The 72,089-nt window shown below is 43.1% G+C and overlaps 1 protein-coding gene across 3 annotated transcripts; it reads left to right on the top strand.

The window, feature by feature from the left end:
- The first annotated feature begins 12,182 nt into the window (after positions 1-12,182).
- Positions 12,183-70,419, top strand: LOC148533766 (cytochrome P450 2C5-like). 3 transcript variants are annotated; one of them, XM_088467346.1, is made up of 9 exons: positions 12,183-12,371; positions 27,813-27,975; positions 38,190-38,339; positions 46,962-47,122; positions 55,078-55,254; positions 56,866-57,007; positions 57,157-57,341; positions 66,959-67,100; positions 70,241-70,419. In XM_088467346.1, the coding sequence occupies exons 1-9, from the start codon at positions 12,192-12,194 to the stop codon at positions 70,417-70,419; spliced, it is 1,479 nt and encodes a 492-aa protein (XP_088323472.1). In that variant the 5' UTR covers positions 12,183-12,191. The 3 variants fall into 3 exon arrangements, with proteins under 3 accessions (XP_088323472.1, XP_088323470.1, XP_088323471.1); XM_088467344.1 differs by having other exon boundaries at positions 12,192-12,371; positions 27,813-27,996; positions 38,136-38,339; XM_088467345.1 differs by lacking the exons at positions 27,813-27,975; positions 38,190-38,339; positions 46,962-47,122 and having other exon boundaries at positions 12,192-12,371.
- The last annotated feature ends 1,670 nt before the right edge of the window (positions 70,420-72,089 follow it).

Genomic DNA, 72,089 nt, shown 5'->3' with positions numbered 1-72,089 from the left:
TCAAGGCTGCTACATGGCCCAAAGGCTGCTACTTCGTCCATAGGCCACACATTGCCAAGTATTCCAGTCCACAAGACTGTTGCGGGACTTTCTGCCTGGATGTTACTGGTCATTCCTCAATATTACTGTATCTACCTGATTACCCTCTGAGTCACAACACGTTGTTGGCAAGTTCAGATTAACAGGCTGTGGTATTCCTGGCAGGTTTTTCAGATTTTTATCTCTGGCCAAGTTATCCCCACCCCTCCCCCTTTCCCTCCAGCAACTTTCCATTAGTTTGTTGGGATGTTGTGGGAGGAGCTTGGAATGTTAGGCTTTCCTTAGTGTAAGGGGTTTGTCAATTCACTGGGTAGACTGATTTTATCCTCCTGGGGTCAGCAGCAATGGCTGATTGGCTGGTGTTAGTTGGTGTATTGATATGAGAGTTGAAGACCCTATTTGCTTGCCATTGAGAAGGGCAATTAGCCCTGCCAGTGTGGTTGTGGGGACCCTATTGACTTGCCATTGAAAAGGGCAATTGATCTTGTCAGTGTAGTGGTGGAGAACCTATTTACTTGCTATTGAGAAGAGTATTTGGCCCTGCGAATGAGGAGACCCTATTTACTTGCCATTGGTGAAGGGCAATTGGCCTTGCTAGTGTGTTTGTGAAGAGCAGTACAATAATGGGTGTCTGCAGGCAACAGTGAAGCATGGTGGAGAAACAATTTTGGGGCTGCATTTCAGCTAATGGAGTTGGGGATTGGTCAGGATTAATGGTGTCCTCAATGCTGAGAAATACTGGCAGGTACTTATCCTTCATGCAATACCATCAGGAAGGCATCTGATTGGCTCCAAATTTATTCTGCAGCAGGAAAACAACCCCAAACATACAGCCAATGTCATTAAGAACTATCTTCAGCGTAAAGAAGAACAAGGAGTCTTGGAAGTGATGATATGGCTCCCACAGAACCCTGATCTTCTGTTCATTCACTTTGCATTTTGTTAATTAATAAAAATAAACTATTAACACTTCTATTTTTGGAAGCATTCTTGCTATACAAGATTTTTTTTCCACAAGCCTAAACCTTTTGCACAGTATTGTATATATACTTTATAGAGAGTTCATTATTGATATTTTAAATTAAAAAGATGCCCAGTTTTAATGCCACATCTGTGTCCATATGTTTATTTCAGATAAGTCAATGTTAAGGAATGTCCTTCTGCCATTGTAACAGCAACTTGTTCCGGTTAGCTTTTGAGAAGGTATCAGAGAGCAATGAATAAATATATTGAATGTGGAAATTGGTTCGTCAAAAATAAATTGACTGAAAGCAGAGGGTCAGGTTTCGAATTATACTGGAGGGTAAAAAGTTTTGATAATGATAGTGAAGTGATATAATGTCTCACTTGCAAACACATGTAAAAGTGGGAATGTGGGAGATGAAACTTCTTTTGTAGTTCTGAGGATTTATGTAAAACGCCCCCAGGGTCAAATATTTTGGAAATGTCAGAGAGCCCTTTTTCACACCACTGAAGAAAATTTTAGTTGGAGAAGGATGGGGGTAAAGAGGGATTTCCCCATAGAGGTATTCGAGTAGATTTAAATGAACTTCTACTGAGTTTTCTATTCAGGGAAATCCATGAGTAGTAGACATCATGGAACAAAGGGCATTGAAGTATATGGGATGGGATATCTGAGGATTTTGAGTGAAAAAGTGCACCTGGGGAGAACAGCTGTAATAGAGCCTTGTCCATCCTAGCATCAGTATAGACATCCCTATCCAGCAGCCAATCACTACACATCGGAAAGCTACCGAAAGTGAATATGAGGCAAAATCAGGAACTTCAAGACAGTCTAGGGGCCATGAGTTTTGTGAAAGCAATGGAAGGTTTTCTCCCTCATCATATAAGCCTGGTCATAATTTTATGTAAATAAATAATACAATGTTTGGACAGGGCAATTGGTTACATTTCATGAGATAGAAAATCTTTGGAAAAACTATACATTTGAGGATGGCAACCCGTCCCAAAATAGACAGCGGAAGAAACCTCCAGTTATTTAACAAATAGAGCTACTTTAGCAATTGCAGGGGTAAAATTTTCCTCATACAGTCTGGAAAGATCTGCCATGATTTGAATACCTAAATAAGGAATTTTGACATGGGCAGAGAAAGAGGGAGAAATAAATTGTGAAATGAGATGACTGAGGATTACGAAGATATAGCAGTTCAGATTTGGTGATGTTGATACGGTAACCTGCTCATGCTCCAAAGGAATTGATTAGACATAGAATATCAGGAATAGACTCATTCAGGTCAGATATAAATAACAACATATCATCCACAAAGAGGGCTTGAATCAATACAACATCACCAATCCTGACGCCTTTAAAGCCTGGAGAGGCTCGTAACACAATCACAACAGGTTCCAGAGCCACATCGAATAGGAGAGGAGATAAGGAACAACCCTGCCTAGTCCCTTTGCATATGGTTATTGGGGAGGATAGGAGACCATTACAGGAAACTTGAGTCTGAGGAGAGGAATATAGTAGTTTTAAAACATTAACTAAAGATTATGGAAATCCAAAGAGTAGGAGAATAAGTCATCCTATTCGACTAAGGTGAAGGCCTTTTCGGCATCAAGTGAGAGAATCAGATTCGGTGAAGATGAGGAAGAAGTATCTATCGCTGAGATAACCCGTCGCACATTACCTTCTGAATGATGACCCCAAATAAATCCCTTTTGGTCCAGATGGATTATATATGGGAGGAGGACTTTCATATGGTCAGCTAGTATCTTTGTAAATAATTTATAATCTAAATTTAGCAAAGATATAGGTCGATAACATCCAGGAAGGGATATGTCTTTCACAGGCTATAGTGGAATGGAAATGCAGAGGTAAAGATGTCGATGAGAGTAAGGAGTTGAAAATCAAGACTAGGGTGTCACCCAATCTAGGTAATAGAATCTTTAAAAAAATCTCCACTAACTCCATTCGAACCTGGGGCTTTATCTCTCTTGATACGTTTCACAGCATTGCACCTCCCCCAAAGTTATCAGAGCCATAATGGACTGGGCCACCTCAGAGGTAATTTTCTGGCAAGGAGTCCCAAAAGTCAGAGGGGAGCAAGGAGTTTGGGGAGTCCAGGGATATTGAAGAAGGAGAAGCAGAAGGAGAGAAAGAAGAAGAGGAAGGGAAGGGAAGGGAGAGGGAGTGGAGTAGAGATCAGCATAGAAGGATCTCATCACTTCAGCTATTTCCTCATTAGCCATAGTAAAGGTGCCATGAGGTGTTTTTAATAAGTAAGTCACCGAAGGTGGACGAGATCCATTTACGAGGTCTGTGAGAAGTTTTCCTGTTTTATTACCAAACCAATGGAATCAAAAATTAACAGAAAATAGATAACGGTTACCCTTACTTTGTATTGATTAATCAAAGTGAGTTCTAGCAGTAAGTTAAAGCTGTTTAATTTGTATAGTTGAAAGGCTGCTGTCAAGGATGACTGGAAATAGAAATAATGAGCGGCATATTTTTTATTGGAGGCTGAAAAAAATTAAATATCTCCTCTAAGTACCGATTTTGCCACCATCCAAAATAAGAGTGGATCAGACTCTAGATAAGAAAGATTATTATACTTATATTCTTCCAAAGCAGCTTCCAACCTATTTCTGAATTTAATGGACTTGGATAAGGAAATTTCCATAATTTAAGTGCCCCAGAGTCCTCAGGGATGTGAAGGGATGTGGAGATTGGCTCAATCTGGCTTCTACTCCATTAGGAAATAATGCCTGTGAAACCAGGTTATAATCAATTCTAGAGAGGGTATGATGTGTGTGTATTCCCTATCATTGGAATGCAAGGTTCTCCAGAAATCGACAGATTGGAGTTGCTTAGTTATAAGGGGAATTCCCAACTTGGGGAGGGAGAGGTTGCGTGAGGTCTATTGTGACTTATCCAGAAGTCCTGAAGAAATCAGGTTGAAATCACCACATAAAATAAAGGGGTATGCAAGTAAAGGGCTGAGAGTCTCTATAAATTTTTGAAAAAAGATTTTGAGTAAACATTAGGAGCATAAATATTGCATAAGAGATATAATTTGCCTTTCATCTTAAGCAATATATGCATATATTGGCCCTCGGAGTCAGTAATGAGTAGAAATTATCTCTAAAGGTACATGACATTTAATTAAAATAACCCCCCCCCCGAGCTTTGGAGTTAAAAGAACTATAACCCAGATCTAACCAAATGAGCATATTAAGCTTTGATACCTCCTCTGGAACCAGATGGGTTGTCTGTGGAAAAGATAAGTTCAATTTTTGCTTTTTAAGATAAAGAAAAACCTTCCTTCTCTTTGCTGGAAAGTTGAAACCTCCCACAATCCTATTTTCGGATTAGGCATATTTCGAGAAAGGAGTTAACAAGAATTCATAATACTGATGCATATAAATCATAGCCAAAAGGCTTACAAAACAAAAAGAAAAAATGGAACTGGGAAGAGTAGGTACGGAGAGGAGCAGACAAGATAAGAGGAGTAGGTGAATTTGGGCATTTCTGACATACGAAAATATGATATAAGAGGTACAAATATAAACGGTAAGAATGCCACACTTCCAGGTGACATTGTGAGAGATATATTATTAACTATACTGACAAAGAAAAGCCAACTGGTAACTATGTGGATGAGCACCATTTGAACAATCAGGACATAGGACCTAATATACATTCTTGGACAGTCCCTAAGGACAATATACTATAATAATAACAAGAATCAGTAGCAGTATCCAGGGGTGTCTTAAGAGAGGAGGGGGCCCGTGTGCACTCCCCGTGCAGGGCCCTCTCCTCTATCCCCGGTGTCCAACAGCCACCGGAGCATTAGTATACTCCAGGCACTAGAGTGTGCCCAGAGTCTACTGCGCATGCACATAACACCGGAAAAATGGCTGCGGTGACCATTTTCCGGTGTTGTGAGCAGCGCTGACTCCCGACGTGGGACCATGGACAGGTACGTTTAAAATAATATGGGTGTAGGGTGTGCGGTGCAAGGCCCCCCTCGACCCGGGGGCCCATGTGCCCCGCACACTCTGCATTCATTATAGATACGCCACTGGCAGTACCTTAGAACAAACAATAGAATTTTGGTAAAATAATCAGGTGAGGAGTATGTTAAACATATTACCCGACATTCAGACAGGCATAACAAACAAATAAAAAAAGCAGTGAAGACATTTATTGTACTATACTAGGAGTGTTAACGCTAGCTTAAAATAGTAACCAGGCTCTAACTGATCAGAAAAATTTCCAACACATTGGAAGCTTTAATATGACCTGAAAATTATCAAAGGAAAATAATGCATCTGCAGGTGCTGGGTCACTGATATCAGCTGACACATCCTGGAAAAGGTCCTTCAAATATGCAGTGGCATCTGCGGGAGATGTAAAACCCTTGTGGGAAGATTCATCGTAAATGTGTAAGTGTGCTGGATATAAAAAGCCAAACGTATGGCCCTCTGCAACTACTGTACCTGGGAACAAATATGGGAAAAGGCTTTATGAGCCCTAGTCAGTTCCACGGAGTAGTCCTGGAAAATAAAGAGCTTGTGACCTTCCCAGGATAAATCCTTCATGCTGACCAAAACGCAACTTTGTGCAGATAGTTCAAGCATGGAAATAGGATAACACGAAGACGAGGTTTGTTTGGGGAGGGTGAAGGTCCCACCCTATGCCGCCTTTCAATGACAAGGAAGGGAGAGTGTTATGCACAAAATGAGCGAGTGACGTGCCTTTAACTGATTCAGGAAGATCCACTAATCTGATGTTATTCCTTCAAGATCTATTCTCAAGGTCATCCAATTTGTTCCAGGTCTGTAGTCAAATCCTTAGCAGACTGTTTCAGCCCATCTATATCATGTCCTATCTGATTCTCAGCCTGTGTGTGTTTCTGTATCTGTAGAGTGATGTCGGTGACTGCCTGGGAGAGGAGAGAGGTCATGGTGGGTTTAATGGCCTCTACTACCTCCCCATATGTAATAGGAGCATCTGAGAACGGCATACCTGACTTGAGTGTGAAGTGTCCACATCAGCAGCTACTTTTTTGGATGCCCGGGACACGGGGTCTGGTCTCTCTTCCAGCGCCATATTACCTGCCGCTCAGCGTTTATCTTGCCTCACCGACTAAGCACCGGGCTGAGGGACAGAGGTAATGAAATGGTCCATCACATTGGACACGGGCTGCAGAGGTGAGTGGGAGCTGTCTGGAAATAATGAAATTATCCAATGCGCTGTTATTTAAGCAGCCAGTAGGGGTTGTCAGCCCCAACACAGTATAAAATATATAGTAGATATGTACCGGCGCTATATTAGTTGTTGTTTATATTTAAAACACGGATATATGTGCAATTTTAAATCACATTTAATTCATCACAATATTAATCAACATACGACATACTGATAAAAAATAACATATATAAAAAATATATATAGGAGACCAAGTGTCCAAGATGTAAATAGCGTTGTAAATAGCGTTGTCCTTGAAGCGGTATATCCTTGAAGCGGTATGCAATGGAGGTAAAGCTTCACTTCCATTGCATACTGCTTCAAGGACAACGCTATTTACATCTTGGACACTTGGTCACTGGGACAGCAGTCATCATACTTACGGGAAACAGCTACAAGTGGGTCCTATCCAGTCTACACCCTGTATTTCCACCAATAAAATTGGACACAGGACCATCATCTGGACTGATCAATCAGGACTATCCACTTGGTAAATATTTGCTGGACCTTATATTTGGATTCCCATTAGTCCCATCACCGGTGTTCTATCAACTGGACAAGCAGTCCCCATATGGCGATTGCATTGGCTTATATTTTATGCTCCTACAAATATAGGGTTCTCCTATATATATTTTTTATATATGTTATTTTTTATCAGTATGTCGTATGTTGATTAATATAGTGATGAATTAAATGTGATTTAAAATTGCACATATATCCGTGTTTTAAATATAAACAACAACTAATATAGCGCCGGTACATATCTACTATATATGGGAGCTGTCTGGAGGCTGATATGAGCCTGTAAAAGGTTCGTCCCGGCTTGCTTGTCACGGAGCTCCAGCTGGAGCGGCCTCACTCAATAGAGCCGGAACCGGAAGTCAGACCGACTAGTTTTTAATGCCACATCTGTGTCCGTGTTTTTATTTTAGATAAGTTAATATTAAGTTTAAAAGCGGCATTGGGTATTGATGGATCTGTCATTCGCCGATAGGGCTTTTATAATAGACCGTAGCACAACTACTGACGAGAAGCCATGCAGTTGCTATGTGGGTCATGGCTGTAACCTACAGTTACACTTAATCATTATCTCCATTGTTCTTCTGAGTGGAGTGTACCTTTGAGTTTTTCTTGGCCAGTTTGCCAAAACTTTATTGCAAAACTGTTTACACTGTGTGAGAGAACCTTGCCCTAATACCTTTGATATCATAAGTTAGAGCTTCCCTATAAACGTGGTACAGCTGTAACTGATTTGCTGAGTGTTCAACATACAGTTGGTGAGATTTCTGTTACTAAAAGGTACCAACTGTGTCCTCTGCAGAATCTAAGGTAAGTCCTTACTATAAGTACAGAAAGTCCAGCTGGTGTTATTTAAAGTCACTATTGTATTCTAGTTTTTATAAGCAATGGCAGAAGTATCAATTTTATGCTTTATACATAAATGTAAAAGTATATTGCAAAGCAGTAGTATTTGCAAATGAAATGCACAAAGAAATATTCAACCATCCAACACATACATTTTATATTTTGTGCATTTAAATTAGAGATATTCGTGTTTGGTTAAGAGAAAACCAAACACACCCGAACTTAGGGGATACAAGTTCCATTATCAAAACAAGGCAAAATATCATTTTCACACTTCACTAATACTTAAAATCTAAAAAAAAAAATTGTCAGTAAATGTGATTTAGCGCAAGAAATACAACAACAATTTTGGTTGATTTCTGTCAATTTTCAGCGATTTTAAACTGATTAAAGTCTATTAAAATCGACCTATACTCAATTAAAATCAACCAATTAGAGTTTAAAAATAGAGCACCACAGCAGTAACATGAAACAATTCTACTGGTAATCTTCCTAGTATATACTGTACACAGCTTACACTACATCTCAAATGAGATTCTCATACATATAATTATTTAGATACTCTTCTGCTTAAGTAGCCTTTCTATCAGAAGTGATATTTAGGTCTGGATTCAATTAGCGACGAAAAGCCGAGATCGATGTTTTCGCCTACTTACACAATGCGCGTTGACGCTTTTCACCCTATTCAATTGTAAAAGTGGAAATAACGCAGATGAGTGAAGTGAATGCAGCGAACATCTAAACTAGCGAAAAGGACAGTTTGTTTTGGGGAAATCAGTCTGTACACCCTAAAAAGCCTAACTCACACGGGAACCACTATAGAAGTGTATTAATAGCCCTAATAAAAGTAATTAGGGATCTTATATTAAGTGAAAGGGCTGTTACATGTATATTTGCATAAGTGTGGAAAAATTATATAAAGCAATGAATTTTGTGAAAAATAATTGCTGCAGTTAAATTGGGAGTACATGTAAATGAGTGCTGGTATATATTTATGTGTCTAAAGTGTATTAGAAATACATTTTAAAAATACACCTGCTGCAACCACCTGCAACCCTAAAAACCGCTGACCCATCCATACAGCCCCACAAAATACCCGACCCAATACTTACAACCCATTTTCAAACACTTTTTACAATTCAACCCAAAAATGTCATGCCTTTTTTAGGGGATATTAAGATGGTTTTTTTTTTGCCTAATTATTCATTAAGGGGGGGGGGGGGTGCCCAGAGGACTCTGAACCAAGTCCCCACATTTTTACTCAAAAATAGTGATCTTGCACATCTTTTCTCCTGCCTCTGGGTGGAGAAACTTTTTCGCCTGTTTTTGCCTATTTAGTTTTCGCACCTGCAAAAACGTCCTGGAATTGTATAGGGCAATACGTTTGGAAACTATGCATCAGTGAATGTTTTTCGCTGATCACAGCTTTTTCCCTCTAATTGGAGGCTGATTGATTTAACAGCATATAATGGTTTGCTTTTTTTTTACTATATCCAACAGAAGACACTAAGGGGGAGATTTACTAAAGGTCAAGTTTAGATATCGTATGTCAAACCCTAATTCACAAACCAAATCACTGCATGTCACCATCGGACCAAACATCCTTGGAATAACATTGAAATCACTGCATCACAAATGTACTAAGATTTGTGTTTCTATAAAAGGATAAAAGGATAGTGGTAGTCATGCACAGAGGATTTTTTTGATACAGTCTTTCTCCTGTAAGTAATCAAAAGCTATACCTCTTCCCTACGCAGTAGTATTTATACTCTTTGTGTTTTAGTATTATAATATATTGTTCTTAGAAAAATAAGCCTAGACTCACTGATCAATATCCCCAAAAAATAAAGTATATATAGAGAGAAAGTATAAGTAGGCACACTCTTAGGGCTCTATTTATTAACATTATTTTTACTAAAATAAAGTGAAAAAGGGTGTTTTCACACCCTTTTCACATTATTTTAGTTTCACCTAAAGTTACTACAGGTCAATTGTAGTAGAATTTGTAAAATTCTAATCAAACCCCTAATTATCACTTATTTTTAGTAAGCAGATCGCATTTCCCATAATTGTAATGGGAAATGTGTTCTGGCCAAAATTACTAAAAATAAATTGTGAAAAAATACCGGGGGAAGCCCTGTGTTAATAACGCCACCTGGAGGTGGGGTTATCCATGGGCTCCCCCGGTTACCAGACTCCTGCTTTGCTCTAATGGGCAGAGCAGAGCCCGGAGCTGGCCCCAGTGATCAACTGTGTGGTCTAAACAGACCACACGCTGATATACTGTAAAAAAAAAAACTTACCTGAGTCCAGGGACCAGTGATCGGGGCTCCCGTGATATCCTCCCTCTGGTCAGGTGGTCTCCCATGCTGCACTGGGGCCGGTCATCACCTGACTGAGTCCCAGTGCAGGATGGGATGTCAGCTGACCGGAGCCACGAAGGACATCACCGGAGCACCGATCACTGCAGGTAAGAGTGTCTACTGGGGGGGGGGTCTGGCACTACAATGAGGAGACCACTACTGGGGCACTACAAAGGGGGGGACTACTACTACTGTGGGCACTACAAAGGGGGGGACTACTACTACTGGGGGCACTAAAAGGGGGGTGGGGGACTACTACTACTACTGGGGACACTACAAGGGGGGGAATACTACTGAGGGCACTACAAGGGGGGGACTACTACTACTGGGGGCACTACAAAGGGGGGGACTACTACTACTGGGGGCACTACAAGAGAGGTGGGGGACTACTACTACTACTGGGGCCACTACAAGGGGGGACTACTACTACTGGGGGCACTACAAGGGGGGACTACTACTACTACTAGGGGCACTACAAGGGGGGACTACTACTACTGGGGGCACTACAAGGGGCAGACTACTACTACTGGGGGCACTACAAGGGGGGGACTACTACTGGGGGCACTACAAGGACTACTACTACTGGGGGCACTACAAAGGGGGGGACTACTACTACTGGGGGCACTACAAAGGGTGTGACTACTACTACTGGGGGCACTACAAGTGGGGACTACTACTACTGGGGGCACTACAAGGGGGGGACTACTACTACTGGGGGCACTACAAGGGGGGGCTACTACTGGGGGCACTACAAGGGGGTACTACTACTACTGGGGGCACTACAAGGGGGGGGACTACTACTAGGGGCACTACAAGGGGAGGGGACTACTACTAGGGGCACTGCATAGGGGGAGGGGACTACTACTAGGGGCACTACATAGGGGGAGGGGACTACCACTGGGGGCACTGCATCGAGGGACCACTGCTGGGGGCTCTATATAAAGGGCAATACGGGGGTACTGCATAGGGGGGAGTCTACAACTGGGGCCACTATTTAAGGGGCATTGCATAAGGGTTACCACTATTGGGGGCACTGCATGGGGGGTGGACTGCTACTGGGGGTACTATATAAGGGGCACTGCATAGGGGGTACCACTATTGGGGGCACTATATAAGGGGCTTACTACTGGGGGCACAAGGGGCACTGCACAGGGGGAACCACTACTGGGGGCACTATATAAGGGGCTTACTACTGGGGGCACAAGGGACACTGCATAGGGGGGGATCACTACTGGGGGCACTACTGGAGGCCTGCATAAAGGTGATCTCTCCTGTGGCACACGGGGGCACTGCATATGTATACTACGACAGGGGGCTGCCCCATATCTTTATTTTTACCTTACATTAATCCCATAATGACCCGCCTCCTCCCTGAAACACTTGAGGGGGGGCGGCGCCGTAGCATGCACGTTCTTTGGGCACCCTGGCTACACGCTACTCCTCTGCCAGGGCCACCTGCATGCATTTGCCCCCAGGCTAAAAGTTGCCAGCCAGTCCCTGTACATGGGTAATGCAGAGTGAGGAGCTCAGTGCTCTCCCATTGTACACAGGTGTGTGGTCAGTAAGTGGTGACCAGCAGGAAGTCTGTGCACAGGAAAACTTAACTTGTCTCACAGATGTGTCTTTACCTAACTATCGTCAATGCTATGTAAACTTGTGTAGCTTTTACATACTGTATATCGGTTTTATGTTATATATTGCAACTGGGAGCAAATGTTTAATAGCGGCCATTTAATCATATTATTCCTAATCATATAGCTCATGTGCCAGATAGTGAGGAGCTGTAATATTTGTACAAAATGCAAATATAATACAAATATAATAAGGATAAATAATACAAATAAATAATAAAACAGTGAAATGTTTTTCTTTTACCAGTACAGGGAAAAAATTGATGCAAAATTCATGACACTGTAATATAACGGAACATTTTAAAACAAAAGATAAAGAAATAAAACTTCAGAGGACAAATATAGAAATGACCAGATAGCAATACTTTATATTGTTAGAGGGTCTTATTTAGGAATAATACAGTTTCTAGTCCTCTGTCTATGTATTGTCCCCGTGAAGCTGTCTTTATGGCATCAGACATCAAACTGACATTCAGGTTATTGTTTCTATGTATACATTTACCCCCATTACCCTTATTTGTATTCATATCGCTGATGTGTATATTTTCTCATTTGATAGGAGGAAGCTTTGCTGACACCATGAGTATCACTGATCCAGTCACAATATTGTCTATTATTCTATGTATTTTTGTGGCAATACTTTTCTATGGACGCAAAAGAAATGTTTATCACAATTTCCCCCCTGGGCCCAAACCATTACCAATCATCGGAAACCTGCACCTCCTGAACATGAAGAGACCGTATGAAACATTTCACCAGGTAATAATACATTTACTATAATAAAACAACTGTAATGAAGGGGTTAAACACCTGTCCCACCCAAAAATAATATGCTGCCATTACAAACTGTTACTTTACAGACAATTCTGATGGCAGCCATTTTGTGGCCAGTGATGAGCTTGCACAGGGGTGCATGAGAAAGCTATGATCACAAAAGGTCCACTGTGAGTGCAGTGAATTTCTGACTTTAATTATTTAATTTTTAATTAACCTTTTGTGATCATAGCTTTTTTATGCACCCCATGTGCAAGCTCACTTATAATAACCTGTGTCAGCTGCCTCTTTGGTAGTATGATAGAAGCTATGTTTAGTGACTGCCTTGCCTTTAAAAGCCAGTAGCTGGCAGGTGAGCTTTAAACCAGTTACCATTTTTTCAGTTTAAACTCTGTGATAGCAGTGACCAGGTTCCCATAAGTGTGACAGATAGTGTAGGACCTGCAGAGAAGTGGGGTCCCGTGATGTGGGCTGCAGGCTTATAAATGCATTGATCAATCCATGAACCAAAACCCCATTATTTATTTATTTATATATTATTGTGAGTGATTTAACAATGGTGAGTGCTGAGTTTTCTGTTTTTATTTATTTAAGCAATGTGGTCACAACAAGCCACTTGCACCCCAAATCTGGGAGTGGCGAGTGCAGTGAATTTCTGCAAGAGTTTTAGGCAGGTGTGGAAAAAATGCTGCAAAGTAAGAATGCTTTTAAAATTAAAAATGTTAATAGTTTATTTTTAGCAATTAACAACATGCAAAGTGAATGAACAAATGAGAAATCTACATCAAATCAATATTTGGTGTGACCACCCTTTGCCTTCAAAAAAGCATCAATGCTTCTAGGTGCACTTACACACATGTTTTAAGGAACTCGGCAGGGAGGTTGTTCCAAACATCTTGGAGAACTAACTACAGATCTTCTGTGGATGTAAGCTTGCTCAGATCATTCTGTCTCTCCATGTAATCCCAGACAGATTCGATGATGATGAGATCAGGGCTCTGTGGGGGCCATATCATCACTTCCAGGACTCCTTGTTCTTCTTTACGCTGGATATAGTTCTTAATGACATTGGCTGTATGTTTGGGGTCATTGTCCTGCTGCAGAATAAATTTGGAGCCAATCAGAAGCCTCCTTAATGGTATTGCATGATGGATAAGTACCTGCCTGTATTTCTCAGCATTGAGGACACCATTAATCCTGACCAATCCCCAACTCCATTTGCTGAAATGCAGCCCAAACATGCAAGGAACCTCCACCATGCTTCACTGTTGCCTGCAGACATTCATTATTGTACCGCTCTCCAGCCCTTCGGCAAACAAACTGCCTTCTGTTACAGCCAAATATTAAAAATTTTGACTCATCAGCCCAGAGCACCTGCTACCATTTCTCTGCACCCCAGTTCCTATGTTTTCATGCATAGTTGAGTCGCTTGGCTTTTTGGCCGCAATTCTTCCATGAAAACCACTTCTGGAAAGACGTCTCCGAACAGTAAATGGGTGTACCTGGGTCCCACTGGTTTCTGCCAGTTCTGAGCTGATGGCACCGCTGGACATCTTATGATTTCGAAGGGAAGTAAGCATGATGTGACTATCATCTGATTTCATCTGCATCTACAGTCCTCAACGTTGCCTGTTTCTTTGTGTTTCTTCAAAAGAACGTGAACATCGCATCTTGAAACCTCAGTCTGCTTTGAAATCGAAACCTTGCTGATGCAGTATAAATACCTTGTGTCTTGTCACTGTGCTCAGTCTTACCATGGTGTATGACCTGTGACATTAAACTGTCTTCCACAACTTCACCTTTATAGCAGAGTTTGGCTGTTCCTCACCCAGTTTTAAACTTCCTACAAAGCTGTTTCTGTTTCAGTTAATGACTGTGTTTCAACCTACATATGAAAATTATGATCATTATTATCTGTTTGGTATGACTGTTGTCGAAGCTGAATAATTGAGTGAGACAAGTTCAGTTTAAAATTTAATCGCAGCGACGCCATCTTGCGAATGGCCGCAAGACTCCATTTTGGAAATGAGATCGCAAGACACCATTTTTGTGGTCAGCCAACAGATGGCAATGTGTTTGTTAACCTACCAAGGGCAACTGGAAAAACAAGCTTTCTGAGTAAAAGTAAATAAGAAGAGACAATGGGTATTTTTACATACAAATTGGGAATCCCTGGATGCAGATAAAGTATAGTTGTGGCAATTGTAATATAATATCTACACAATTGGATTTGCCTGAATCCTAGAAAGGATGGCCCCAAATCCCACAGTTTGAGGTGATAATACATTTGCATTTCACACAAGAGTCTGTGAGAACAAAAGAGGTTTTGTTTTCCTTTGAACACACAACAGGTGGGGGCCTGCTGACAGAGGGCATGTAGAACTACAACCCTCAGCCATCCACACTGCTGGATGTTCACTTCGTGTATGAGAGATTATGCACTTAAATCTCACCCATTAATAACTAGCATCCTTATACCAATCCCCGAATACCCACACACTACATATTCGCACATAAGGTTCCATAAGCATCAAAATGTATGATTCAAGAAGGTTCAGTTAGTTTAAATGCTAAGAAATAAAGATATTTGTTAACTAAGGAATTATACAAGATAAACATGTCATTCTTGGAGTTGTTCTGATGCATACTCTTTCCACAGTTTCCCGGTGCTATCGGTGAGGAGATCACATTATGCATTCTCGAGTTATGGACCGCAGAACCTACAAGCAACCAAAATGTATATTTTAGATTCAACTGTTAGGATGCTAAAGGAGGCATTACCAGAAAGACTCCAGCTGTTAGAGGCAGGGAAAGTCTATTTGAAACAACCTGTTAAATGTGTCGTTACATATGCTTCTCCTCTGGGAACCAATGAGATCAGCAGGAAGTTCTCCCTTTGTCCTGTTTCAGTCTGGGGGGGAATAAATACATGTGTCCGAACACTGGTTTGCCAGTTCATGCTGAATTTTGGGTGAACTGAGGATATCTAGTCAGAAGTCTATCTCTGGGTCCAGAGGCGCAGCATATTTATAACCGTACTTCTGTCTGTATTATTTCCTTTTTACGCCTAAATTATGTATGTATAGATTGCGTGTAACTGACTGTACTTTTACCTGAATAATACTTGTGCGTTGGAACCACAGATTCCACTCCTGTCTTTATTTGCGGTCATACTGCGTACGCAATTAGCGCTGTGTTTAGAGGTTTATAGGCAGGTTTTGTCTTAGAGGTTCTAGGCAGGTGAATCTTAGAGGTTTATATGCAGGTTTTGTCTTAGAGGTTCTAGGCAGGTGAATCTTAGAGATTTATAGGCAGGAATGTATTAAAAGGTTTATTGACAAATTCTACAGGTGGGGGCTCATCGGTTTATCACACTATCTGATACACGATAACACTCGGTCAGTTCTCTCTCATCAAAAGGGTGGAGGCGCCTTTTGAGAGACTCATTAGTCTTTCATTACTACAGTGCTGCTGAGAGCGTACTGCCGGTTATTGTGTAAAGGAAGCGCTGATCAGAATCCAGGGACAAGAGAGGAAAAAAAAGTTTTTTTTTCTCTGTTGATAGAACCTTACCTTTAGAGGGGTGCCGCAGTATTGAGTATGCGGCTGAGACGCATTTTTGCATACGCAGTTAAAAAGTCATTATACGCTTGTGTGGTAGTCGCATAATTGTGTATGCGGCTGGTCGCACAATAAGCGTATACGCATTTCTGGTTCTGCTGCCACGTGTTTGAACAAAGCCATTGAGGTTTACATTTTTTTTCTATCTACCAATATCTGGGTTAAACGTTTATTTTCTGCACAGAGAAAAAGTGTGTAACAGTGTGTGTATTGTTGGTAGGGGTAATTTATTCCCTAAAGTTAAGGGTACCGTATGATCCTTAAGGGCTAGGTGCAAGGGTTAGCCTAGTCGCTCGGTAAGCAGCTTTACCGTTCTAAACACAGTAGCAGGTTTACATGTTGTCTTTGTTGTTTAGAGGTGCGTGAGAGTGGCCGACATACAAACTCTCATAGGTTTGGAAGTTACCTTACTAAAGCTTATCTGGGTCTGGAAGTTGCCTGTTTCAAAACTTATCTAGGTGTGGAAGTGGCCTTACGAAATCTTATCCAGGTGTGTGGGCGCCGCCGACTTAAATCGTTCACAGGTAAGTGAAAGTATCTTGATTGTCTTTCACCAGTTTAAATTTTTATTGAAAAGCGTAGGAGTTGTCTCAAAATGGGAGCCACTCAAACGGTAGAAATGTTAAGCAATGATGTGCTGCTAATGGAGGCTTGGATCAGCCCGTCGTATTATGCATACTAAGTACGGTACTTATGCAATAAGGTATTGTGATATATGGTTTAATATGACGAGAAAGAGTGTTAGACCGTTTCACAGAATTGGTAGTTTTGACAAAAATGTGTTAGATAATGTCCAGGATAACATCAGTATGGTGCGATCCCGAGAGAAAAAGATTAAGTATTTTGAATGTTTAAATCTATGGCAGCGTGAAGGGGATGCTTGGCTTAAAAATGTGCAAACGACGCAAACTAGCGTTGCAAACACATTGCCAGAAAATACATCCGCGACACTAAGTTGCAATACGGGCGAGCCGCAAATTGGCGCGCACGGACGGCAAAGTAGCGTCATGGGGAGTATTGCCAGCAGTTCACGCTCACCTCCCCCACCTTATGTGGATGGAGGTGCAAGTACGGTTACCAAAAATACCAATAAAAATGTAACAAGCAATTTGTACCCCCTCTTAAGTAACCATAAAGAAAATGTTTATGATGTAGAAGATGAGCCTATTGTAATGTCTGCCATTTCCCATGCTGTACAAATGATAGATGCTGCATCACCACAATCACTTGTGGTGCCGCCATCTCCATCGGTAACAGCAAGGGAAGTGTTAATAAGTTGTTAATACCATACGTAGCAGCAGCAGATTAAACCCCCAGCCAGGTAACCAGGTCAAAGGTAGCAACGCTGCCGGTCTGCATCCCATTCGGACAATAACTGTTCCAAATGGAAATGCAGATGCAAACGGTGTAGTGCCCACAAGGGAAGTAGTAATGCATTGTCCATGGACAAGAGCAGAACTGAATTCCATCATAAATGATTTCCCCAATCCCAAAAAGGAACTAGCCAAATGTTAAAGATTTTTGAGAAATTTGGGTAGTTCTCATGAGCCCACTAATAAAGATTGGCGTGTGGTGTTAAGGGCCTGCCTGCCACACAATACCGACGTGACAAAATTTATCACGGACTGTGTATTGGATGGCGACGTTCCCTTAACAGACCAAGTAAACCAAGGTAACATTTCCCGCATTGTGACTCAATTGGGTGTATATTTTCCAGTAGTAGTTAACTGGAACAAAATCTTCACAATCAAACAAATAGAGAGTGAAACTGCAGAAGAATATTGCGACCGGGCTCTGCAGGCTATCACCCAGTACACTGGGATAGAAGATATTAAAGATAGCACTCACCAAGGGGAATGATAGTCACGGTACTCATGGACGGTCTGAAAGACGATTTAAAGACTCGGGTTCAGACCTCACAGCCTGGCTGGCAGGGACTTACAATAGATAACCTCATAGAGTCTGCCATAGAACATGACAAAAACATCTCAAAAAAGAGGGAGACCCAGAGCGAAAACTTAAAGACTGTCAGTATACAAGCTCTGGAGAGAATGACGTTAACATCACAGCCAACCGACACACCTGCACCCACACACACACCTGCACCTGAACAATTACACGTCCTCACCAATCCCACACCACAGCAAACACATCCTTACCCCACATATCATACACAACCACAGGTCCCATACTCATATACCCCACAATATCCTTACCCTCGATATCCTTACCCATACCCACCACCTTTCCCTCTTGCTCAAATCCCACAACAATCTTTTCATCCACCCCGTTCAAAATTATAGTTTAACTGTCACCAAGTGGGACATATAAGTAAGTACTGCAAAGCGAAGAACACCACACAGGAACACGAGTTTCCCATGAGTTCATAGGTAACCCCAGTATCTTCTCCCAGGCCTTATATGACTGTTTATAATCTTTTCATCCTATCAATGGATCTGTTCTAATGTAAAATGTGGATGATTTATTGTTGTATTTTGGGTCATGTTTAAATGATATTAAACTGTTGTGCTTTATCTCCCACTCATAGGACACAAGGTTGCTAAGGATAAACGGCAGCAATGCCAGGCTGAGGTCGACTACTCGGAAAACTATCCAACCCAGCGGCACAGGCATTATTTAGAGCAGTAGCTATTGATAACAAGATTTAATTGCAGGAACCTGCATGCAGATGCTATATCCCTAGAATTATTAAAAATGATAAGGGGACTTATTTTATAGGTGACATTTCCAAGAACATGTGTAAGATGATGGGTAACAACACTGAGATTATCCCAGATTGTCTTTTCCTTTATTTCCCCCCCCTTTGAGATACTGTCCAAACAGGCAGCCTCATGTGAAAATATGATAATGAGGTTACTGTGCAGGGTCTCATGAAGATGAATGAGAATAACCGAAATTGGAAGTGTTATTAACTAACATGTCTAATGCAAACTGTCATGATGTCAAATCTGGAAGAATTTGTTATGATCCAAATTTTTTTTAAGCTCAGGTTGTTTGACTGATCGGTGGAAAGGTCCGTATCTGACAATACAGCATCCTCAAAGTGTGGCCAGGGAAGATACGTGGGTCCATTCCGCTCACTATAGGGAGGTTAACCAACTGGTGGAGATACAAGGCAGAGACAAGGCCGATAACGTGGACCTGTCGATTGCGAGCTTGTGCCGGAAGGATTAAAAAGAGTTTTCTTTTTTTTGTCATGAAGATCTGTTTGGGGATGCTCGGTGTCTGTGATGGGGGACCGATAAAGGAGATGTGAGCTGATGGCGGAGCTGATGGAGTGGAGTCAGGAGGAGGAGTGCTATACCAAATCAGGGGAGTGCCGGTCCAATTTCAGTACAGTAAATTGTTGTGAAAATGTGAATAACAATAATGAGGAAGAACTGTAATTCAATCCTGAGTTATGACGTAGTGTATAACAATGTAGCCTGAGTTTGAGTGGTCGTGCATGGATATAACATTTATGTTGTTTTAAGTCATCTTAGGTAATGCAGTCCCCACCCCTTCCAAGGCTCTCCTTATAGGATAGGTGCATCCCCACATCTTTCCCATGATCCCTTAAGGATCCATAGTGTGCATATAAGGGCAGTTTTATGTCCCTCCCGGAGACGCATTATCTGAATGGTTCAAATGACCATACTGTGTCATACCATAATAACATTGAACGGTATATTCTCATGCATGGCTAAACAGATTCAAATTAGGTTGTGATAGCATGTTGTTTGCTATCAAAGGGTGGACAGTCGAAGCTGAATAATTGAGTGAGACAAGTTCAGTTTAAAATTTAATCGCAGCGACGCCATCTTGCGAATGGCCGCAAGACTCCATTTTGGAAATGAGATCGCAAGACACCATTTTTGTGGTCAGCCAATTCAAGTTATAACTCAGGAGCTAAGAACAGATGGCAATGTTTTTGTTAACCTACCAAGGGCAACTGGAAAAACAAGCTTTCTGAGTAAAAGTAAATAAGAAGACACAATGGGTATTTTTACATACAAATTGGGAATCCCTGGATGCAGATAAAGTATAGTTGTGGCAATTGTAATATAATATCTACACAATTGGATTTGCCTGAATCCTAGACAGGATGGCCCCAAATCCCACAGTTTGAGGTGATAATACATTTGCATTTCTCACAAGAGTCTATGAGAACAAAAGAGGTTTTGTTTTCCTTTGAACACACAACAGGTGGGGGCCTGCTGACAGAGGGCATGTAGAACTACAACTCTCAGCCATCCACACTGCTGGATGTTCACTTCGTGTATGAGAGATTATGCACTTAAATCTCACCCATTAATAACTAGCGTCCTTATACCAAACCCCGAATACCCACACACTACATATTCGCACATAAGGTTCCATAAGCATCAAAATGTATGATTCAAGAAGGTTCAGTTAGTTTAAATGCTAAGAAATAAAGATATTTGTTAACTATGGAATTATACAAGATAAACATGTCATTCTTGGAGTTGTTCTGATGCATACTCTTTCCACAGTTTCCCGGTGCTATCGGTGAGGAGATCGCATTATGCATTCTCGAGTTATGGACCGCAGAACCTACAAGCAACCAAAATGTATATTTTAGATTCAACTGTTAGGATGCTAAAGGAGGCGTTACCAGAAAGACTCCGGCTGTTAGAGGCAGGGAAAGTCTATTTGAAACAACCTGTTAAATGTGTCATTACATATGCTTCTCCTCTGGGAACCAATGAGATCAGCAGGAAGTTCTCCATTTGTCCTGTTTCAGTCTGGGGGGGAATAAATACATGTGTCCGAACACTGGTTTGCCAGTTCATGCTGAATTTTGGGTGAACTGAGGATATCTAGTCAGAAGTCTATCTCTGGGTCCAGAGGCGCAGCGTATGTATAACCATACTTGGGTCTGTATTATTTCCTTTTTACGCCTAAATTACGTATGTATAGATTGCGTGTAACTGACTGTACTTTTACCTGAATAATACTTGTGCGTTGGAACCACAGATTCCACTCCTGTCTTTATTTGCTGTCATACTGCGTACGCAATTAGCGTTGTGTTTAGAGGTTTATAGGCAGGTTTTGTCTTAGAGGTTCTAGGCAGGTGAATCTTAGAGGTTTATATGCAGGTTTTGTCTTAGAGGTTCTAGGCAGGTAAATCTTAGAGGTTTATAGGCAGGAATGTATTAAAAGGTTTATTGACAAATTCTACACTGTTAATCATACACCTGACTATAATCCTACAAAATCCCTGCTAGTGTACCTAGAAGAAATGATGCTGTTTGGAAGGCAAAGGGTGGTCACACCAAATATTGATTTGATTTAGATTTCTCTTCTTTTTATTCACTTTGCATTTTGTTAATTGATAAAAATAAACTATTAACACTTCTATTTTTAAAAGCATTCTTACTTTGTAGCATTTTTTCCACACCTGCCTATAACTTTTGCACATTATTTATATTAAGGCTGAATCGAAAATGGAAATCTCCATAGAGAATTCTGAAGGGGGGGCAGAATGTTTAAGGGGCTACACCTCAAAAGCTATTGGAGGTACCAGGCTGAAATTTGACATGGGCGGGTAGAACTGTCGGTCGGTACTGTATGCCACATTTCAGGGAAAAACATTAAAAATGAGGATTTAGAAGTAATGTAAAGCTCCAGCTGTCACTTTTTTCAGACACTCTCAGTTAGGTCAACTTTTCTGCTGTTCTCTATGTTGGATTTTTGGGAAGGCACTACTCAGGGTAGGGGGTGAATTTAGACTTGAGGTTTGTTTTATTAGGTAGCTATTGTTCCAGAATAGGGCCTTTTGGTGTTCAGGTAATTGAGAAAGTTACCGTTTTTAAACTATTACCTCACAAACCCACCATTATACAGATAAGAAGTGTCAATTCGTTGCACAGCCTCAGTAGGAGTCTCCAGCATGTGTACTCACTGTAGCTTCACTTTGATGTACCAAGATGGCTGCCTTTAGCAGGTGGTAGCGGCAGTGGGCTCTGGAGAAGAATGCGGTCATTAGCTGCAGCCGGGACCCAGGGGAGGGGGGGCGTAGCGGGCATTAGCTGCAGCGGGGACCTGGGGACAGTAGACGGCATTAGCAGTGGCGGTGCGGCCAGCAGTGGCTCTGCAAGTGGCAAGACCCGGGGGAGGTTGCAGGAGACAGATGCAGGCTCAGATCTGAGAGATCCGTGATACCTGCATCTGTATTTAAATAAACAAACACAGAAGCAGGGATGGGTCAGTGAGAAAAAAACTGTTTAAAAAATATATATATATCGTGTGCCCCTCCCCCCCAAAAAACAATCAAATAACCAGCACTGTGCTTTGGAGACCCATTAGTGGTTGTGCTAAATACAGGGGACAAATGACGTAGAGGTCCCCTGTATTAAGCACAACCAGCACCATGCCTTTCAGAACCAATCCTGGTTGCCAAAATACAGGGGACAAATGACATAAGGGTCCTCCGTGTTCAGGGCAACCAGCACTGGGCTCTGAGTCGGTTCTGGAAAAACAGGGGAAAAAATGTGTAGGGTCCCCCTGTATTTACCAACACCAGCACCAGACCCTTTCTAGCAGGGGGGTGATGCCACAGCCAGGGGAGCCCTTTCACCGGGCCCCCCAGCCAAAGCATCACCCCTGACTGCTAGTCAGCCCATGCCGACGATCCCTGGGGAGCTGGAGACCCTCCCAATAAAGGGGTCCCCCTCTCCAGGGCAACCCAAGGCCCTGGCTGATAGCCCGAGGCTATCCCCAGCACCCCTGGAATGGTGGGTGCGGGGGTTGATTATGTAAAGTGTGGTGCAAAGAAAGAATTAAATTATTGTCTTTTGCTGTGGAACTAGAATTCCCAGCAAGCCTCCCCCACATGCTGGTACTTGGAGAACCACAAGTATCAGCATGCGGGTCATTACGGGCACGCTGGTACCTGTAGTTCCACAGCAAAAGCAATATTAAAAACCCACAGAACACACACCGTAGAAAAGTAACATTTATTCAAACATACATGCACACAAAGATGTACTCACACTATCTCACATACTCACCTAGTATCCCTGAAGCCAATCTGTCCTCTTCTCCAGTAGATTATCCATAGCGTACCTGTAATAAAAAATACATACTGCGTAGATCTGTCCTCTTTGTTCCAAATTAGGCAATCCAGGGTCTTGGCAAAAAAAAAAAAATGGAAATACCCGGACCCTTGTACATTAGTAGTGTCCTCTAAGGATTTCAGTACAGAAATCCTGGTGCGGAGCGCTCATTGGCTGAGAGAGGCTAGCGACTTCAATGGTGAGAACCAAGCGTGCCCTTTTCAAAAATGGTGCCTCAGCAGCATTCTTGAAATTTAAACATGGCAGCCACAAGCCAATCACAGCATGCGACGTCATCGCTCTGCCTCTTCAGCTGGCTTATATAAAGCCAGTGAGAGGTGCTATCCAGCCAGTCCATTGGCCAGGTAGCTGGAGAGAAGACCAGCTGAAGCATGAAGACACAGCGGAAGCTCTGGATGGGCAGCGGCTATGCAAAAGAGCTTAAAGGCCGCCGCCCTCCAGGTGAAGGTGTAGAGAAATAAAATACTTTCAAAAATTGTGTCTTTGTTTTATTTTAATATTTATTTTGCAGGGGTATTATAGGTACCAGCGGGCCCTTAATGCCCAGCCTGCTGGTACATGTGGTTCTCCATGTACTAGTATGCAGGGAGGCCTACTGGGACCTGTAGTACTACTTCAAAAGACAATATTTTTATTTTCATATGCACCACACAACACAATCAACCCAGCACCCACCCCCCAGGGTTGCTGGGGATATCCCCGGGCTATCAGCCTGGACCTGGGGTGCCCTGGAGTGGGGGACCCCTTTATTGGGGGGTCCCCAACTCTCCAGGGATCTCCGGCCTGAGCCAACTGTCGGTCAGGGGTGATGCTTTGGCTGGGGGGCCCCGTGAAAGGGCTGCCTTGGCTGTGGCATCACCACCCCCACTAGAAAGGGTCTGGTGCTGGTTCTGGTAAATACTATGCATTTTTCTCCTGTATTTCCAGAACCAGGGCCAGCTCAGAACCCAGTGCTGGTTGCGCTAGAATACAGGGGACCCTTACCTCATTTGTCCCCCATATTCTGGCCACCTGGACTGGTTCTGAAAAGCCCGCTGCTGGTTGTGCTTAATATGGGGGACCATTATGTCATTTGTCCCCTGTATTTAGCACAACCAGTACTGGGTCTCCAAAGCCCGGTTTTGGTTGTTCCCTTGTAGGGTGGAGGGGGGGCTGCATGACATTTTTTTTTAAACACAGAAGCATAGATGGGTCTCACTGATCCTGTCCCTGCTTCTGTGTTTGTTTATTTATACACAGATGCAGGTAACACGGATATTGCAGATCTGAGCCTGCATCTGTCTGCTGCTACTTCCCCCGGGTCCTGCAGCCCACACCACCATCAACCGCACCGCTGTCACTAACGCACGATATCGTCCCCGGGTCCCACCCACAGTTAATGCCTACTAACTCTTCCTCTATCTGGTCCTGGCCACAGCTAATGGTCGTTTCCTTACCCTGAGCCCACTGCCGCTACCACCCGCACTGACCAGCCATCTTGGTGCACCCAAGTGAAGCCACAGTGAGTGAACATGCTGAAGGCTCCTACTGAGGCTGCGAAACAAGTTGAAACTTCCTATCTCTATAATGGCGGATTCATGAGGAAATAGTTTAAAAACTGTAACTTTCTCAATTACCTAAACTCCAAAAGCACCTACCCTAGAACAATAGCTACTGTACCTAATAAAACAAACCCCACTTCTAAATTCGCCTCCTACCCTGAGTTATGCCTTCCCAAAAATCCCCCATAGAGTACAGCAGAAAAGTGGTCCTAATTGAGAGTGTCAGAAAAAACTGACAGCTGTAATTTTAGATTACTCCCAAAACCTCATTTTTTATGATTTTGCCCTGAAATTTGGCAGGCAGCACCAAGTAAAAGTTCTACCCACCCATGCCAAATTTCAGCCTGGTACCTCCAATAGCTTTTGAGGTGTAGCCCCTTAAACACCATGCCCCTCCCCTTCCGAATTCTCTATGGAGATTTCCATTTTTTTCGATTCAGCCTTAATATAAGGGCATGATTGTGCCCTTATTATTATTATATATATATGTATATATATATATATATATATATATATATAGACTTTCAAGGTATTAGAAAGGGAAACTGTTTCAGAATGGGAATCTGTTTTAGATATTGTCTGTTTATGGAAGAATTTAAATTAATTGTGATATTACTGCTTGAATAGCTCATTTTTGCAAAATCCGAGAACGATTTATGGGCATATTTATCACAATATGCACCTGAATGTGGATGGGATGTGATAATATCACCTAAGTTCATAATGTGATATTTGAACACATTGGAAGGATGTATCAAATATTGCATGCAGGGACAGAGGGCCTGATTCAGAGCCGCTTGTAAGCGGCCGCTCGTTCGCTCCGAGCGATGTTCGCACATCTGCGCTAGCGTATGGGTCGTAATGCGCATGCGCCAACCAGTCATTGCTGTCAGAAATCGTGCGCTCGTAAAACAGCGAGGGCCTGCTAATTTGAGTGACAGAATGAGGCGTTTGTGGGTGGTAACAGGGGAAAGTGCTTGAAAACGGGGAGTGGAGATCCGAACGCAGGCGTGCCAAACAGTCAAAATGGGGGTTTAATGGGTGTGCAGAATTAACAAAGCAGCGTCATCGACCACGTCACTTGGTTGTCTTTTAGCCTGAACTGCTTCCAGTGATTGCGGGAAGTAAAACCTACCACAAGCACTGCGAGCAGTTCAGACGCCTTTCGATGTACTCGATTAATCTAATAAATAGCGGAGATGACGTATGATGCGAACGGCCAAGGGGCGTCTTTACAAAATAGCGAGCGCATGTTTCAGACACTCGCTCAGACATAGAGGCATCAACAGGCCATAAAGAGCGAGCACTCAATTTAAATATCCGACCCCTTTTTCTGAACGAGCGTCCGCAAATAGCGTCCAGCTCTGAATCAGGCCCAGAGCTTGCAAGAAAGATCTGTCCCTGTGAATCCCCTACAAGCACTTCTCAGGGTATTTTTTTTTCACTTCTCAGGGTATTTTTCAAAAAGAAATACCCTGAGCAGATGCCTATGTAAGCACCACTACCCCCTCCACCAACCCATCACCTCTTACCCCTCCGCTTGCACTTACCCTGGTCATCTATATGTGCTGTACACTGAGATACCGGTTGTTTACAGCACACATCATATGGCCGATGTCACAGAGCAGGAGCTTGATGATCAGCTGACCGGAGTCACAGAGGAGCTTACCGGATCACCGATCACCGGTCCCCTGGGTGCAGCTGTTTATATATTTTTAAAATAATATGGATAACTATACCCCATAATAAGGTCACAGTGATCACAGCTTACAGGCTATTGTAGAAATTCAGCATTGGAACCCACTTCCTTGTCGGTGAGGGGTTAAAGAGAACCAAAATCAGTAACAAATTCAAAAACTTTAGCATACAGGAGGGAGGTCAGAAATATGTTGCTGGGTATGAAGGGGTGATCTAAGGACAAGGTCATGAGCAGAACCAGGAATATCTAAGCCAGAATGGAAGTCAGATGAATCCAAGGCTCAACACAGCAAGTCAACACAGCAGAGCCAGGAGACCAGAAAGAGAGAGACCGCACAATAATCACAGCCTAGTACTGTGTTTTTCCAGCCTTATATACTTTACAGTACAGTATATACAGGTTTCATGGGATTGGTTGTAGCCAGGAAGTAGGCGAAGATCAAGCACATATGATACTTCAATTATTCTGATCCTGGCAGGATCACTGGTCCTGGGATCACAAAACCTGGGATCAAGTCAGTTTATATTTTTTATTAAGAGAGTGGGATCATGAAATACAGAAGCAATGCTTAGTATTTATTAACATTATTTTTACTAAAATAATGTGAAATGGGCGTTCACGTTTATTTAAAATACATTTGAGTCGTTTTCATGAAATATTACTCCAATCCCTTCAATTCACATATTTTTGTTTTATTTTATATATTTATTTTTTAAGCAGATCACATTTCCCATACTTGCTATGGGAAATGTGATCTGACTGAAATTCACTAAAAATAAATTGTGAAAAAACAGAACAAAGCCCTGTGATAATAACGCCATCTCCGGTTCCCCAACAGAGCAGAACCGGGAGCCGGCTCCTGTGATCAGCTGTGTGGTCTAAATAGATCAAAAGCTGATCACTTAAAAAAATAAATTAGTTTAAAAAAAACAAAAAAAACTTAGCTGCATCCACGGACCGGTGATTGGTGCTCTGGTGAGGTCCTCTGGGGCTCCGGACAGCTGGTCTCCGGGCTCCTGCAATGTGACCTCTATGCAGCAGCTGACAGGGGTCACAGTTCAGGACCCTGAAGACCAGCTGACCGGAGTCCCGAAGAGTGGACTTCATTGGATCACTGATCACCGTGCAGGTTAGTGTAAGCTTGGAAGTGGAGGGGCGATCTTGCACGGGGAGGGGTATTGGTGAGCCAGCGGAGCATACATGGATGCCTTTTCACTGTATTTTTTGTATAAAATACAGTGAAAAGTGTGTAAAGTGGATTCGCAAGGAACGGTGCTTTATCGCAAGCTCTGCCCCTGTATGTGATTTTTGATGCATCCTTGTGATGTATTCAGATATTGCATTGCGATATTGGGGCGAAATTATCACAGCCAATCCACATGTGAAATACGGATTGTGATAAATATGCTCCTTAGGTCAGAGAAATAGAACGTACATCAACAAATGCTGTTATGTTGAATTGCAGCTTTCTGAGAAGTACGGCCCAGTGTACAGTATGCAAATGGGAGAGGAGAAAATAGTCGTCCTGACTGGATATGAGACTTTGAAAGACGCTCTTGTAACCCGCGCAGATGAGTTTTCTGGAAGACCAAAAGTGGCACTTTTTGATGAATTGAGTGCAGGACATGGTAATCACTGCTTTATCCTTGGTACCGTTACTGTTATTATAGATGTACTTTTTGTTTCCTTTTGGTATTTTTAGATACTGTAGATAGAATGATCAGTCAATAGACATATATTATTATTATTAGTAGTAGTAGTAGTAATAGTATTATTAGTATTATTATATGTATTTATTTTTTTTAAAAACAACTCCTAGTTGGCTCCACCTCCCAGCAGTAAAGGTGGGGTCTTTTCTCTGAGTCTCACACCATTCCCTCCACCTACAGTAGTTCCCACTCACTAAATATTGGAGAGCTCAAGCCGTCATGCTTGGAGGACTCCAGCAGCCAAGGGAAGCAGCCTGCCAAGTCCAATCCTGGAATTTAATTTGTGTTGCCTGCAAATTCCAGTGCAGAGCCAGTGCAGGACTGCCTGAAAATAAAAGACTCACAATGACCAGGCTGGGCACCAGATCAATAATTTGGCTGTGATAGGTTGCTTGGGGAGTCCCTGATGCTGGCAGAGTTTGTGGTGAAGCTCCAAGTGTCTCCATGAAGTGTGTCCACGCGCTATGCTTGTCAGGCCACTGCTCCAGGCATTTTTTTTTAAAGTTTTAAATAGTACAAAACAGGAGAGTAGTTCTAATATTTGTATCCTGGATGACACATAATATATTAGGATAACAACGCAAATTCCAAATGAGCATTAGTATCACTATATAACTTTTATTAAAATCTCAGAATAATAAAATAGTACAAATATTAATAAATGTACAGAAATATGTAATCCACCCAAAAAAAAAAAACTTTGTCATTTATCATGCACCTCTCCAGTTTGTAACTAATCAATGTGAGTGTCTGTAAGGAGCGCTTCATGTTTGATTCTTGGTAGAAAAACATAATTAAACCACCAAACCTATGTAAATGGGGCCGTTCATAGCCAACACGACACATTACGTTACATAAAAAAGAGGGGAGATAAAAAAGTTGCTTTTAGTGATGCTCTAGAGATAATATAAAACTTTTATTAATTTATTGAAATAAAGTCCAACCTACTATGTTGTGTAAATGCAGCAAAGTAGATTAAACGTTATTACTTTAGTAGTAATAAAGGGTCCTATTTATCAAGCGTGTTTTTAATAACCTTATGGAGAAATCACCACCTGTATAATTTTATATATCCCTGCCATGTACTATTAGCCTAATGATGGAGATTTCACAGGAATCTCCTACAATAAGCTAATTAGCACTGCAGACCACAGTTCCTAATTTCCTCAGTAGTGACTACAGTCTGACTCCTATGTACCAAACTCTGGAAAGCATAGCCCAATTGGTTAACACCATCTTCAGATGGCATAAACTGCTTTCTGTTGATAGAGGAACTCTCTCAGGAGCGGGATCTTGCAATCCTTCTCCCACAGGCTCCGCCCACCTCCGATGACTGACACTGTGCACGCAACTAGTGTCAGACACTTAGGGGCAGTCTTTCCTAAAAGTGAAAGATTCCTTGGGGTAAATTTGCTAAGATGGGAGTTCTATTTAAGAAGTGATGTTGCCCATAGCAACCAATCAGATTCCAGGTATTATCTTCTAGAAGGTGCTAGATAAATAAGAAGTAGAATCTGATTGGTTGCTATGGGCAACATCACTTCTTAAATAGATCTCCCATCTTAGTAAATTTACCCCCCTTGGATGTGGCCTCGATGTAACTTAAAGGAACAGCAGTTCTTGCAACCTCTGTCCCTGCCAGTTAATTTTTAGTGCATTGAGCCGTATTCAATTAGAGCGGACCCGCAATACTTTTTCGCTGCCCCGGACTTTCCGCCTACTTCGCCTGTTTAGCAGGCGTAAAAGTATAGCGCACGTACCCGCATATTGCCGTATTCAATTTGAAAGTAGGCGAAAATGGGACCCGGCGAAACTTGAACAGGTGGAAAGTACTGTAAAATATGGGGAAATCAGCCTGACACCCCCCAAATGATGCTCTGAGATTGGGGTTAGCTATGGTACCCCCGATTTGGCTTGCTGAAGGTATTTGGTGTTTTTAAACGGGCTCAATAGCTGCTAAATAGCGCTTTTTAATAAGTGGTCCAGAATAGTATTTAGGAGTTTTTTTTGTTGAAAATAACTTATCCTAGCAAATTTGGGTACTTGAAAATGGGGCCAGTATATTTAAAAGTTGCTAAAGTAAAGTTGTAAAAAATCATGAAAAATCCACCTGCCGCAAGCACCTGCAATCAAAAAAACACTTGGGGCATATTTAGGGACCCCCCAGAGTCTAGTTCACATCTTTGTACCCCAACATTTTTTTTTACGCCCCCAAAATCAAAGTAATTTTTTGGGGTGTTATTAAGTGTTTTTTAAATTTTTTTTGACAGTTTACATTTGGGGGACCCCAATTCTGCACTTTTCTCCCCCTCCTATTCATAGGCGAAACTTTTCTGCCTATTACATTGCATTGACGTGGAAAGTCTTTCAAATTGAATACGGAGTAAAATCAAAACAGGCGAAAATGACATCATCATTGGTGAAAAGTTTTCACCAAAAACACATTGAAAAGGCTTTTCGCCTCAAATTGAATATGGCCCATAGCGGGGATAGTGTTGTTAAAAATGAAAAAGTCCATCATGATCTGGACTAATAATAATTGCATATCACTACTGCAATAATTAATACATATGCTCCATAGTGTCATAAAGATAAAAACTTTTTTTTTGTTACAATAATAACTATGCTGGGTGCCAATCTACGGCTTTCAATTATTTCACAAGAGCAGTAGTTATTTATCTTACTTTGAGGTGTTTATGGGGCAGATGTATTAAACTCTAGAAAGTGATAAAATGGAGAGTGATAAACGACCAACCAATCAGCTCCCAACTGTCATTTTTCAAACACAGCCGGTAAACATGACAGTTAGGAGCTGATTGGTTGGTCATTTATCACTCTCCACTTCATCACTTTCCTGAGCTTAATACATTTGCCCCATGAGATACGCTAGTTTCTGTCCCAGAAAGGAAGCTGTATGTTGCAGCCTTCCTCTGATATTTTATTTCAACCATTTTCTTAGTGAACAGTACTATGTATATATTTTGTATCCAGTTAGATTGATACTGGCTCTGGAGTTCTGGAGGTTTAGTATTTCACATATTAATCTCTTCTTCATACATAGGGGTTAATCCAAGTAGCCACAAAGGGTGCGAGTTGCTGTTACTATGGCATTAAAACGCAGATAACGGCACAGCATTTCGCACCCCTCGCAGCCCGCTCCTTACCCGATGTCGCTCTGCAGTTTTGAGTAAATTCAGGCTGCTGCCGTGTTGACTTGCACCGCGACAGGACTCGGAGCTAGTTGGCGAAAGAGTTTTTCTCTTATTTTTATAATAATCAAGAAGCCTGTGTTTGATCAACGGATGTCATGTGTATAGACTTTGCACTAATGTAAAGCATTGATGTAGTGTAATTTTGCTGTTACAGATCACAATGTAATTAAAGAGCCTATGTATCTTTCTGTGCAGCAAAAGTGCGTGTGAGTCGCGCCATGTGACTTGCCACACATGTGTGCACCATGGCACGCCAGGCTGTGGCAGCATTCGCACCATGCAATCCTATCAAACCAGTGCATGTACCCAGTCGTGGCATGATTTGCCACGCAAGTGGCAAAGATACAAAAGAACACATCTGAATACTACTTTCTATGTCACTGTAGGACAGTTTGCTGTTTATTGTTCGATAGTTCATGGGTATTGTGGGAAGAATTAATTAGTCATTTATAATAACAATTTCCTACTGAGATCTATTTGTTAAAATATGGAGGGTGCCTCCTTTAATGCTCCTTACTTGAAGTTTTCTGCTTTACCAAGATGGCCACCATTTAGCCTTCTGTGCATATGATGTATCATCTTGTCACTCTGTATGAGCACCTGTTACGGTTCTCGCATGGTTGTGTAAGACCTCTAGAGCCAGGGAGAGGATCTTTTACCAATAACAGCCACCCGCTGTTCCCTTAGTGATTTATTTACACCAGTACTTAGGTGGTCATCTAATTTACGCATCTGGATTTACGCTTCCAGCAGTGGAGGCTTATGCAACCGGCGAGAGACCACAGGACTGCTGACTAGGACAAGACAGGACAGTGATGTTGCAGTCCTTCCACAACTGGCTAACTGGAATGAGGCTGCAGGTAAAGTTATTGAAACAGGCGTAATGGACAGGATACACCAGCAGCGACAGATAATGGGTCTCAGGAATGTCCAGGGACAATGGTGCAGATGGGTAGCCGTATGAATAATGGTGGTAGCATGGGAGTTACTTGGTGCGGCTGGGAAGCCGTATGGAGAATCGTGGTAGCATGGGAGCTACTTGGTGCAGCTGGGAAGCCGCATGGAGAATGGTGGTAGCTCAGGAGCTACTTGGTGCAGCTGGGAAGCCGTATGGAGAATTTTGGTAGCACGGGAGCTACTTGGTGTGGCTGGGAAGCCGTATGGAGAATGGTGGAAGCATGGGAGCTACTTGGTGTGGCTGGGAAGCTGTATGGAGAATGGTGGTAGCACGGGAGCTACTTGGTGCAGCTGAGAAGCCATATGGGGAATGGTGGTAGCACGGGAGCAACTTGGTGCAGCTGGGAAGCCGTATGGAGAATGTTGGTAGCACAGGAGCTACTTGGTGTGGCTATGACAGCTGAGATGAGATGCAGGCTATGATGTGTCTAGAGCAATATGGCAGACAGGTGAACTCTGGCATGACAGGAACACAGGCAGGACGCAGACTGAAATGGCTTGGCTGGACTCTGGAATGAAAGTGCCACAGGCAGCAGCAGGGTAAATTTCACAGGCTAATACCAAACAGACAGATAGGTGCAGGACCGGATTGACACACCAGTGTCTGGATCACAATTCAAGGGTTCACTTAACAGAAGTCCTCTCTAGAGGACTGTAGACTCTAGAGGACTTCTGTTAAGTGAACCCTTGAATTGTGATCCAGACACTGGTGTGTCAATCCAGTCCATTTACCCATTGACAGAGGAGACGCGGCAAATTTACACGCCGCTTACAGCTATACTCACCGCGGGTCTTGAGCTTAATCTATTGCTAGACCATTGGAGGATTATGGGAAATAAGTGCCATCACTGGAGTAAAGCTACCTGTTCCAAGCTGTTACCTGGATTTTGTCAGCTGTCCAGATGGAGGATACGCAGCAAGTCATTGCGCCTATTACAGCCACATATCACGGGCCCTGATTATATCCCATAGGTAGAGCATTGGAGAGCCCAGTGTGACTGTCAGTGCAGGGCTATACATTTCAAGCCATCATTTGGATATTCTCAGCTGACCAGGTACATAATATACGGCTGTTTACTGTCATAACGCAGGAGACTGCCTTAATTTACAGCTACCTAGTCTCCAATTCATGCAGAGGGATACTATGTAACGAGACTTTGAGTTCTACAGTTGCTGAGTCTCCAATCTGTGGAGATGGACACTTAATAACAAGACTGTGAAAAATTGTGTGCACACCATTTAATACGGATCCCCTGTGTTCATATTTTTTCATATTTTTCATTTGCATTTCCTTGATTGGAGTTACAACATTAAATCAAGGATCTTTTATAAACTTTTATGAGATATAACATCTACATTTTTAGCTTAATGACACAAAGGAAGATCGCACCAAGGGAAATTGTATCAATAATACTTTCATGCAAAAAAACCCATATATATATTACTAAAAGAACTCAATTGTGTATTCTATATTATTATGGGGTGCTATTCCCAGACCCAAAATGCAGATAAATTAGGAAACCAAGAAAAAGGGGTCCTTACAAAGGAATGCATCTGTAATAGCATGAACGTATAATAATAAAACTTAACCTTTAATAGTACATATTAATAAACATATAATTACAAACAAATCCAGCGAATTAAAATGGGTATAGATAAGTGAAGAAAATAATCAGGTGAGTAAATAAGTATTAAAATAAATGCTGTAATTATCACTATGTCCCATTGAATCACTGCTAATGTAGAGAAGATATAGTTCAGGTGTATCAAGTTCTGTACTTGAAAATGTATCAGTTTATCAGGATAATGTAATAAAATATAAAGAGAAACAATGGGCCTGATTCAGAGCCGTTCGCTATTTGCGGTCGTTCGTTCAAAAACAAGGGGTGGCTATTCAAATGATCCGTTCGCAAATTGCAGTCTGTTCACACCTCTAAGTCTGAACGAGCGAGCAAAACATACGCTCGTTTATTTGTTAAAAACGCCCCCTGGCCGCTCGCACCATACGTCATGTCCGCTATTTATTAGATTAATCGAGTACATCGACCAGCGTATGAACTGCTCGCTATTCTTGTGGTTGGTGTTTGCTACCACAAATTTGCGAGCAGTTCTGGCTATAAAATAGCCCAGTGACGTGGTCAATGACGCTGCTATATTAATTATGCACACCCATAAAACGCCCGTTTTGACCTTTAAGCACGCCTGCGTTCGGATCTCCACTCCCCATTTTCAAGCACCTTCCCCTGTTACCACCCACATACGCCTCATTCTGTCACTCAAAATAGCAGGCATTCGCTATATAGCGAACAAATGATTTTTGGCCGCACTGACTGGTTCGCGCATGCGTACTAAAAACCGTACGCATGCGCAGATGTGCAAACATCGCTCGGAGCGAGCGTACTGCCGCTAACGAGCGGCTCTGAATGAGGGCCAATGTCTCATATTACAAATTCATATCCCACTGACACAATATATCTAATTGATACACTTATTCAGCTAAGTGTGATAATAAAATTCACAGTGCTGAGTAAAATTTACGCTGTCAATAACTATATGGATTCTAGTAGAACGCTCTCATACAAATTAAATTAATAGATGAGGGAACTCAATTTATCATCTATATTGATGGATCATTCACTATGAATAGATAGTACTAACAGTTTTAATATACTGGACAAACAAAATTGTTTCCTTTATTAGCAACACTATATCTTAACTCATTAAACTGCGGTGGCTGCTATAATAATGCTCCTGCTAATGATAAGTATTATAATCAAATGCTCTCATAATTTCTCAGCAGTATGCATATTTATTAAAGAAATTAACAGAGATACCACAGCCGTATTTATCGGCAACTTGTTTCATCATTAACCTTGTCCCATTGCTGTAATATTTGATCCCACTCGTGGTCAATATTATATGCGCTAATATGCGCTCACATTTGCAGATCGATGTATAACTACAAATTATTTCACTAACACTGTCCCATTGCTATAGTCTATAGCCCCACTCGTGGTCAATATTGTATGCGCTACTGTGCGCTCACATTTAAAGGTCAATGTACAATTGCAAAATAGCAGGGATCCCCCGCATGCACTAAACAACAGCCTGTGATGGCATATTCTCTATTAAATAGAGCATCATAATTAGCCCCGCTCGTGGTATATATAACAAGCGCTAGTACACGCTGTCATTAGATCCAGTGATAAACATAAGCAGCATATATATTTTTACACGGACATAGTTATTAATCACAGCTAGACGCCTAGGCCACGAGTAATTTCAGTTGTAATATAGAGTGGTTCACTATATTGAACACATGTGATCCTTCAACAATCAAATATAATGGAATTAAGTGGTTACAGCTACAGAAGTTGGGACAGTCACTACCTGCTTGAAATTAATCACTAAAACTGAAGCCACAGAAATCTAATATGTGCTTTATGTACTAGAAATATCAGGTAGGAAAATCAATGCAGCAGTTGGTAAGTTCATTGTTTCAGAAGGAGGTAGCATAATCAAGCACAATTAAATACCACTACAGGGCAGATGGAGTACAGCTAACAGAGGCCGGCCTAAAGTCATTTAACTCACAGCTGGTAGGCTCACTAGAGGCATGATAGGTCACAGTTAAGGTGGGGGCTACTGTGGCCTAGCCAACATAGTGGCACTATTGAATCCAAGGACACCCCCCGACTAGGATGCAGGCAGAAATACATGGTACCACCTATATAGAGGGGTCGGAGCAAAACCAGAAGTTGCATGATTCAATTGTGGTAAGGGATGGTGTCCTGGGTGCCTTCTGTTTGGTTAGTTTCAGTTCTGGTTAAGGATGGTGTCCTGGTGCTTCCAGATTAGTTTCCTGATTTAGTTATGGTAAGGTCTGGTGTCCTGCAGTGCGATCTATGCTACCAAAATAATAGTAGTAACAATTATATCCAAATTTAATAACACATGACCTTTAAATCGCCACTTCTATCTGTTTATTGCGGGCACTGGGTAAGAGGGTGTAGGTAGAGGTTTAAAGAGAGAACAAGAGCATCAGATGCTGAGGGGTTTAAGAAAATAGAGTGAGACATAGTCATGAAGGTGGGAAAACATAAGTATTGTGCCCTCTAAGCCTGGAGCAGCAGTAAGGGGAGGCTCGTAGGTGAAGAATAAAGTTGGAGGGTACCAAACAAGGGGACAAAAGGTGGGCAGGGAAGAGGATATTGGGGAAGGGGGACGCAGTAGCCTATTTAAGCAGGGGTCAGGGCATACCCACCACCCATCCTTGAACTGCAAACAGACACAAAAAACTAAAAACTACTCTAACACTAGCTATATAATCACCACAAATATACCCCAGGCACACACACATAGTGACAAGACAGAAATAATAAATAGAAAACTGACAAGAAGTAAGACAAACTGAGAAATAGACAAAAAAAAGCAAAAATTGCAACCAAGAAATCCTCCAAACTTTTCCAAAAAACTCCAGCAAACCGTAAAGTCTCTCGTATCACCTAGTACAAACTCCTGCCCCCTGAAGCCACTATGGTGCATGTGTTAGTACAGTTTGGTGCATTTTATAAGCGTTTTGTGATGACAAAGTGATGTGTGTTCACTTCTACCAACAGGACTAGATAGGAAGTGATTGACATTTTCTAATTTTCATCACTTTTTGTCACATTCAGATGTCCATTCGACTGTGTAGTTTATTGGTAAGGGGCCAATCCGATGGGATTTTAGACAAAAAAAAATGGGTATGACGCTGAAATATAAAGGAAAGTAAATACTGTTTTAAAGCCTGCAAACCAACGGCGGTGCCCAGTGATTTGCAATAGAAGTCAAACTTGATTCCTTGTAAGTTTCATCCGTGGTCCTCAATTTTATTTTTGAGAAACAGCACATGAACCAGAAACACGGTCTCTGAGAGCCTTTGTTAAAGGTTTGTTAAGTTTTAAAAATATTAGATACAGTACTGTATGTCAGAAATGTAACATTGTTCATTTTAAGTTGGATAACTCACAGTTATAGCAGTTCTGATAATTTAGATGAAGAGAATTATGCAATAATTTGTACTGAAGTCTGTTGATTCTGAGTAAAAATTGCCACAGTATGTCATTTATTTTTAATTCATGGGATGGTATTACTGTAACATAATATATCCAACTGCTACCAACAGCAACCTCAGCGTCATAATAAAGATTCACTTTTCAGATAGTTGTGCACTATATACATTTTTAAGAAGTTACTTACAAACTCAGGGATCTATTTACTAAGCTGTGTAAGGAGATAAAGTGAACGGTGATAAGGTACCAGCCAATTAGCTCCTAACTGGCATTTTTCAAACACAGCCTATGACGTGACAGTTAGAAGCTGATTGGCTGGTACCTTGTCACCCGTTCACTTTATCTCCTAACACAGCTTAGTAAATAGACCCCTTCGTAATTTGTGCTTGGTGTGTTGAGCTCCCCATGACGGTTGGATGCAGGACGCCGGCGTTCATGATCCCAATGATCAAAATCCAGATGGCAGCATCCCAACAGGGTTAGGATACCCACACCTGCCATGAAATACCCTAATCCTACCCTAAACCTAACCCCACCCCACTGCCCAATCCTAACCATCCCCTTAGTGTCTAACCCTAACCCAACCCTCCTCCTAACCCCAATACTTACCGTCGGGATGCTGGCACTGGGATTATGACTGGTATCGGGCTCCGGCCCCAGCATTCTGAGTCATGGCAGCCCGACCGCGTGGATGTCAAGTTAATCCCCTCCTAATCATGTATTTCCGTCCCCTCTGACAAATATAATCTGTTAATTTGTCCAAATTTTGTCAGTGGTGTTTGCCTAAACAGTTTTTTATTTTGGGTGGGGGTGGCACTGTCTCTTGGAATGAACCGCTTGTAACACCATGTATCAGTGTTTTCTTTTTATGAAATTTAAATATTTAAAAATATTTGTTTCTTCCATCCAGGAGTAATTTTTGCCAGCAATGAAAACTGGAAAGTGATGAGACGGTTCACTCTTACAACACTACGAGATTTTGGGATGGGGAAGGGAGCAATAGAAAACAGGATTGCAGAAGAAAGTGCTTGTTTAGTGGAAAAGATAAACTCTTACAAAGGTGAGTGACTGCTTTATTTTACTTTTCCAACCGCTTCAGTTCTTGAATGCACCTAAGACTTGATTGTTCTAGAGCAATCCAATGTATAAGGTTTAATTGCAGAATCTACAGTTTGAAGTTCTGCAGTACAAATACAGCATTGGCATCACTGAGAGCCATGATCTGCGCAAGTGCGCCATTCCTATGTCTGCTCCTAATGATGTCATAGAGTCACACACACATAAATTATACATGTAATAAAACATTGACAGGGCCAGATTAAGGTCCACATGGGCCTGGAGCTGCTGCAGGGGGTGTGATCAGTACAGCAGAGTTCTCCCGGGTGTGCTGGGGAGAATGTGGTGGTCCACTATATCACTGGCTACACTACATCCCACACTACATCACTACTCTGCCTGTCCACACTACATAACCTCACCTTCCCACACTATGGGGTATATTTTCTAAAGGTTGATTTTGCATTTGATTATCTGGTCGACTGAAATTTAATTAAATCGACATTCGTTTTCACTGTCAAAATCCCACGTTTACTAAGATTCGATTTTTAAATTCAATTTCAAATCAAATTTGATGTGTGTCGATTTGGAATAGTGGTTCTTGTTCGGTTTTGAGTGTCCATTTCAAAATCGAACATAAATTCACCAATGAAATCAAATATTAAATCGAATGAAATAGAATTAAAAATCAACAAACACTTCCCTACGTATTCCTATTGGTCAAAACATACCACATGGAAGAAGCTGCCGTGGTTCCTCTAATTCTGGCTTGTGTATGGTGGGGTGCCTGTGCATGCACACACAGTAGAGTAGCCTACCCTCCCATAGCTTGTGGGAGGCTCCAGATGTTTTGGGTAAACCTCCACACCCCCGGCAGAGTAGACACACCTCCGGCATCCCGCCCACTTCCTAGAGAAGTGGGCAAAATGCGGAGAAATTTACCCGGAATCGGCAGATCCGCGGGGATTATATAATAATAATAATTATAATAATTTGGTCCGCCCCCAAATGCAAATCAGCCGGCCCCACCCCCATCACTTCCCACCTGCTTCTTCTCTCTGGCTGCTCCCTGAGAGGAACACATCAAGGTAGGTAAGTACCCTAAGCTTCAGTCTGTCACCATTTGGATGCTGGGAACCCAAAGACGCAGGAGTGATGTGCACTACTGTACTTCCATCTCTGAATGAGGCCCATAATTCCTACAGTCACAGTGAACAACATGTTTGGGTCCCTTTTATTAGAGATGTGCGCAAATCCTCAAGTGTTTCTTGATTTCAGCAAAAATGCAAGCGTGTCATGGCCGTTTTTGTGGTGTGTTTCTGTTGTCAGTGGTGATCGTGTACGTAGTGAAACATGGCGTCTGCGTCGCTACTGCCACAGCCAGACTGCGTATTCATAGGGCTACCCTAGCAGTCAATGTACCTCGTTCTTGTGTGTAGTCTGCTTATGTGTACACAGTTGTGAATGAGTTTCTGACGGCCCCGGTGGGCGCCTCTCTTCTTTTCTTGATGACAGCTCCACCTCCTAATATTTGCAGTTTTAAAGCCTAAAAAAAAATCACAATTGCGTACAAATATGAATTGGGCCCACATTCCCAGCACACACGCACATCCTTTGAAATTTGTGAGCTTAATTAAATCAGTGTTCAGGTAGCATGGCAGCCTGAATAGAGACACCGGGGAGGCACACTGCTTGCGTATGTATTTTGCACCCAGCGACATGCCCCCAAAGCAGCCACGACGCGTCTGCGTTTTTGCCACCACTAGAAACGGTGCCTGACTGTCAACAACTCTGCGTAAAGTTGAGCGCTGGGCGTGGCATCACTATTAGACTATGACATATGAGCAGTGCGAATAATATGAATGCGCAATTTACTAATAATTGCTCAATTGCAAAAACATCAGTCTAGTGTTTGTTACCTCTACTTTTATAGGCATCATAATGAAGGTTTATGGCAGGGGTCTTCAACCTTTAAGGCAGTATGGGCCACATTAAAAAATTAAACGAAGCCGAGGGCCACTAAGCTATACTGCAGTATTTAAACTCTGTCCCCTCCTCACACAATTATGACCCTTAACTGCCCCCTCCTACAATTTTAATTATGTCCCATAACTGCCCCCCTCTGCAGTGTCCCTTATGCAGTGCCCCCAGTAGTGGTCCCCCCTATGCAGTGGCCCCAGTAGTGGTCCCCATTATGCAGTGCCCCCAGTAGTAGTCCCCCCCTGCTGTGCCCCAGTAGTAGTCCCCCCTATGCAGTGCCTCCAGTAGATAACCTTATATAATGCCCCCAGTAGTAGTCCCCCCTATGCAGTGCCTCCAGTAGTGCCCCTTATATAATGCCCCCAGTAGTAGTCCCCCTATGCAGTGCCCCCAGTAGTCCCCCTATGCAGTGCCAGCAGTAGTGCCCCTTATATAATGCCCCCAGTTGTAGTCCCTGTGCCCCCAGTAGTGGTCCCCCTTATGCAGGCCCCCAGTAGTGCCCCTTATGCAGTGCCCCCAGTAGTTGTCCCCCTTATGCAGGCCCCCAGTAGTGATGCCCCCTATGCAGTGCCCCTTATACAGTGACCCCTGTAGTGGTCCCCCTTATGCAGGCCCCAAGTAGTGATGCCCCCTATGCAGTACCCCTTATACAGTACCCCAAGTAGTGGTCCCCCTTATGCAGGCCCCCAGTAGTGATGCCCCTTATGCAGTGCCCCTTATACAGTGCCCCCAGTAATGGACCCCTATGCAGTGCCCCTTATACAGTGTCCCCTGTAGTGGTCCTACCTATTCAGTGCCCTCAGTACTGGCCCACCCTATGCAGTTCTCTCAGTAGTGGTCCCACCTATGCAGTGCCCCCAGTAGTGCGCTTTATATAGTGCCCTCAGTGGTAGTCCTCCCCCTATACAGTGCCCCCAGTAGTGGTCTACTGATGCAGTGCCCCACAGTAGTGGAACCCCACAGGTGTGCTCTCAGTAGTGTTCCCCCCTGATGCAGTGCCCCCAGTAGTGGTCCCCCTTATGCAGGCCCCCAGTAGTGATCCCCCTATACAGTCCCCCTTATACAGTGCCCCCTGTACTGGTCCTCCCTATTCAGTGCCCTCAGTAGTGGCCCCCCCTATGCAGTGCCCTTATATAGTGCCCCTAGTAGTGGTCTCCCCTATGCAGTACCCTCAGTAGTGGTCCCACCTATGCAGTGCCCTCAGTAGTGATCCCCCTATGCAGTGCCCACAGTAGTGCCCTTTATATAGTGCCCTCAGTAGTAGTCCCCCCCTATGCAGTGCCCCCAGTAGTGGTCCCCTGATACAGTGCCCCAGTAGTGGAACCCCCAGTAGTGGTTCCCCCTGATGCAGTGCCCCCAGTAGTGGTCCCCCAATGCAGTGCCCCCAGTAGTAATCCCCCCCAGCAGTGCCCCAAGTAGTAGTCCCCCCCGATGCAGTACCCCCAGTAGTAATCCCCCCCAGCAGTGCCCCAAGTAGTAGTCCCCCCGGATGCTGTGCCCCCAGCAGTAGTCCGTCCCCCCCAGCAGTGCAGACAAACACACATGTTAAGAAACAAAAACACTTACCTGAATCCCCGCTCCCGCTCCTGCCGCCATCCTCCCGGGCCGGCCTGCTCTGAATTATGGGAGAGACGTCAAAACCAAAACACGACGATGAGTTAGAAGCAAAACCAAAACCTGGCGCACATCTTTAAGTGAGGATTTCTGTCTATGGAAGCAGGTGGGATAATTACTGACCCAGCAAACTACTGTAGTTAACACATGCCAGACTGTTACCAGGTGTGGCCGGGTCACTTAGTATCTATTTGTACCCATACTGGCTGCCTACAGCTCCCCCAAAATGGCTTGTGTCCTCCCAGCGGTAACCGCTATTCCAGACTATGGTTGTTGCAATCTTGGATTGTGTCACATGCAACCGGCATTCAGCAACTCCCATTTACATGTTCCACTCAGCCAAACAGCTCCAAGGATGGTCTAATTAAATAGGAAGTACTGGCAGAACATTACCATCTTTTTATCTATTGGATACAGTACCCTGGCTCCTGGTTCTGCATTGCTTCCCAGAATATTCCTGCAGTCTGTTCCAGTTGTGTTTTGCAGCATTCCGTTCCAGTATACAGTATTCCTGCAGTCTGTTGCAGTTGTGCTTTCCAACATTCTTTTCAAGTATATCCCTGTAGACTGCTGAAGTTGTGCTTCCCAGCATCCTGTTACAATGTATTTGTTCAATCTGTACCAGTTGTGCTTCATAGAATTCTTGTCACAAGCCGCCGTAACGTCTTGTTTGAGATCAGTACTCCAGGCGGTTCTTTTGCACCTGTTGCTAGGAGACAAGGACGCCAGGCTGCTACTCCATGAGGTCCTCGTACCTTACTGCTCCATCACCTCCTCCCTGCACCGATTGGATCATCTTCCTTTTTTACCCCCTCTGGTTCTCTGCTCTAATGCCAGCTATAGCGTTCAGTACGTAGCTTCCGGTTCCTATGAGTGAGTTCACGTTCCTGTATGTTCCAGCTCCTCGTGTCCAGCATGTTTCTCAACTGTCTCTGCTGCACTTCAGTGTCTGTGTGGACTTTCGGCCAGTAACATCACAGCAGTCTCTACCGCACTTCAGCATCTGTGTGGACTATTCTCTAATTACATCAGCAGTCTCTGACGTAATTCAGCATCTGTGTTTACTACTTATTATTAACATCACAGCAGTCTCTGCTGCATTTCAGCACCTGTGTGGATTTTCAATTATTTACATCACAGCAGTCTGTGCCACACTCCAGCATCTGTGTGGATTCCCTGCTACACATTAGCCCTCAAGGCTGCTACTAGCCAAGTATACCCCAGCTCTCAAGGCTGCAACCAGCCAAGTACACACCAGCCCTCAAGGCTGCAACCAGCCAAGTACACATCAGTCCTCAAGGCTGCAACCAGCCAAGTACACACCAGCCCTCAAGGCTGCAGCCAACCAAGTACACATCAGTCCTGAAGGCTGCAACCCACCAAGTACACATCAGCCCTCAAGGCTGCCACCAGCCAACTTCATATCAGCCCTGAAGGCTACAACTTGGCCACAAGGCCAAATTCCAATCAAATACACATCAGTCCTCAAGGCTGCAACTTGACCACAAGACCACAACTCCAGCAAAGTACACATCAGCTCTCAAGGCTGCAACTTAGCCATCAGTCCAAACTCCAGTCAAATACCCTCCAGTCCTCAAAGCTTCTTTATAAATTGACTCCTCATCAACTGATTCCTCAAAGCTTCTTTATCAATAAACCCCTCAAAATTCTTTATCAATCAATTCACACCTCTAATGATGAGCTTTTATTCCTGATTAATTATTCTTACTGTGAATCTTCCCAGTGATTCATAACATTTCTTTTCCTGCTTCTCAGCATTCAGGCACATCCTGGAAACCTGCACTTGTCTATTATTTAACCTAATAGGCAGGTTCTGAAGACCTGCACCTGCCTGATACTCTAGCTAACAGGCTGCAGATATAGATGTGTGCAGTGCTGTCTAAAAACAAATGTCAATGAAGATACGTAAAAAAAAAGTTATTTACTTTAATAATCTCAATACATACAGTAAGTAGGAAATGTTTTGTTAATAATACACTTCCAGTGAAGCAAAGCAATCCGATAAAGCTCTTGTTCTGCTGTAAAGCGTGTCACTAATCACAAGTTAGATGTTAGTAAGCCAGAAAAAAGTTCACTCAAAAGCAAGCAGAGTTAGTTTGCAAGCAGGACAAATGTCACATGCATATTATATAATAGCTGCCTTTAAATCCATGCAAAAACACAGCAATGTCTCTCATTAGGCAGAAAAACAGGTGCATCAATATAAGCTCATATTCCACAGTTTGGTGATATAGTTAACAGTATAAACAATCCCCCATCTGCCGATCGGGATGTAGTTATGAGACCAGCGGCTGCATGGCCTATGTTAATCCAGATGCCAGAACGCCTAGGACGCCGAACCGTTCTTCCTCTCTGCCGGGTAAGTATACACTTAGCCCGGGGATGCAGAGGTTAGGGTTAGGGACCCCAGGGGAAGGTTAGGAATAGGCTAGGGGAAGTGGGGGTTAGGGTTAGGCACTGGGGGGGAGGTTGGGGTTAGGCACCCCCCCGGGCAGCTTAGGTTTGGGGTGTGGGGAGGAAAGGTTAGGTTTAGGCACCCATGGGAGGAGGTTAGTGTTAGGCACTAGAGGGGAGGTTAGGGTTAGGCACCCATAAGGGAGGGTTAGAGTTAGCGGGGGAGAGGGGAGGGTTAGCATACTAACCACCAGGCATCGGGATCTTCACCTGTTGGCCTGTCACTGTCGGGATTTGAACTGGCGGCTCTTGAGCCGCCGGTATTTCAATCCCATTCTGTGCTGATCAGGTGCTCAGAGGGTAATGTAATGCCTAATACTCAAAGCTGTGTGTGAGCTCTCAGCCATTTATACATCCCAACTTTTCAATTGCTTTGATATTCAGACCCAACAGTTGGATTTATAGTTGTCAGTTATATACAGTACTAGCTGAAGTATCCGGCATTGCCTGGGTTTAAATCTTCAAGTTATTAAGTTTTATTATGTGATGCCATCCAAATCCATCCAATTGGAGGCCCAGAACAGGCTCTATGGGTCAAAGTTGTGCCCGGTGCACTTCTCTGTGAGGTCTGAACAGGATCCAAGTCACTCCATTAGGCATCCAAGACCAATTGCTACCCCTCTGTTAAGTTTTCATCCAAATCCATCTAGGCTCCCTGGGTCAGAGTTCTGCCCAGCGTACACCAACAAAAAGGTCCGACCAGCCCCCCAACCCACTAGTATGTCTTCTGGGATCCAATGTTACCACTCTGTGAAGTTTTTGTCCAACTTATGTGATGTTGTCCAAATCCACCCAGAGGAAGGCCCAGAACAGGCTCCCTGGGTCAAAGTTGTGCCCGGGTAAAATCATCGCTTTAGAAAATAGAGATGTGCGCCGGCCCCCATGCTTTAGTTTCGGATCCAGATTCATCTCTGTATTTTGGTTTTGAATCTGTATTATTTAAAATAAATACATAAATAAATAACTAAAATAAAAAACTGCTAAAATGACGTCATTTTGACCTGTTAGCATGCAATCCAAAACCTGAGTTTGTTTTTTAAATCCGAGTTCCAAACCACGGGAAGATCCAAACCGGGACTCTGTTTCCCAAAGTGATTCCGAACTTGGACTCGGTTCAACTCGTAACCCCTAAATTTGTTTTTTTTGTCGGTTCTCCGTGAACCGGACCGGCACATCTCTATTAGAAAATAAATAATAGGAATCATAGGCACTCTCTGGAAGTCTGGCAACAATGCTATATATGATAGAAAGATGCATCACATACAGTCTAGACATGGGTGGAATGAAAATATTTCTGACTCCAAAAAGAAATCAAAGACCCTAGGTCAGTCTGCACAATATTCATAAAAACATAAGCAAAAGCAATGGATCACATTTGCATATCATGTCATGAAAAGGTTGTTTTACAGTAGTTCGCATCAGCAGAGATGACGACCCTGATGGGCAAAATAATATCCCATGTTTGCAAGAATGTCCTACATGTATTTATCATGTAATTCCGCATGGCAGAGAATTCTAGAAGAATATGTAGATACTGTAACCAACAATAGATTAAATATAGTTCAAATTGAAGAATATATAGAAGGTGTTGGTGGTGCTTCCAGAGTCAAGTAATTGTCAAGGGCAACAAGACAGAAAAAGAGTAGTGAAATTTATAATACGACATTGACCATGTTGACACTCCTCATGTAGACACTGATTAAAAGGCACATATGCAGCGGCGTCTTTCAGGTTCCGGCAGTCATGGGACTGTCACTTCCGGAGCAGCCGTGAAAACACTGGCTCTATCCCTAACCCATACCCCTAACCTTTCTACCTCAGAACTATACGTGCAGCTAGTGTTTACTTTGTGTGACCCATGGGTGTAGGGTGGGGTGTTTGATGTAGGGCTTTGTTCCAGATCTGGTTATTAATAAACAATGTAGGAAAAAGGAATCCTGTGATTGGATCACACCGTGGTTTCCACATATTTAGATGCGATGGGTATGGGTTGCTGACATGGTTAGGATACCAACACCTGTCGGTCAGTATCTTAACCCTTCATACTCCTAACCCTCCCTTCCCAGTTCCTAAACCTAACCTATCCTTAGTGCCTAAACCTACCCACCCCCTCCCTGGTGCCTAAACCTAATCCTCCCCCTTAGTGCGTAACCCTAATTCCTACCCCTAACTCTTCCCCTAACCCTGCTACTTACCTTCCAGATGCCACGATCGGGATGCCAGCTCTGGGATTCTGACAGGTGTCGGGATTCCAGAGCCAGTATTAAAGCACCGGCATCCTGAATGTTGGGACACTGAACATATCTCATTCAAATAAGCCTGTTGATTTTCTATTGCTATGGTGAACGGTGCCAGGGGACACATTTTTCCCCAGATTACACAGACCTCCAGTCTTCTGTTTCTGTGGTTACTATAATAAAAGTAAAAAAACATATATATTTGTCAAATATTATCTTAATTCTGAGTATTATTTAAAAAAGTAATGACCCGTTAGGCTGTTTAAAATGGTTTTCATTTATCCTACAGTATATAAATGTCCTATCCTTTGTAATTCCAGGCAAACCCTTTGATAATACCTTGCTTATAAATGCGGCTGCTGCCAATATAATTGTTTCCATATTACTGAGCCATCGATTTGATTATGAGGATCCAACACTCCTGAAACTTTTGAAAGTAGTCAATGAAAATACCAAATTATTTGGTACCCCGATGGCCATGGTAAGCAATTACACTTCATATTGAGCTATAATGAAGCCCAGCTCCTTTACAGTATAAGCAGCCTATATTTAGCTAGTGTCACCAAAAATCGGAATACTGGTGCTACTGCTTAGTGCTGTATACAGTATAACAACTGGTAAATATCAGCACAAAAGAAATGATTGTTATAAATGACATGTACTTTGCATAATGCAGCGCCCAGCCGCCTCACCTTTACAACGTAGATCCTTGCCGCATGGCCCAGAGGGACTTTTGATGATCAGTGGATGATACACTCTGCAGTGCTGGCTGTAGCTGTGCGTAGTACTGTCACTCCCACTCCAACTTGTTTTTGCTTCATTTCCATAATATAATTACAGTATATACTTTATCAAGCCCTGGCATAAACCAATAGTTACACAAAACTTCTATTCAATATTGCCCTCCTCCAGCCCAAAAGAGCCCTCATTATTTTCCAAGTAAAACTATATTATAAACAATAATTACTGCGCTGGTACCAAAAATCCATATGGTAAAACGTAGTGCTCTCTATTATTAGGCAGGAGGCTTGTTAATCATACCAAATATAGGTTTATTAATTATACACATAAAAAGAACATATTTAATAATGGTGAATAAAATATCAGAATAATTGTTACGCAAAATTACACAATAACAACAATAATCTCATACAATAAATACCCAATAACGTGATCTCTGAGAAATGTGCAAAAATTGTACAAAAAACGGCTTCCAGTAAATGTCCAGAACAATGGATCACTGTAAGTGGCTGATGATTTAGTTGAAACATCCACTCAGGGGCTGGCTGGCAACTTTTAGCCTGGGGGGCAAATGCATGCAGGTGGCCCTGGCAGAGGAGTAGCGTGTAGCCAGGGTGCCCGGAGCACGTGCGTGCAAGCACGGGCGCCCCCCCCTCAAGTGTTCCAGGGAGGAGGCGGGTCCATATGGAATTAATGTAAAGTCAAAATAAAGATTAGGGACAGCCCCCTGTAGTGGTGCCCATATGCAGTGCCCCATGTGCCCCAGGAGAGGACCCCCTTATGCAGGCCTCCAGTAGTGATCCCCCTATGCAGTGCCCCTTATACAGTGCCCCCAGTAGTGGTCCCCCCTGTGCAGTGCCCCTTATATAGTAGTAAGCCTGTTATATAGTGCCCCCAGTAGTGGTCCCCCCTGTGCAGTAAGCCCCTTTTATAGTACCCCCAGTAGTGATACCCCCTATGCAGTGCCCCCAGTAGTAGTCCCCCCTTGTAGTGCCCCCAGTAGTGGTCTCCCCCTTGTAGTGCCCCCAGTAGTAGCTCCACCCCCTTGTAGTGCCCCGAGGAGTAGTCCCCCCCTTGTAGTGCCCCCAGGAGTAGTCCCCCCCTTGTAGTGACCCCCGCAGTAATCCCCCCTTGTAGTGCCCCCAATAGTAGCCCCCCCTTGTTGTGACCCCAGTAGTAGCCCCCCTTGTAGTGTCCCCAGTAGTGATCTCCCCCTTGTAGTGTCCCCAGTATTGCTCTCCCCCTTGTAGTGCCACCAGTAGTGCCCGCCCCCCCAGTAGACACACATAATAAAAAAAAAACACCTTAATCCTCGCTCCCGCCACCGCCATCCGCTTCTCCGTTCGTCTTCCCGGGCCGGGCCGCTCTGCATTATGGGAGAGATGTCATGACGCCTCTCCCATTACCCACTGCAGGAGCCTTAAGATGGAGCGGCTCCTGCAGTGGGCGCAGCAGCAGTCAGTGAGAGTCTGACAGACTCTCATTGGCTGCCACTCAAAACAAACACACGGCTGTGTGTTTGTCAGGCACTGTGTAGCGCTGACCGAACTCCGAACTGTGTCACAGAGACACAGACTGCCTGCGGCCCACATGGCGCTGCGGCTCGGGGGGCCCATGGCACCCTGCCCCCCGGCCCAGCCCGCCACTGCATCCACTACATATAGTTCATGTAACTAATTTATTACCTGTAGCAATACTTTACTTAAAGTGTTTCAAGTTTCCATCCAGCAGATAAAATCACCGGTCAAGGTGTAGCAGTGAAAAGATAAGGAAATATTTTCTTTGTCCCTGGCGTCCCAGTGCACACAGTGTTAGTGTTATCCGATATCACTTGTATTCAATCGGTGCCCCCTTAGATAGTAATATAAATCCTTAATATTTACCCGTCAGTTGAAGGATAGCGTGGTCAAGCTGCAGGGAATCCTGATAACAAGGATTCCTGTGCCTGCAAGATGATAACAGGGGGGCGTGATCCGGAGGTATTGTTGTATTCCACCACTGCCGTAAATCAATCTTTGGTACCGGGCAGTGTACACAATCTTGTCCCGAGTGCCAAGGTCGATGACCAGAGTCTGCATGTGGTTGGAGGAATCGGTGTCTGTTTGTCAACATGGGGACCCGGTTCGCACTGAGTTTAACGAATCTCTAAATGGGCCGCTTCGAAGAAGAGGTGATCGGGAGTGGTCCATATAGAGATAACCTGGTCCTCTATGGCCATTTTATTGATGATTTATTTATTATTTGGAATGGGGGTGCAGCACTTGCACTGGATTTTGTGAATTATTTAAAGTTTAAACACCAACACGTATAACCTTTCTTTGACCCACACTTTTGATTATGAGGTTGTAAACTTTTTGGATATTGCATTTTCGATTATAGATAATGTTATTGTTTCATCTAATTATATAAAACCTGTAGGTGCAAGTAAATATCTACACTTTACAAGCGGTCATTACAGACCATGGATAAAGAATATACATAGAGGTATGGGAGAAAGAAAGAAGAAACAGTAGATAGATATAAAAGTCACAAATTCAGATATACTAAGTTCAATACTAAATCAAGAAACATAAAAAAGATCTTGTTCAATAATTTCTCCATTCTAAAACAGGACCCTATATTAGAAAAATGCATCAAGAATAAACCTCTGATTACCTTTAGAAAAAATACAAAAATCAGGAATATATTGGCGCCTAGTGAACTGAGGGTGAAAAAAGAATCCTCTATATATACATGGCTACCATTTAGGCCTGAAGGTAGTTACCATTGTAATAGGAATATTTGTCTGACATGTAAACATATGAAGAATAAAGTCCACAGTGTTATAACTTCTTCTGTGAATGGGGAATCTTTTCAGATTAAACAGTTCATGAACTGTGAATCAACATACTGCATATATGTCTTACAATGTCCGTGTTCCCTACAGTATGTTGGTAGGACAACTAGGTCTGTCAAATGCAGATTTAGGGAACACAGACAAAATATTATTAATAAAGTGCTTACGCACAGTGTTTCACATCATTTCTTACACTGCTACAGTGCAGAAACCAATGGTCTATCCACTGTGGCAGTTGAACAAATACTTAAGACAGGCAGAGGAGGAAACAGGTTTTGCAAATTATGTATAAAGGAATCCGCATGGATCTTTAAACTGGATACCCTCAGTCCAGGGGCTTAAATGAAGCATTAGACTATATAGCCTTGGAGTAATAGACCATGGTTATTCAAGAATTAGACATATACTTTATCATGTAAGCCCTTAAGAGAATAATAGGGGACATATGGATGTAAGATTGCAGGCAGGGCCGGTTCTAGACATTGTGGAGCTTAGGGCAAAAGTTCCCAGTTGCGCCCCCCCCCCTCAAAAACAATATATTGTATAGACAGTGGCCGGCGTGACCAATCGGGGTGGTGGCCACAATTCATCACACTTTGGTGGCATACCCAGCACTTACTGAGGTGCTGGGCTTCCCCCAAACCCTCCCCTTATGATAAGTAATTGCTGTACGCAGTAATGCGCCTTACACAGTAAAGCCCTTTATAACACATTATGCCACACGCAGTAATGCCCTTTATAATACATTGTAGGAGCTGCTCTTCAGTAGTATATGGGTATGCAAATGAGACTGCCTTCGGTAGTCAGTGTCAGTCTCTATTGGTAAGTGGTACCTGGGTATGTGTAGGAGCCTGTATCTAGTGCTGAGTGGTATGTGGGAATGTGGAGGAGTCTGCCTCCATTAAAAAAGGGTATAAAGGTAGGTGGTGAAGCCTGCATCCAGTGGCGAGTGGTACCTGGGTAAGTGGAGGAGCCTACTGCCTCAGTGGTAAGGTGTACCTTGGTTATGTTACCCCCAGTGGTAAGGGCTACAGGTGCATAAAGATGCCTCTCAGCAGGAAGGGGTACCTTCCTGGGTTGCTGAGCCTGCCTCCATTAGCGAGGGGCACCTGGTATGGATGAGCGGCACATGTTGTAGAGCCTGTGTCTCTAATGGGTATGTTGCAGAGCCTGTTGCCGCCATTGGTAAGGGCTATAGGGGTTATGCTGCAGAGCTTGCTGCCCCAGTGGCAAGAGCTATAGAATTATGTTGCTGAGCCTGCTGCCTCAGTGGTAAGGGATACCTGGGTATGTTGCGGAGTCTGCCTCCATAAGCAAGTGGTATCTGTGTATTTGGAGGAGCCTGCTTCTCATGAGAAGGGGTATTGTGTGCTGGGGAGCTTGCTATCAACAGTGGTACTTGCCTCGATGCCCTCGAGCTGGGGCAGGTAGGTGTATGGTCCGGCGGCATCATTGTGCCTGAGCCGCAGTCTGTGCTGCAGAGCCGGTGCAGTGGCAGGGGCCGGGCCACTGGGGTTGTCAGCCTCGTGCTGGCCGCTGTTAGTGTAGTAGACATAGAGCAGCAACAAAACCCAAATACCATCACCACCTCCACGAAGTACAAGCTGGAGCACACGCTGTTAGCCTCCTGTATGCCGGACCAGCGAGGGCTCCTCCTGGAGTGGTGGGGTGAAACTTACATACAGTCCTCCTTACATACATATATACAAACAGTCCACTTTGTTACTTACATACACACAGTCCTCCTTACTTACATACTTACATACATACAGTCCTCCATTCATACATATATACAAACAGTCCTCTTTATTACTTACATACATACAGTCCTCCTTGCTTACATACTGCATACAGTCCTCCTTTCATACATGTATACAAACAGTCCTCTTTATTACTTACATACATACATAAAGTCCTCCTTACTTACATACAAACTACATACAGTCCTCCTTACTTACATACAAGCACACAGTCCTCTTGTATGATTCCAAGAGTCAGCGATACAGGTATGCTATCATGTGCTAACAGCCCCAATAAGCCATACTGCCACCCTGATGCCCGCCAATTATCATCTTAGTAGCAGGAAGCTGCCAGGCTTGGCTAATGCTGCAGCCAGCTACTCAGCTGTCAGGATAAAGGATCCTCCATATCATGCACAAGAGCAGCAGTGCAGCAATCGATTACACTGGTCTGAGGCAGGTTATTTAATGAATAAGAACACCAAGCCTGCGCTCCTCGGGCCGGCACAGTGGGGTCGTGAGTAGCGGGCTGCGGCTAGGTCCTGCTACATATGGGGGACTTGGCGGCACCCTTGCGGGGTCTGCGCTCCGGGCGATGGCCCTGTTAGCCCGCCCCTAGAACCGTCCCTTATTGTAGGTATACCTATAATGAAACGAGGGACGTCTGTCACCGTGGGATTAGAAAGGCATAGGTTATATATCTGCATTTATATTGATCCCTATTATATATTATTATCTGGCACCACAGGAGATTTGGATGGACATTTAGTTTACTGGAGTTGATGATATAACTTGTGGGAGATAGATGAGTTTATGATATGTTGTATGTGTACTCCAGTGGAATACGAGGGACGACGGTCGCCGTATGTACCACTGGGTTAGATATATTATGGTGGTAGAAATGGAAGTTATCCCCACAACCGATATATCACATTGTGTGTTTAGTAAAATATATGTCATATCAATAAATGTTACAATATCAAAATACTGAGTCATATATATTCTGTGTCCTTCCCTTTTTTTTATCGAAGGGATACACTTATACACATATACAGTATACATACATTAAGGTGTGTCGAATTTGTTGGCCTAAAATACAGCTTATTAAATGGGAGGAACTTGGAAACTATGAGAAGAGTAGAGATATAGAGGAAACATAGAAAACTAAGGAACCAAAAAGTTTAAAAATAAAAACATAAAAGGAAGCTTGTTTAAATAAAGAGTTATTGAATGAATAATAATTGGAAATAAATAACTACTATAATATTATGACCATCATAAATTATTAGTGAAAAGGGGTATGAATATTTATAAGTTTATAATTCTATTAATATCCTTATTATAAAAAGTTTTTTAGATTGTATACACACATATATAGTAAGTTTAAATATCATGGTGTATTGGAGTAACCGTGACATTCTTTATTTTATTTTATTTCTATAGTTTTTAGTTACTTTATTTCATATTATATTATATTATTTTATTTATATATTATATTTATATTATGTTAATATTTAATCTGGATAATAATATTTATTGGATAAGAGAAATCAATTACATGTTGTAGGTCTCTCTGCATTAAAAAATTGAGATTTAGAATAGAGAAATGTGCTTAAATTTAAATCCACTGTATGAGGTGTTTTAAAAAGGAATCAAAAACATTGCATTAATTGAATACCGGTGCTTTGGATCAACTAATTATTAATTGGAACTTGGCGGAATAAAAGGAGGCAGAAATGCCTGTATCTTTAGTCTTGAGAAAGTCCTGGCAACCCACGGGACGAAATGCATTGACAAACAGACACTGATTCCTCCAACCACATGCAGACTCCGGTTGTCGACCTTGACACTCGAGACAAGATTGTGTACACTGCCCGGTACCAAAGATGGATTTATGGCAGTGGTGGGATACAACGATACCTCCAGATCACGCCCGCCAATTATCATCTTGCAGGCACAGGAATCCTTGTTATCGGGAGCCCCCACAGCTTGACCACACTACCCGCCAGCTGATGGTATCTTGCAGGTACGGGAACCATGGTATCGGGATCCCCTGCAGTATGACCATGCTATCCTTCAACTGACGGGTAAATATTAAGGATTTATATTACTATCTAAGGGGGCACCGATTGAATACAAGTGATATCGGATAACACTAACACTGTGCACTGGGACGCCAGTGACACAGAAAATAGTTCCTTATCTTTTCATTGCTACACCTTGACCGGTGATTTTATCTTCTGGATGGAAACTTGAAACAGTTTAAGTAAAGTATTGCTACAGGTAATAAATTTAGTTACATGAACTATATGTAGCAGATGTTTCAGCTAAATTATCAGCCACTTACAGTGATCCATTTTTCTGTACAATTTTTGCACATTTCTCAGAGATCACCTTATTGGGTACGTATTGTATGAAATTATTGTTGCTATTATGTAATTTTGTGTAACAATTATTCTGATATTTTATTCACCATTTTTAAATATGTACTTTTTATGTGTATAATTAATAAACCTATATTTGGTATGATAAACAAGCCTCCTGCCTAATAATAGAGAGCACTACGTTTTACCATATGTATTTTTGCTGCCAGCGCAGTAATTATTGTTTATAATATAGTTTTTTTTGGGATCACAGTGATCTTATTGGGTTTAACTGGACCCTATCAATTATTTGCAGCAGGTACTTAATCCAAGAATCCTAATAAATAACAGCGCCAGGATCTGTAGTGCTTCACTACATTATTTTGATAGACCTGTCCTCCCAGCAGTTGGTTTCCCAGCACTGAATGCCACTCTGCAATGGCTCTATATCTTCCATCTACAAAGTGATGTTGATAGTTCATGACAAAGGACAGTTTCAGGAGATACAAAATTGAAAGAACAATGAACCTGATCACCCTGAATGACCTGATACAGTGGGAACCGTTACAGCCAACAAAGTCACTGGTGATATCTTGCTGTGGCATTTTGCTTATTTTGTAGATGCTGTAAATTTTTGATTTTATGTAAACAGTTTTTGATTCAAAAATAAATATGTAAAGGGCTTCTTGACACCATATTAGCAGGTGTGTATCTGTATACTGTACTTATATAAATATATATCTTCTTTCTCTGTAAGCTGTACAATGCATTTCCCTCTGTGATGAGCTGGTTTCCTGGAATTCAGAAAACAGTGATGAAAAATAGAGATGAGATGCACAAATTTGTTACAAAGACTTTCACCGCCCAGAAAAAAGAATTGGATGCTAATGACCAGAGGAACCTTATCGATACGTTCCTGGTGAAACAACATGAGGTAATGTGGCACTTACTGTTTTGTGATGTATTTTTGAGAAAAAGACTCGCAGGGGGTGATTTAGAGGTGGACGCAGGAAAAACTATCGTGCGCAAGTGTCCGATGGTTTTCCTCATGCATGCATCCTAATAACCTTGTGCATGCCTTGTGATGGTTAAAGCACTTATGCAGAACAGGTCCTGCGATCTTGCTTGCAGACTCCCCAAGCCACTGCATGATTGGCTTACTGGAGCATTTGGGGGACGGAGATTGGGCGTGCCAGGTCACCATTCCTGAAAATGGGGGCATGTGACACAAATTCCTTGTCTCTTACTCAATCTGGGCTAACAAATTAGCCTCTTGGCAACTGTGGCATTTAGGAGTTGCTAGACCTCCCTTCCTTTTATATGTGAATATGTGATATTGAGAAAGTCTTGGATGTTTTTCCTTTTAAAGAATATGTAAAAAAATAAGTTTACATGTTTCAAAGGAATTACAAAAGGGATTGCTTGGGAGAGGTACAAGAGGAACATCATCTTAACAGCTGCCAGTCATGAGATCTCATAATACTGAATAATTGCAATCTATGATAATAAAGATATGAGAGGAAATCCACATTGGCAGGTATTTTAAACAGAATGTAGTTAGCTTTACGGCGTGTTGGATGTCGATGGTCTGTATACCGGCGCCGAAATCCCGACAGGTTGGCATACTGGCACCAAAATCCTGAAGGGTGTTAGGGGAGGTTAGGGTGCGGGGTTAGGGTTAGGCATTAGGGGAGGGTTAGGCACCGGAGAAGAAGGTTTAGGATTATGGTGCCGGGAGGGGGAAGTTAGATTTAGGCACTAGCGGGGAGGTTAGGTTTAAGCACCAAAAAGTGGGTATTAGGTTTAGGATGCAGGGAGGGGGAGTTGAGGCTAAGGCACTAGGGGGGAGGTTAGGGTTGGGGTTAGGCACCGGGGAGGGAGGGTTGGGTTAGGGTAGGAGTTAGGAAAACACTCACCTGTCTTCCCTATGGGTGTCGGGAATCTGGCTGTCGAGATGCCGCTGTCGGTATTCTGACCAGCGGCATCCTGATAGCCGGGATTTCATACCCAACCCATTTAAACATGTGACTTGGCAATTATGTGGGGTACTAGGAGTAATGCAGTTTCAAGGAGTCTTGAGAGAATATGGGTCTGATTCCGAGATTTACACTAATGCAATCGCAACTGAGATCTCATGGATCACAATTGCTAAAATATGCTAATTCCGTCCAAAACTTACCTGAGCATAGGGATGCCCACTGCGGCCTTTTCCGATGCCCACTGCGGCCTTTTCCTATCCATCCGATGACATACAATAGCATAAACATTGGCATAATCGACGCACATAGGGCAGTCACACAGCATGTAAGTCATGTCTGACCTATCTCATACTCAGAAGGAGATTGCAATGGCTAATTTATGCATTCCATTTTGTAACCCCACCCCCCCCACCCCTGCCTCCCCCCCTCCTTGTTACCTCCCCCAAATGCTAACAACCTGTCACTGTTAAATAGGTTTTAGGGTCTCAGCATTGGTGATAAAAAATAGTACGTCATCCGCAAATACGGAATGTTACTTTATTAGTAATGTAGTTTATGCATTTTAGGAAAAACAAAGTCAGGAATTATTTTTCACCAATGAAAATCTAACAATGCTTGTGACCGACTTGTTTTCTGCTGGCATGGAGACGACCTCGACCACTCTGAGATGGGCTCTTCTGTTGATGATGAAATACCCCGAAATACAAAGTAAGATAACATTTTGTATTGTTAATATACCATTTATTTTAAATATTTTGGTGGTAAATTAAGTGTCAGCTTTAATAAGTAATTTGTAAGTGTGAGGACGCCACAGGTGTTTTGTGCTTAATGAGCTTCACCTTTTATTTTGGAAACAGGAAAAGTCCAAAATGAGATTGATAAAGTTATTGGTTCATCGGAGCCTCAGGCAATACATCGTAAAGACATGCCCTATACTGACGCTGTTATTCACGAGGTTCAAAGATTTGGAAATATAGTTCCGACTAATCTCCCGCATGCAACTACTGAGGATGTCACATTCAGAGGGTATTTTATCCCAAAGGTAAGATGTACATTTTATTGTGTTTCCCATTATTGTACAGAGGCGTCCTTATTCACTGTTGCTCATGTTGCGCCAAATAGTCCCTCTCGGTGCGTCAGGTCCAGGGCAACTTGGCCGAGCCAAGAGTCTTTCTCTCTCAAAATGTGAGTCTGATTCTGATACTTAAAACAAAACAACTGGGAGTGACAAAACTACATTGCTAGCTTGCACTGCTTAATTTGATGTACAACATTTGTATACAGATGTGTTCTCACACATTTAGGGGAGTTTTTTGTGGATTTGAGGTATGCTGGGCAGAACTTTGACCAGGGGAGCCTGTTCTGAGCCTTCCACTGGAAGGATTTGAATGTAAATTCTTAGAGTGGTAACATTGGATTTCAGAAGACATACTAGAGGGTTGAGGTTCCAGTCAGACCTCTTGTTGATGTATGCTGAGCAGAACTTTGACCCAGGGATCCTTTTCTGGTCCTTCCATTGGATGGATTTGGATGAAAACTTCAAAGAGGGGTGACAATTGGTCTGGGATGCCTAATGGAGTGGTTGGGGTCCCGATCAGACCTCACAGCGTAGTGAGCCATGCAGAAATTTGACCCAGGGAGCCTGTTCTGGGCCTTCCACTAGATAGATTTGGATGACATCACACCCTTGCACCGATTCGGATGAAACCAACATGAGCTGGTCCAGCTGAATCCTTGCCAGCATGTAGGGGAGTTAGGGTCCCGGTTGGACCTCCCAATTGGCATTTGCTAGACAGAATTTCTACCCAGGGAGCATGTTCTAAGTCTTTCACTGGAAGGATTTGGATGACATCACATAATAAAAATTAATAGCTTGAAGATTTAAACCCGGGCAACGTTGAGAACTTCAGCTAGTGCATAATGTAATGTAAGATACTATGAAAAGAATCTATTAACAGGTTTTTAGATTGCTTAGGATTTATAGGATTTAGGTATTTCATTATTCATTGCCAATTTCCTACACAAGTATTGTGGTTAGGATTAGGCTGTGTGTGTTTGGGCGAGGGATTGAGGCAACAGTTAGGCTCTCAGGTGAGGGGTAGGTGTTAGGGAAGGTTTAGTGGAAAAATACTCACCTGCAGTCTGCTCATCAGAGGTCTGCACCACAACTGCTGATCACATAACTGCTGGGTCCTGAAAGGTGATGCTGGAGACGCCTCTGCTGCCAGTGTAGTGTCTGTATATGTGCTCATTCACACAAATATACATGGTGGAGATCAGGAGCTGTGGTCAGCATGCTTTCACTTTCAACATTTTTACTAAACTGAGAACAAACATGAAGCAACAATATTTTGCAGCAGCTGTAAAGCAATGCAGTAAAATAACACAGTGGTAAGACATGGAACTGTAGGCATTAAACGATGTGAAGCTAGCAGAGCCAGATTCCAATATATAACAATTCCCTCCCCAAAGTCCAGTCTTTGTGATACGTGTCTTACCCGAGGAGGGTAACGGCGGTCCTCATGTAGGACCTGTGAACTTGAAGCATGAGAGCTTATGGTGTCTGCAGTCTCCACCAGATCAGTGTTCACTTCGACAGTATCATGGGGTTGAAACAATTGCGCTACCCCGGACAAGTCATCCGCACAATCCTCCATATCTACTGGTGCAGGCACTGACACCAAAGATTCTGTAGCAGATTTTTCTCCATCAAGCGCAGGTAACTTGTTATGCTTTTGTGGTTGATCCAGGTGTCTGTGCTACAGTACATCGGGCTCAATTTTCACTATGTATGACAATGACCCTCTACATTGTGTAACCTTTGTGATTACCCACTTCTGCTCTCAATGGTAGTTAAGTGATCACACAGTCTGTCCTATCAACAAAACCTGAATTGTGATGGCAACGGTAACTCATGAGACTGCTTCAGTTGCCGGTCATGAATCAGTGTGTGAATATCTGGTTTAATTAAATCCAGTCTAGACCTAAGGGTCCTACCCAGGAACAACAAAGCTGGGGTTTGGTTGGTTGTGGCATTACCAGCATTCCTATATGCAAACAAGAAATTTGAAAGATTGTGCTGTTACGTTCCCTTGTCTGTGCGCATGGTGCGGTAAGCTTGCCTTAAAGTTTTTATGAAATGGTCAGCCAATTCATTCGAAGCCAGATGATACAGGGCGGTGGTAGAGTGCCGAATTTCATTTTTCTTCATGAAGGTCCAAAACTTTTTAGCACTAAACTGAGGCCCGTTATCACTGAGCAACTGTTCCAGTACCCATGTTCTGGCAAAATGACTCCTCAACACTTCCACTGTGTGTGTAGTAGAAGTGACTGTAAAATATTCTGGCCATTTGGAACAAACATCCACCACCACCAGAAACATGGACCCCAGAAATGGTCCTGCAAAGTCCACGTGAATCCGCTGACATGGGGTGGATGGCCACCCCAAGGGTGCAACAGCACTGGTGCAGGCATATTTTAGACAGTTTGCTACCCGGAACACTCTCTGGCCAGACCCAACAATTGCTGATCCAACCCTGGCCACCACACAAAACTCCTGGCCAGTGTCTTCAATTTGAATACACCTAAGTGGCCCACATGTAATTCCACCAAGACACTTGTTCACAGTTTAACAGGCATGATGATCCGCAACCCCCAAAGGAGGCAGTTGGAATCAACTGTCAACTCACGTCTCCAATGAAAGTAAGGGACCAGCTGCCAGCACACTTATGCAACCCATCCTGTTTGTGTCTCTGTGAGTACTTGAGCCAGGATGGTGTCTTGAGCCGTCTCACGGCTGATCAAATTGGCAGTTATGGGAAGACATTCCACTTGCATCATTGTGAAAACATCCCAAGGCTCCTCAGTTTTCTGTGTCAATGGGGCGGTGTGTAAAGGCAATTGTGACAAACCATCTGCGTTAGCATGTTGTGCAGTCCGCTTAAATTCTATAGTATAGCAATGTCCACCTAAAAACAGGGCCCTGGTGGTCAGTTATAAGCGTGAATTTCTTGCCATATAAATGCTGATTGAACCATTTTACACCCCAAACCAGGCTTAAGACTTCCCTGTCAATCTGTGCATAGTTACGTTCAGCCTTGGATAATGCCCGAGATGCAGAGGTGATTGGACGCTCCTGTCCATCCAGCTTAGTATGTGACATGAAAGCTCCAATGCCATAAGCTGAGGCATCACAGGCCACTCTAACAGAAAGCGAGTGGTCATAGTGGGTTAATACTGTGTCTGATTTAATCAAGTCCTTTGCATGTGTAAAAGCACGCTCTCTTGATCATAACCATTTTTGACCCTGCTGGAGCAACTGATGTAATGGATGCAGAACTGTTGCTAAGTTAGGAAAGAATCTGTGGTAATAGTTAATGAACCCCAAGAAGGAGCAAAGCTGGGACATGTATTTTGGCGGGGAGCCATTAACACAGATTCCACTTTTTCCTGACATTTGTGCAGTCCACTGGTATCAATAGTGTGCCCAGAGATTGTAACAGAGGCCATCAATAGTGTGCCCAGAGTATGTAACAGAGGCCATCAATAGTGTGCCCACAGCATGTAACAGATGCCATGAATAGTGTGCCCACAGTATATAACAGAGACCATGAATAGTGTGCCCACAGCATGTAACAGAGGCCATGAACAACTCACACTTGTCTCTTCTGGCTCTGAGCCCATTTGTTCAAGGCGTTGCCACACCAGCTTCAGGTTTTTAAGGTGTTCTGCATCAGATGAGCCTGTCACGATAATGTCATCTAGATAGCAGTGGGTACTAGGAACCCCTTGTAACACTTGGTCCATGGCTCGTTGCCAAAGAGCAGGGGCAGAAGTGATGCCAAACACCAAATGATTGTACCTGTAAAGTCCTTAATGTGTGTTAATGGTGAGGAACGCCTTTGAATCATCATCAATCTCCAGTGTAGGTACGCATCAGCTAGATCAATCTTTCTAAACTGTCCTCCTGCCAGATTTGCAAAGATATATTCAATTCTTGGTAACGGGTAGTGATCTGTCTGCAGTACTGGATTTATGGTGACCTTAAAATCTTCTCTTAGTCATACCATGCCATTTTTCTTTACTATTGGGACAACAGGAGTTACCCAAGGGCTTCAGTCCACCTTGGATAAGATTTTCTCACTTTCCAGTCTGTCCAACTCCAGCTCTACCTTCCGCCGAATAGTGTATGGTACCGGGCTAGCCTTATGAAACTGGGGAACAGCTCCATCTGTTAGCACTAGCTTCCCTTTTATGTGCTGCAGAGTCCCAATGCCTGGTTGGAAAACAACTGTAGTTTGGTTAAGGACTGTCTTAAGGAACAAAGTTGGGGTGTGTGATGCTTAGGTTTTTGATGGATGACCAGTCTAACTGAATTTTTTGCAGCCATTCCCAGCCCCACAATGCTGGGCCGCCCTTTTGATTGATGTATAAGTCCAGAGTCTCCTGCTGGCCATTATATTGTACAAGTACAGGCAACACCCCGCATGGAATGACTTTCTCTCCAGTATATGTTTTGACTTGAGGAGTATTGAAGTTTTGTTTATTTTGACATTTTTAAAATGACGTTGGTACTCTTCCTGTGACCTTACAGAGACTGCTGATCCTGTGTCCACGTCCATTTTAATAGGTTGGCCATTAACTCATGGAGTGGCCCAAATTGCTTGCAAACTGCCCAGATCATTGTCACTGTCTGATTCCACCTTGTAGTCTTCCAAAGCGTATGTATTCCATACTTTAGTGCGATTTTGTCTCCCACCAGTGGCCTCATAGTGATATGCCTATGACTGGCAAACCTGCTTAATATGACCTTTTTGTTGTATTTCCTACACAGTTTGTGTTTACACCTACAGTCTCTGGGTGAATGTGTACCTGTACCACAGCAGTAGCATACATCTAACGGGGCACCATGTGCATGCAAAGGTGTTGTTGTTGCCACCATTTTGTGAACTTAAGATGCTGACTTGCTTCCTATCTGAAGTTCTATAACATCTTTAGCTTCAGCTTCTATAGACAATGCCACCTGAACTGCACATTTAAATGTAAGATCTGTCTCTGTTAGTAAACGATCCCCTCGCGAGACCCGGGTGACATTCGGCCTCTATAAAAGGCGCGGCGCCCTGGAGTCGGCACCATTTCGGACTCCGGAGTCTGTATGTAGTTGCTGTCTGTAGTTAGTTAGTTAGAGTGAGACTATAGAGAGTGTTAGATTATAGAGAGAGAAGAGTAGGCACTGGCAGTGTTCTTGCCGCTGACATTTGCCCTATGTGATTTAAAGAAAAAAAAAGCCTCTGTGACTTTACTGGGCATAAGCCCACTGTGTGTGCTCTGTGACTGGGCATAAGCCCACTGTGTGTGCTCCATGACTGGGCATAAGCCCACTGTGTATGCTCCATGACTGGGCATAAGCCCACTGTGTGTGCTTCGTGACTGGGCATAAGCCCACTGTGTGTGCTCCGTGACTGGGCATAAGCCCACTGTGTGTGCTCCGTGACTGGGCATAAGCCCACCGTGTGTGCTCCGTGACTGGGCATAAGCCCACTGCGTGTGCTCTGTGACTGGGCATAAGTGTGCATGTCCTTTTTAAGATCCAACATAAGGGTGGGAGGGCCCAAGGACAATTCCACCTTGCACCACCTTTTCATTTCTGCCACTGCTGTGTGACAATGTTTCATACATGTGCTTTAAACTGTGGTGTCTGTGTCACTGAGCTGCTGCTCTGACGCTTGGTAACCAGTCAGCTCACTTAAACCTTTGGACAATATTGGTGAAAACTATAATTTAAGCTGTGAGGTGGTCTAAATTGTCTGTAAATGACTGTAAATTTATGTTATTGAGGTTAGTAACACTCTAGGAAGAAAAAAAAGTCCAGTTTATGTGATTTTAGCTTTTTTTGCCAATTTTTGTAAAAAATCCAAATCCAAATCCAAAGCCAGTCACCTCAGTTTGGAAAATCCAAATCCAAAGCCGGACGACTAATTAGAATCAAATCCAAATCCGGCAAAAATGGTCCGGCGCACATCCCTAAAAATAACACAGTGGTGAGACATGGTACTGCAGGCATTAAACAACATGTGAATTATGGATGGCCATCGGTGGGGTGTCCATCGATGGTTACCATCAATGGACCCATCAGTGATTACCATCGATGGCACACAAACAATCTATGGTGTACCATCGATGGTTTGCACCCCCTTGATGGTCATCTCTGCTGCTGGTATGGCGACCGTGGTCCAATCAAAAATGGGGGCAGCAGCCCCTTTACAGTCAGGAGCACAGCACCCCTACACCCCTACCTACACCGATGACAGGTGTGGCTAACATGGCACGCACACAGAAAAAAAAATAATATTTTTTTTTCACACTCAGACTTGGTTCCCGACTCAGATCAGGGGGGGGCTCGGGGGGGTTCGGATTTCGGAAATCTGAACCCGCTCATCCCTAATATATATATATATATATATATATATATACAGTATATACAAGAATGGGCAGGGTACTAATACATTTTAGATCTAATCAGCGGCATATGTATATTATGCATAATTATAACCCTCTGCTGTGGCACAACAGAGAAGGCATACATTATATAACACCTGGAATATGGCGCCTGCACAATTTTCCCAGAGGTTTGTGCTTGCACAGTAGACTGGCACAGTGCCAGTGTATACCATATGCATGCACTGGCACAAGGGGGGCACTCAGAGACTGCACACAGGCCCCATCCCCTCATTACATGCCATTGAGTCTAATATAAACATTAGGAGTTTGTTCTTGTCCATTACAGTAGCCAGAGAATTATTACACTACTTAAATTAGTCCACAAATAGCTGCATATTGAATGTGGCCAGGTCTTCATAGAGTCCCTACAAATTAGGGGTGATTCAATTGTTTATCCGGCAGCTTTTTTTTTTTTTGAGGCACCAGACGGAGCAATTCAATTGTTACTCTGTCAGAGCACGATAGACGTTGGCGCCGGCACTTCTGCTCAGAAGAGTGCCAGCAAAAATGTGAGAGAAACCCGTGGTTAGGGCGCCCTGACCGCAGTTAGACTGTAAAATGGCTAAACCCAGTCTAATAGGGCATGAAGAGGGCGATAATTAATGAGCACCCAGAACAATTGAATTGCATTTTGGAGAACTCCTTAATTATTGCCACCCACGCAACAATTGAATTGCCCCCCCAATGAGTGTTGCGGTAAAGGTGACTGGGTGCCCCCATCAACCACACTGTGATACAATACATACAAACTCCCATCCAGCACAAGCTAGAGTAAAGTTTAATACTACTGTAAGCTGTAGATATACTAAATATCAGTTTTTCAAAGCTGCTAATCATCGCTGGCGTTGACGATTGGATTTAAAGCTACAACAGAAATAAATGGTAAATCAGGCTGGATCATCAGTGGCATTGACAGACCGTGGGTTAGTAAATCTACCCCTAAGTATAAACAGGGTCTGAGTTTTTTAGTAATACAATGGGCAGACTATGGCCTGTATTCAATTTGAGCCGAGTCGCGTTAATTTAACGTGGCTCGGACTTTCCGCGGGCTTCGTCTGTTTTGTAGGCGTTAAAGTATCCCGCGCATGCCCGCGTATCCCCGTTTTCAATTTGAAAGTAGGCGAAAACGGCACCCGGCAATACTTGGATCGGCGAAAACAAACGGGAATTTTTGGGAAATAATTGTAGGACCCCCCTAAAGATGTCCAGACCTCGGGGATCACTATGGGTACCCCCGTTTTTGCCTGCAGAAGAAAGTCAGGGTTTTTAAATAGCCGCGGCTGGTGTTTTTTTCCTGACTTTGAAGAAGTGATGCAGAAGAGAATTTAGTTTTTTTTTTCTTTTTTAAAAGTGGTCCCATCATATTTGGGGTACATGAAAATGGGTACTAGCATATTTTTAAGTCCCTAAAGGTAATTTTATAAATTCTGCAAAAATACACCTGCCGCTACTCTGCGCAATAAAAAAAACACCTGCCACATACTTGGGGACCCCACCAGTATTAATGTCATTAGTTTGGCTTTTTGTTTGACAATTTTTTTTTGTCACCCCAAAATTATTATTTTTGTTTTTTGTGGTGTCCCGATTTTTTTTTTTACACATTGTTTTTGGAACATTTTGTTTTAAGGGGGCATTCCCAAAAGTACAGACTATTTTTTATAAGCCTGCACCCCTAAACCCCAAATCTAAACTTTATTTCACTTGCTATAGTTATAAAATTATCCCTGTTTTTTTACATTGAAATTACAGGTACCGCATGTGTGCTGGCACTTGTTCCACAAGTGCAAAATGGCAGGCATGCTGGCACTTGTAGTTCCACTGTAAAGTACAATTGTGTTACACTATTTGCCCCCCCTATTACCCCCATACCCACTGCTCCAGGGGTATGGGGATGAGCCCCAGGCTTCAGCATAAGCCTGTGGTGCTCGGGAGAGGGGGGACCCTTTTTTGGGGGGTCCCCGACTCCCCCGAGATCACCGGCTTGCGCTGACTGACTTGGGGTGCTAATGCTTTGGACCTGGAGCCCCGGTGATTGGGTCTCCGGGCTGTGGCATTACACCCCAGTCAGTTGGGTCTGGTGCTGGTCTTAAATATAGGGGGTACCCCATGTCTTTTTTGCCCCCTATATTTAAAACCAGCACTAGTCCCTGCAGCCTGGTGTTGGTTTCTAAAATACGGTGGAACCCTACACATTTTGTTCCCCATATTTTTAGAAACCACCACTGGCTGGCAAGCCTGGGGCTGGTTTGGCTTTTGGGGGGGGACATTATGTCATTTTTTTTGAAAATTTTTAGTACTTTTTTTTACAGGTTCAAAAAAACAGGAATTTTCAGAAAATATTCTACGGACCCCCCTAAAGATGTGTAGACATGGGGGATCACTATGGGTACCCCCAATAGCCGCCGCAGGTGCATAAATGCGGCTTTGAATAAGGTGATGCAGAAGAGCATTTAGAAGTTTTTTTAGGGCAAAACAACTATGGCCATCAAATTTGGGGTACTTGAAAATGGGGTTCAGCATATTTTAAAGTTGCTAAAGTGACTTAAAAAAATCATGAAAAACCCACCTGATGCAAACACCTGCAATAAAAAAAACACTTGGGGCATACTTGGGGACCCCTCCAGAGTCAAGTTCTCTATTTTTTAAGTTTGTACCCCAACTCTTTTTTTTTCACCCCCTTTTTCAAAGTCAATTTTTGGGGTGCCCTTCATTTTTTTTTTTTTGACACAGATTACCTTTGGGGGATTGTCTGAGTGATGCATGGGGGTTCGCGAAATGTTGTACCCCAAAACCCCAATTGTGCACTTTTTACCGCCTGCCATTCATAGGCGATAGTTTACCGCCTATTACATTGCATTGACTTAATGCCTAGGCGGAAAGTCTTTCAAATTGAATACGGAGGAAAACTAAAACAGGCGATAATGACGTCATTGGCGGTAAATTACCGCAAATCCGGACTTAACGCCTCAAATGGAATACGGCCCTATGTAGGATCATGTGGGTGTTATCAGCCATTAAATCCTGTTTCTATGTAAAAATGTTTAAATGTTTGCACCAGGAACTGCGGGGAAATACATAGAATTTTATTACCAATATTAACATTCAATCCCCCACACTTGAATTATTCTGTACTGAATCTGTATTGAAATGTTATTACAGGGGACACAAATAATCCCATTGCTGACATCAGTACTTCATTGCAAGGATCACTTTAAAAAACCAAAAGAGTTTTACCCGGAACATTTTCTGGATGCCGGTGGAAATTTTGTGAAGAATGAAGCATTCATGCCTTTCTCAGCTGGTGAGTTAGACATATTCTCTCTTAGGCCCTGACTCAGAGCCGGACGCTCTGACAGAGCGCTCGCTCTGAATCAGGGCCGTCCTTCTTAAGTTTTAGAGCGGCCTCCTGGCCGCTCGTATAGCTGTGGGTGACCACCCACAGCTATAGCGAGCGGCCAGGAAGATGGTTGCGATGGTCAAGACCATCGCGACCATCGGGCTTGCGACGAGACCCTTGTGATAAGGTCTCATTGCCGCAAGCCCTGGAGTGCTTTCGGCTCTATCAGAGCCGAAAGCACTCCCACTGACATCACCATGGGAACGCCTCCGTCTGGGCAGCCACGCCCCTGGCACACCCACCAAAGAGGGCGTGCTGTCACTCACCATCGACAGCACGCCCCCTTTGGTACGAGACCGTGAGCGATGGCTTGCCTGTCACTATCCGGGTCTCGCGCATAAGCACGACGGAGCCGGCTCTGTCATGCGCATGCACACTGGGCCAACATCGACCCGCTTGCGAGTGCTCAGCGCTCGCGAGCGGGTCTGAATCAGGCCCTAAGATCCTAAAGTATGTTATCCAGAAATAAATAGTGGGAGAATATGGTACGAGAGATATTGTCTGAGCTGAGACTGCTTCATAACCAAGTTGTCTCATTTGTCTCAAGGATGTGGACCACTCCAGAGGAGGGAACTCCCATATTCTATTTGAGAGAAACAGGAACATATGTATATAATAAAATTGACTGCTGATAAAAATTATGTCATTGTGTAATGGCAGTTGGCCTGAACTGTGACCCCTCCCACCTGTGTCAGAGATGGACAGTGGAGATTGAGGGGGCGGTGATAGAGAGAGACAGGCATTGCTTAAAATATATTTGTTACTATACATTAAGAATGCTGAGGGAGCATGCTCTAACATTAGAGCACAGAGTGCACTCTGGGCCTGATATATTGTAGAGACGGACGCATTGGCAAATATTACACAGATAGAGTTATTGTTTGCCATTGTGTATGTGTATAATTCACACTGCACACATGCTTCGATTGTTTTGCGATTACGTTCGCATAGAGGGTTCACTTGCAAAGTGAGAGACAGCCAGCATTTCGGGGAGGTAACGGGGAGTGGTTAGGAAAATTCATGTGTATCTGATCATTTAAACACTGTTTCATGGGCCGTGCATAAATTAGCCATTGCGATCACTTTCGCAGCGTGAGAACTCTCTGCATGTGAGGAGAGCTGCGGTGTTTGCGGCTAGTAAGACTTGCTGTATATGCTGTGTGCAGCGGCGTATCTATGATGGGTGCATGGTGTGTGGGGCCCTGCAGGGCATTTTTGCCAAAAATACCCTGAAAACTGCATGGAAAGGTTTTGCAGAGATTGCTATTTTAGGCATATTTATCACATCTTCTCCACATCTGAGATGCGTATTGTGATAAATAGGCCCCTTGTAATCAGAAACCTACATTTCCTTACAAAGCACCAGCCAGTCATACAAATAACCCTGCAGCCTGGACTGATGTTTGGCGATCTAACATCAAAACCAATATTCTTCTAACACATTCAGGGTGCTCACAGTCAATAGTTTGTCATAATTTTATAATCTTGAGGGATCATTTATCTCCTGTCTTTTATTTGACCAGGATCTAAACCGCTCTGAATATACTGAAAGGGAGATGTATCAAACTTTGAAGATAAATAAAATGGAGAACTAGCCCAAAGCAACTTCAATGGTTTGTGTACATCTCCAATCTTCGCATGTACAGATCTTTTACTGCGAGCATCTCCTAAGCTACGATTGACATGCTGCAGCCGCTTCGGGGCGAGGAGGGTGCGGTGATAATAATAATATACCAACCTCATATGATTTGAAATCTCAGGCTGTGACAGGGCTGCTTCCTGCTGAGTTACTCAAGGACCCCTTTGTGAGGTAGATGTGGTAGCTGCCTCCCCTGGTTGTATTTCTTTGCAGTATTATTGGCAACAGCAAGTCCCCGCCCCATGCTCCAGGCAGTATCTGACTATCAGAGGGGAGATTGAGCTCATCGCTGCCTCACCGCTTGTCTCTCTCTGTATTTACAGTGAAGCGCTGCAATTTGGCGTGTTTTGACTATAAAAATGATTAGATTAGTACAAAAAAGATATTTATAACTTATAAATATCTTCTTTGTATAATTTTAATAATTTAGTAAAAACTCTAGATTATGACAGGTGAGGCTCTGTCTTCCCTGCCTCCCCTGACTGCATGTCACTTATAAGAATGAAATAAACATTTCAGAGTCTGCAGTGTCCAAGGATTTGCCAACTTCTAAGAAAATTAATTAATAATCTTCAAAGTCTGCTTTTGAAGATCTAAATGTTCGCAAGTTTAATTCGGACTCTTTACCCAAAGCCTTCAGATGATCATCCCCAAGAAACATAGGGGGAGATGTATTATAGCACCACTTATTGTGCTGCTATACATCTTGGAGGAGAACCAGGAAACAATAACGCAGAGATTTGTTAACATTTCGGCTATGGAGAGGGGTAGAGAAATATCCTCCTCCAGTGATCGCTGCAAGTCCCACAGTGCATCAGCCTAATGCTCATACGCCGGGTCTTACCTCCGGGGCCGGCCCACTGCACATGCCACATACAGTAAGTGCACTTATTGATTTTTGTAACATCTGCATTTCTCATTTCCGGTGAAATCGTTAGATGTTTGCACATACTGTAGTTAGAGTTTTAGGCCTGGGTTTCTTCTTGACATTTTCCTCATCTCATTCCTTGGCTTACTTCTGTGCATCTCATTTTGACCCCAGCTAGTGCCCACCCCTCTATATCATCCTTTGGGCTTTGGCATGTTACCAGGCCTGGCAAGCCAACTACAATGTAAGGAACCAACTCAGAGGGACGCGATAAGCCGCAGCTATGAAATCAACTCTTAGTAAATATACCCCCTAATATTTTTGTAATAAGCTTTTTTTAATATTACTTACACCGGCACATCTCAATATATATACAGGTCCAACATCTCTGATGTGATGTCACAGTATGCACACGTTTTGAGAGGAAGAGAATATTGCATAGAGAATTGATCAGGCAGATAATCACATACTGTGCTGTGCTGAATTGTGTATGCTATAGTAATATTATATGCTCTGACACGTGTTCCTTTGTTCTAGGTAAGAGAAGTTGTGCCGGTGAGAACTTGGCCAAAATGGAGCTCTTCATGTTCTTCACAAAGATGCTGCAAAAATTCACTTTTCAGGCTCTTCCAGGGGCCACACTGGACTTAACCCCTGCAATCGCTTTCACCTGTATTCCTATGAGCTATATGATTTGTGCTGAGCCTCGTACATAACATAAGATTGCAAAATACCCTAGCTGGGTTTATGAATACATAATAAAGAATATACCTTATATTCAAACCGTTGAAAGTCACTTACTATGTCTCTGCTGTCTGTAATGTAAAATGGGATTATTACTCCCTATCATCTTTGCTGGTGCAATGGACCACAGTCCGTGCAACCCTACGGTCATACAATCCAGCACCAATCACAGTGAGCACCAAGTGCACCACCTACCTTAAGGCTTGCTGGACTCACACATAAATGTATGTGAATGAGTGGTACTAATGTGGCACAATCTCCTACACTTTATCCCAACCAAATTACACCAAAAAAAAGACTTTCAACCCAGATAAAGGCAGAGAGACATGTGCAGAAGCAAGATCACAACTTTGTTTAACAATACTCAGGAACATACCGCAATGGTAAACAGTCTTGCAAATGCCAGCTCGAACAATCCTGTATACAATATGGGGGTGGCCAGCTGTGCTGGGGCCTGATGTTCCCACCTACCTTCTCCTGACTTTGCATAAAGAATCCCCCACAAGAGTCAAGTAAACACTTTTTTCCATAACTTAAAGGAACTGTCCTCATGGCCATTTCTTGCACCATCCAAAGGCAGCATACTGCTAGGCCTTTAATCTAGACAAGAAAAAACAGACAAAAAAATCCTGAAAGGGACTGCCACTTTTGTGGATGAGGTGCTTGGTTTGTTTGGGCCCCACAAAAAAAACATCTTGGTACAGTAGTTTGGTTAAATCAAGCTACCAATGGGCTTAAGTCACTAACAGTGTTGGAAATCATCCTTACAGGTGGAAGAGATCATTATCATTCTTATCATCACCCTCGTCACTGTTAATATCATCATCATCACACAATATTTTGTAATCTCCCCTGGAATCCACCATTACAGAAGTCTCTGTCTGTTGTATTTGGCGGCAAAGGTCTTCCTCATAGAATTTGTAGTTAATTATGATGAACATCAGTTTTTCTACATTTTTGGAGGTTGTTACCTACGTCAATCGCTGTCAAGGTCCCCGACTGTGCTAAACACTTTTTCCGAGTACACACAGGAGAATGGGGAGCTTAAGTAAACCAAATACTGTACATACCTTTTTTTGCATGTGGGTAAATACTGGCTGCCTTTGCATGTAGCCCACAAATGCTGGACAGCTTTATTTTTACACTGCAATTTAGATTTCAAATTCAAATCTTTCATATTTTAAATCTGCCCCACCTGCAGTGCAAAATGGTTTTACCAAGTTACACAGCTACTTACTTTTTCTTACTCTATTCCCAAAGCTGAATTAGGCCCAATGTTACTTGCATTATCAGAAATGACAAATCCTGAGGAGAGTCTTACTGGAGTAAGCCATATTGCTATAACATCCCTGAGTTTTTTCAACAGATTGATATCTGTACTGTATGCCTCTTATACCCCTTTTACACCAGAGCAAAAACCTGGTTTTTTGCTGGGTCTACCCGGGTCGCAGCTCAGTGTAAAAGGGTCCCTGAAAAATAACCCAGGTCAAGTGACCCAGCAATTCAACCCAGGTAGCTACCTGGGTTGGACCCAGGATGGACCCAGATAATGGTGCAGTGTAAACGGTGCAACCCGGATTATCTGACCAGGGTCATGCCTAAAATTAGCTGATTGGTGGTTGTGGAGTAGTCAGCTCCCACT

The sequence above is a fragment of the Taudactylus pleione genome, unplaced genomic scaffold (genome assembly GCF_031769625.1).
Source record: "Taudactylus pleione unplaced genomic scaffold, aTauple2 ptg000070l, whole genome shotgun sequence".
NCBI classification, from domain to species: Eukaryota; Metazoa; Chordata; class Amphibia; order Anura; family Myobatrachidae; genus Taudactylus; species Taudactylus pleione.
Note: the sequence above shows the minus strand (reverse complement) of the source record. Positions and strands in the feature narration are given on the sequence as shown.

Bases quoted from the DNA above. Each gene is read 5' to 3' on its own strand.
- LOC148533766 (XM_088467346.1), top strand. From the start codon at position 12,192: ATGAGTATCACTGATCCAGTCACAATATTGTCTATTATTCTATGTATT. The intron at 27,976-38,189 runs GTAATCACTGCT...TCTTCCATCCAG, and splicing joins TGAATTGAGTGCAGGACATG to GAGTAATTTTTGCCAGCAAT. The intron at 57,342-66,958 runs GTAAGATGTACA...ATGTTATTACAG, and splicing joins GAGGGTATTTTATCCCAAAG to GGGACACAAATAATCCCATT.